Genomic DNA, 72,089 nt, shown 5'->3' with positions numbered 1-72,089 from the left:
TGGGTTGAAGGAAAGTTTAGATGCCTGAGGTCTTAACACAACTGTTTAGCACCTCTGTCATAATATTTATTCAGAAGTGTGTCGTCATTGAGAGTTGGCATCCATCTCATCTAACACTTTACTTAAATTCAGTTATCAGGATTCAACTTGTGCCTAAGCCTCTTTCTACAGTCAATGGATAAGGAAGCACTTTCAGAGGGTGATTCATGTAATCTCTCTTGACCCACAGTCATAAGGCAGGTTGAATTCATGTTTACTGGTATCTGTTTATTCCACTTAGATAGCAAAGAAGCTATTGAAGTGACTTAGTGACCTGAGACAGTTGGAGTTAGGTGGACTGAAGTCTGTCCTTAGAATATAAGTAAAAATGCCAACTGATCCATGGGGACTCTCAGCTTTGGCTAGAGTAACTAGGATATCAAACTATGGATATTAATCTGCACTTCATCAGTTATTTTTAGTCTGGCACCTATTTTTCTCCTTCATATTTTAATTTCCAGGAACTGCCATGGAGCATGAATCAATTCAAACTACATGATGAGTGAAGGAAAAGTGGAAAAATATCTAGAATAATTTTTGCTGTATTAAGTTGTTCAATGGATTGAGGAAGGACAAACTGTTCCTGTAAAAATGACACGAAGGCTCCTGGAGTATTACAGCAGTATTATATTAAGACATATGCTTAGAAAGTATGCAACTCACTTCTATTTTCATACAATTAGCTCATTACCCCATTTTTAAAGTGTCCCACATGTCCCAAAGCCAGGCAATTTAGAAGCTTGTCTCCAGTCTTTTGTTAGAAACAACTGAAGGAGTTAAAGGTGGGTTCATCACTTTGTGCTTTGTGATCTTTCAGTAAGAGGCCTTCGACCATTCCCTGAAACTCTCAAAGCCATTTTTAGGCAGTGATTCTGATTTCTTCAAATCGGCTATGAATGCAAATTATTTCCATTTAAACCACCAAGACAGGGAAGTCTCAGTGCTTCTGACTGTATGCAGTATGATTTGTGTCTGATGCTTCAGTATCTTAAGGTTTTCAAAGTCGACAATGAAAGTTGATGGTATGCTGCTGTTTCAGAATTCACAGTCAAACACACAAAGAAATCTTGCTCCACTCCTATAGTATAAAACCACTGAGGTTTTCACCCTACAATTCTGTCTTTTCATAGAACATCTCACTATTTTGTTCCATTTACCATCTCATTGCTTCTCAGGATATTCTAGAGCTTATGCATTTATGTTGTTACTTCAAAGGCATTTTAAATACCTCTCAAACCATTAGTTGTAGTTATCTGATCCTCTCAGAATAGTTTCAGGCCCAGAAACTTTCCTATATCCTTCACCTCAAAGAATAGGAATGCCACTCCAGTGGAGGGAAAGTGAAGTTTCTAGGTGGTGCCAGTGGGAAATTATTATCAAAGTGCATCCTAATCCACTATTTCCCAATGGAAATATCACTCACCTGCATTGTTCTGGCTATTCAGTCTCTCTTTATCACTTGTAAACCAAACAGTGTTTCATACAGGTGGCAAGTCAACACCAAAGGGTGTGCTGGAATTTAAGAACTAGATCCAGAACTTTATATTTCATCTGTAAAACCTGTGGCTATGCTGCAGGTTAGTTTCTTAGATGACATGGGTTGTAGAGGAATTTGCATCACCTATTAACACAAAAAAATAATCTCAGCCTTGTTCTGGCATACATCAAACATGTCACCACCTTCTAAAAAATCCAGTAATCTGGGACCAAATGGAACTGGGTACATCTGATGAAAACTACTCCTAGAATTTCTTTGGGGATGGATCTTTCATCACTACTCCAGTAAGTTAAGCTTTGAGGGTATTTACCATGTTAGCTGAATATCCCTTTCCCAAACCTGTTGACTTTCCCAGAGTTATGCTTCATGTTTGTGATCATTTTCCCCTGTAGATGTCAGGCTGGGTGTGCACAGGCTGCCCTGAGGTCTCCATGGCAGGTGAACTGCACTCCTGTAGTAGGTGGCATCCCATGTTTGAAGTTGCCAGAGGACAGCCGGCTTGTTTAGACTTTTTCAGGGGAGGGTTTTTAAATTCTAAGCAGCCTCTGGCTGCCTTGGCTTGGCAGATTTTCAGGTTCACAGCTAATATTGGGCACAGACTTTGCTTTCCTAATTTCTTTTTACAGCTAGTACCTCTGTAACCTACAATGAGTGATTACCTCCTCTCATATTTGGTATATTTGAATGAAATACTCTTTTACCATATTTTTATATTTGCATATCTGCAATTGCATGACATACATTCAAGTGCAAGAGACATTAAATGAGTAGATGTCAAGATTCATAACAAACTGTTAGTCCATCATAATACTTTTATCTGAGAAATTAACTGGTAAGGAGGCAAATACTATTTTTACACCCTCTTCCAAAAAAAAAAGAGATGCAGTGTAACTGAATAAATTTTGTACGATACATAGGCAGGTTGGAAAGCACAAAATGTTTACTTTCAATTGGACCCTGCTATTATAGTATTGGGCAAAATTGAGGAATGTGCAAATGAAATCATCTGACTCCTTCATGATATCTTGTTTATAATAGGCAAAGTTATTGCCTGACAGATTTCTGCTGACTGAAATGCCAAAGCTGTCATGGTATTTCCAAGGAAATAATTATGTAAAGATTAAAAGACCCATAAGGAAAAAATACAAGGGGAAAAGCAGTAAAAGCTGAAAGGAGAAAAAGCAGAAGGAAATGGAGGAGAGAAATGAAGAGGAGAAAGGAAATGTCTATGGGGTTACACCTTGGGCATAACTTCACGCCAAAAGGCTCTGCAGGGATGTCACAGACCCAGCATGACGGAGAAGGAGCTGCTGCTGCTATCTGGGGCAATGTGGGGTGTCACTGAGCCCCAGCCCTGCACAGCAAGGAGGAAGATGAGTTGTTCCTGCGGCTGAGCAAAGGCTGTCGCAGGTCTCTTTCTTCAACCCTCCTTGGCATAAATGGTTAAAATGTGGCCTTGTGAGTTAAGAAATGCACAATAAATAGGAGACTGGAAGTTCAATAACAAATTCTCTCTGCATGTTGATTGCCATGAGATGTTTCATCTTGCTCAGCAACATGACATTCAACCTAAGCAGAAAGCACCACTACCTTCAGTTTCTTGTCGTGATAACTTGTCTATGAAACTTCCATTTAAAAGAATAATCTATCTTGTTTTAATTTATATTGCAGAATGCTGCTAGATAAATTAGCAATAACAATACAATATAATTATCAGCAAATGCAGACAAATCCCTCTTTAAATCAGTCCACATTTAACTGCAGCAAAAAGTAAGATGGTGAAAGTTTATGTCAAGGTACATCTGCAGAAGGGATCTGCAACTTCAGATAATCAGCACCAATTTATGTGGATTTTAATGGACCTTAAATAGACATTCTTGGAAATCCAAGCCACAGGTCCTTCCCTGAAGCAGGTGATCATATAAAAGAGCAAAAAAGTGTCAGCCACTGTAGTCCAGCCTCTCCCTGAAGGTATTTTAATCCTGGCTGATGGTTCTGATCTGGTCCTGGAAAACAACTTGAAAAAGAGAGTCCCTAACTGCTTGAAACACAACCTTACACATCTTCTTATCATTTCTCTGTATGGTCCTGCACAGAAAGGTGAAAAAATATAACCTTTCTTTCTGGTAGCCTTAGAAAAGTTTGAGCAGACATCTACTGCTGTAAGAGCTGTTATTATTATATTGGCAAGAAGAGAGCAGAGCTGCTTAAGAGCAGCTTTATTCATTCTAGCTATGATCAATAAATAATATCTCCTTGTTTCTGGTAATAGCATTGCTTTTCAAGGAGCATTACCATGTAGTTTCTTCTGCTATTTTTCTTCCAAAGCTAGTGATCAGAAAACAAAATAACTTAATAAATGTTCCTTAATCTTTTTCCTCTTGGGTATTTCTGATTTTTGGCATGTGCAGATGGCGATCAAAATGCATCCTGGATCAGGGTCTTTCAGTGACCAGAACCCACCACAGAAAAACAACACAGTCCTTTTCTTAGAAGAAAAATATCACCTACAGCATCAGTGAGGCATATCAATGTTTATCAAAAACAAGCAACTGAATTCAAGTGCCGCAAATCAGAGGAAAATTTGAAGACTTCTGTTTTAAGTCTTGGTACGCAAGCAATTTTTGATGCAAAAATGAACCATTTTAGACAGAGTGCTGTTACACCCGCATCTGATGGGAATTCACACACATCAACATAACTGTTAAGGCAGCATCTTTGTTTTCCCGTGTTGCTCACAACATTATACTTCATTGACAATCATTCTTATCTGTCCTTTTGGTATACAGTGGGAGGCAGAGCAGTGAATATATACATCCACAGGGAAATAAAAGAAAATATAATTTCTCTAAAGATTTCTCACTGAGTCCAAATCCAATTTATCCTACTGGGCTTGCTGCAGATGGGGTATGTGATCTGCAAATCTCTCAAGCAGGAGACTATTTGTTTCTCTATCTGACCATTTTACCTGCAATTGCTTTTCTAAACTTGGCTGTACCTTGTAAATGGGGTCTATTTCTCAACTGAGGAGCTCAGCTGACTTGAGATGTATTTTTACTGGCACTTTGGTGCACTTTTATTGCCTGCTTTGCACTGCTCTTCCGATTCTTGCCTGCAGTGCCATTGTATACAGCCCTTCCTCAGTTGGAGCTGAACGTGAGATGCTCCACTGCATCTGAGAGAAAATATGGCCTGCGAGACTTCACACAGTTTTCAGTTTCTCTAAATTACCGTGTGATTTGATTTGGTAAACTCACTGCAAATATGAGATTGGCTTTAGGGCTCAGCTGGGAGTTCTTTGCCTGCTGTGTTTTCTGCTTAGCTGTGATCTGACAGCAAATGCAGTGCTGGTGGTCTTTAAGGACTTATACACTAATATTTTAAAATGTTACGAGCCACAGAGATGATCTGGTTCCTGAAAGAGGGCAGAGGACCTTCAGAAGCCCCACTGTGAACTTTTGCCTTTCATCCCTCTGTGGATGTGGGCAGCGGTGAGGTGCAGAGCTCTGTATTCACCCGTATTCCTGGTGACAGAGGGGAATTACCAGGAGGTGACCTGGTTCTCCACAACAAACCGTGAGATTTCAGCATTTCTATGTACTGATGCTGATTAAAGGCAACATCTGTGTACCCTGTAAAAAGTCTGAGGAGGGTGGGTTTGTCCAGCTTCCAGGAATAGCTCTCCTGGCATGGGGAGAGAAGAAAGGCAAGTTGATGTTACTGAACAAGGTAGATGTCCACAGAGATGCTCCCAGTGGAGGTGGCAGACCCTGGCATGGCCCTGGAGGATAACTCCTGTGTGAAGACTGGAACAGATGCCCCCAGAGGAGGCGCTTATCCATGTGTTTCTGTGGGACAGCTGGCTCCCAGGGTTCGGGGCTTGACATGGATCATAGGCTGGGAGCTGGTGACATTTTGCAGCAGGCAAGTTGAATCTGTTTCTTAAAGACATTTTGAAGCTCACCTTGGGATGAAATAAGAGTTGATGTTTATGAATGATTGAAAAGGTTGCCAGACCCTTTGTAATACAAAAATTGCTCTTTACTTCTTAAAGAAATTGCTGGTACCTTCACCTGCTGTGGGTGTGCAGAGCTATTCCTGCCCAAATGCTCTGCTGCCCACAGACAGAACAACAATGTTCCCAACTCTCCTTATGTTATCATGAAACTTAAAAGGCCTGCAACATTTCTCCTGAAGTCCCAGTTCATGCAGTCTTATGAATATATGGTCAAACTGTGGTCATGCAATTAACTTCTCCACCACCAAGATGGGACTGTGAGAGGAGTTACATGACATGCAAAGGAATTGCAGAGAACTGCTTAATAGCATGTGCTGTGAAGGTACAAAAGAGAGAAAAAAAAGTAAAACATATATTACTTTGAAAAATATTTAAGGGTCACTTTCTGATTTTGGGGGTTTGGATCATGACTTGGAGCTGGCAATCCTCTCAGGAGTTCTTGTTAGTTTTTTCTGCTCAGTCACTGTTTCCTCTCATGCTTGGTTCAAGAAATGACTGGAGTGGAGCATACAGAGATGTATGCAGGCTGCAAAGCCCAATAAGTAATCCTTTGGGCCATTTATTTATTCTAAGGACACTAACATAATTTTCCTTCGGTTTCTGACACTCACATAATGCTTCTCTAAACTTTGATGCAAGTATGTGAATGAATGACCCAATTGCTCTTTGAAGACTAGGAAGAACCAAGATGGGAGGGTAAGGGCTTAAGGCTGGGAGCTCACGTGGGAGGGATGTGTTTCCACCACATACCGGTGTCTGCAGATGTTGCTAGACTTTCTGGCAGCAGGTTCACTTGCTCTGTTTTCTTCCCACCTAGGTGTGCCACTTCCCTACAGAAAGTATTGCATTCCCACAGTTGTTATGCTGGCATCTGCTGCTTCATCTGTTATCCCTGGATGGGATGGTGGGAAACATTTTTCTTGTCTTTCACCATGGCCTCCTGATGCTCAGAACTTTTCATCTGATATTAGCAAAAGGATTTTATTGACAGTTTTACCATCACCCAATTTGTATTCAGTGTTCCCATGAATCCCGGCTTGTCAGATGAAGATGCTTCACTAATACTGGGAAATTTTCATTTGAGAAAGCACAACTAATCCTTAAACAGACAAATAAAAATGAGAGGAAGGGAGCCCAGAGCTATACCTGCATTACACACCCCTGCTCCCTCCGCACAGTGAGGTAAAAGCAGTGGCCACCATGCCCTGCCAGTGGCAGTGTTATTCTTTTTGCACAGCCAGATGGCAACGAAAATATTTGTATTTCTCCCTGTGAAACAAGTGCAGGATGAGAGGTTCCCTTATCACTCACTGATGTGATGATAAGCTAGATTAGTGTAAAGATCAAGAGTTGAGCAAGCCTTAACTGTACAAGCTCTACTAGCATTAGTGCAGGCAAGAGATATTTCCATCAAAATACCTGGCAATGCACCTCAACTCTAAGGTACACAACACTGCAAAAACCTTCTCTTCTGCAGGGAAAGCTGAGAGCTAAAATAGCCTGGTTCTTCACTGGAAAGATTCTTCTGCTTTGGTGTTACTAAAACTGGTAAACTGGTTGTGCATTTTCTGGCAGACCATTAGTCACTGTTGGGAAATTCCTGTTCAAGAAAATTGAAACACTCTGTAGGAAGGTATCTCTATTAGCAGAAAAGGAGGGAAAGTAATGAGCCTAAGATTTTTGTTAGGGTCCCACTGCTCAAAAAAACCTCAGTCTCAGTTGAATATTTTTCAGGACACTTGATTTTTTTTTTCTTTTAAATGTCAGAATTACCTATCGTGTCAAAACTATCAATTTTGATCCCCTAAATGAATCATAATTGGGTGTTTTGTAGAAAAGCAATTGCGATTCAGCTGAATATGGGTTTTCTACTCTCTTCATGTTTGCGTTCAAAAAGAGAAAGGTCAGCCCTAACACTTTTCAGGTTTCACGGAAATAAAATTTTTATTTTTAAGAATGCTTATTCTGACATCCTCCCAGGCAGCTTTTCCTGCATTTGCTTTATCCCACACAAGGATGTGAGCTGGGAGGTTGCAACCCTTTGAACTGCCAGTGCTGTGTGCAGGTGTGGGGAGGATGAGGAGCAGGGAGCCCAAGGAGCAAGGCAATGTATGGAACAGCTGCTGCAGCCACAGGGACCACTTCACAGAATCACAGAATGGTTGGGGTTGGAAGGGACCTCTGGAGATCATCTAGTCCAAACCACCTGCTAAATCAGGTACACCTAGAGTAGATTGCACAGGAGCTTGAATGTCTCCAGAGAAGGAGACTCCACAACCTCTCTGGGCAGCCTGTTACAGTGCTCTGGCACCCTCAAAGTAAAGAAGTTTCCCCTCATATTCAGACAGAACCTCCTGTGCTTCAGTCTGTGCCCATTGTCCCTATCCTATCGTTTGGCACCATTGGAAGCAGTCTGGTCCCATCATCTTGACATCCACCCTTGAGATATTTATAAACGTTGATGAGATCCCCTCTCAGCCTTCTCTTCTCCAGGCTGAACAAATCCATCTCTCTCAATCTCTCTTCATAAAAAAGGCGCTCTAGGCCCCTAATCATCTTCATAGCCCTCTACTGGACTTCCTCCAGTAATTCCTTATCCTTCTTAAACTGGGGAGCCCAGAACTGGACGCAGTACTCCAGGTGTGGCCTCACCAGGGCAAAGTAGAGGGGAAAGGATAACCTCCCTCAACCTGCTTGTCATACTCTTCCTAATGCACCCCAGAATACCATTTGCCTTCTTGGCCACACAGGCACATTGTTAACTCATGGTCAACCTGTTGTCAACCAGAAGTCCCAAGTCCTTCTCTGCAGTGCTGCTTTCCAGCAGGTCCACCCCTAACCTGTACTGTTGCCTGAGGTTATTCCTTTCCAAGTGCAGGACACTACACTTGCCTTTGTTGAACTACATTACGTTCTTCTCTGCCAAGTCCTCCAGTGTTATACAAATGGATTGAAAAAGATCTGGAACAGTATATTCTGCATGGGGATGAAATCTATGCTGCGCTAAACCGCCTGGTGAACCACAAGAAGAAACTCTTCCTCATTCCTGTCCAGGTCTTGCTGAATGGCAACACAGCCTTCTGGTGTGTCAGCCCTTCCTGCCAGTTTGTTATCATCAGCAAACTTGTTGAGGGTGCACTCAGTCTCTTCATCCAGGTCATCGATGTACAGGATGAACAAGACTGGACTTATTACTTACCCCTGGGGAACCCCACTAACTACAGGCCTCCAATCAGACTTTGCACCATTGATCACAACACTCTGAGCTCCGCCATCCAGCTCTGCCACTTGCCAGGAGGCAGCATCTGCATCAACTGCATCAACTCAGAGATCTCGTTGAGGCTGGGATCTAAGCCTGAAAAAGGAGCTTAGTAATAACTGGAACCAAGCCTTACTTACATAGTAGCCTCCTACATGTTGTTTAATTTTGCATCTAAGGTTTTCATATGCCTCATAGAAGCTACAACCAAATGAAAAGAAAGTTTGCACTTTGTGTTGCCTGGCTGGACATGAATGATGAAATTCCTAAATCAGGTATGGCACAACAGGAGAGATTTTCTGTTGCCTTAATGAGCAAATCATATTTTTTTCTTCCCAGTCATTTGCATTATTACATAATTAGAGGATCAACACTCTCTGTAACACATGGCCAGCATTGCACCATTAGCTGGAAGAATAGCCATGTTCTCGTTGTCCATTTTAATTTGGGAAGCAGACAAATTACATTTTTATGAACTAAAATTATATGCAGATAGTAATAATCACCTCCACACACAAAGAAGATACACAGAAGCCAGCAAACCTCTTGTGGATGCACATATTTCAGAGCAGCTTTTATTCCTAAAGGCTTGTCCAGACTGGCCATTCATGTTAACAATAGTCAGTATTTATGTCTTTTCTGCAGAAGATTTTTGGTAGTACAGGCTGCCTTACAGAGACTCGTGTGCATCCAGAAGAGGTTTGGTACATGCACTGGGGAGTGTGTAAAGCAGGTCTGGTTCCCTGTGGACATCCTTGATGAGGCCACCTCAATTCAGGGAAGCAGGGAAGATACTCTGCACCAATGTACACAAACTATGAAGCACCACTTGCCCTTTGGGGCATTAGAGTCTGACTTGTATAGCATTTAAATAAAGATATCACCTTGATGCCATCAAATCCAGGGGATCTGCAGCAGAAAGTCCTGCCCAAGTCTTCTCTGACTGACAGATTCAAAACAGCATCTTCTGAGAAGAACATGGACTCATGGTTTTAGACTCTTCCATTAGCCTGCTCAATGTTAATATTCCCTTTGTTGGACTAGTAAGCCCCTGTGAATCAGTCTACAATATCCTTAGGAGATGACCAGGACCATTCAATGCAGGTATCACTAAAGGTACTCCAGGCTCAGCTTCCAGTGGGTCTGGTCTCCACTGAATTAGGGTAAATCAGGACCAGCCAAACCCACTGATTGGTAATAGTGCCATGGCATAGGAAAACAGGAGGAAATTATGTCAGAACAGGATCCTCTTAGTGTTTTCATGGGTGTGGAGAAAAAAAACAAAACCAAAAGCATTCTTCTTCTTTTTTAGAAAGAATGAACTATATACATGGCTGAGAAGAGAGGTAATTTTGAAGCAGATTCTCCCATTAAATGGACAGATGGTCCTTCTATTGCAGTAATAATTTTAATAGGACAAGCATACACAGATTCTGCTCATTCCCTATGTAATTTCTGAGATCACTGTGAGTTAGTGTTAAAGGTTATAGCGAGTGGATAACAGGTAGCCTTTCAGACACTACAAAAAATTGCCAAGGAGACCTCAAATTTTTCTTGGCAGAGCAGTCTCATTAGAGGATTCAGCAACAGAAAACATCAGGGAATGACAGGCTTTATTTTTCAAGGAAAGTGAATGGCAGGCTCTATTTTTTCAAGGTGAGTATTTATACTTTTATAGTAGCTAATCATAGAATCAATCATAGAATAGTTCAGGTTGGAAAAGACCTTTGAGCTCATCAAGTCCAACTGTTAACCTAACACTGCCAACTCCACCACTAAACCATGTCCCTAAGCACCACATCTGCATATCTTTTAAACACCTTCAGGGATGGTGACTCAACCACTTCCCTGGGCAGTCTTTCAGTGAAAAAATTTTTCCTAATATCCAATCTAAACCTCCCTTGGTACAACTTGAGACCATTTCCTCTTGTCCTATCACTTTTTACTTGGGAGGAGAGCCCAACACCCTCCATGCTACAAACTCCTCTCAGGTAGTTGCAGACAGCGATAAGGTCTCCCCTCAGCCTCCTCTTCTCCAGGCCAAACAGCCCCAGTTCCCTCAGCTGCTCCTCGTCAGACTTGTGCTCCAGGCCCCTCACCAGCTGCGTTGCCCTTCTCTGAACTCCCTCCAGCACCTCAATGTCTTTCTTGTAGTGAGTGGCCCAAAACTGAACACAGGATTCAAGGTGTAGCCTCACCAGTGCTGAGTACAGGGGGATGATCACTCCTCTAGTCCTGCTGGCCACACTATTCCTGATACAAGCCAGGATGCTGTTGGCCTTTTTGGCCACCTGGGCACACTGCTGGCTCATGTTCTGCTGGCTGTCAATCTAAAACCCAGATCCCTCTGTGGCAGAATGCAAACCCCCTCTCTCCCCCTCCCTCCTTCAGTATGGAAGGAGTAGGCACATCTCCCTCTCTCTCTGCTACTTGAGGCTAACAGCTTCTTTTGTTTGGCCCCAGAGCACCCTGGCCATGGCCATTAGGAGAAGGGAGTGCCGAGGCGCCACTGAGCCGCTGGGCGCCTGCGGCCAGTGTGGGGGATGTTCGGAGGCTTCAGGGGCACTCACAGCCAGTGTGGGGGTGCAGAGAAGCTTCTAGAATGCCTACAGTCAGATCTGATCATATAAAAACGGGACGCTCGTCGAGACTCCGCCCATTTTGTCGCGGGTCTCTTGGAGCACGAGCAAGATGCTGCCGCTGAGAGGCCCCCTCCCCGGGATGGAGACTCCGCTTGCCTTGCCGCCACGAGTGTGAGTAAAACTTATGGCAGGATTGCGAATATATTTATACTTTTCGTGCACATATGCACGTGTAACTTTCTGTGCACATTTGCACTTGTACTTTAAATTATTTCCTCGCACAGTCGCGAGTGGCCACCGAGAGCCCCTCGCACAATCGTGAGTGTACTTTCCTCCCGTGCTTCCACATAAGCACGTGTAGGACTCCGTGCACACTTGCACGTGTAAGTAAATTAACCCTCGCAGGATTGCGAGTGTATTATAAATTTACCCTCGCGCAATCGCGAGTGTACACTTCCCGTACTCACTAAGAGTACGTGTATCTCTTTAAAAATAATCCCACACCGTGTTTAGGCAAGTGTGTACTTCGCCGGGACTCAGGGACGGCTCCGGCATTGTTTTGAGTGAAGCCACGTGTATGCACACTGTGGACCGCCTGTTGTATTAGTTGCTGCCCCTTAATAATTTTCCTCAACTGATATCTGAACCTTTATTTAAGTCACTTTTGGAGTGCTAAAACCCTGTTTCTCACCGGTTTAATAAAGTTGTTTGGGACCCTGTTGTCCCTTAAATTAACCTCGGGGTGCCTCCGTGACACCCTCTCTGCCAGGCAGCTTTCCAGCCATTCTTCCCTGAGCCTGTAGCGCTGCCTGGGGTTGTTGTGACCCAAGTGCAGGACCTGGCACTTGGCCTTGTTAAACCTCATACAATTGGCCTCAGCCCAACAATCCAGCCAGTGCAGATTCCTCTGTATGACCATCCTACTCCCCAGCAGATCAACACTCCCACCCAACTTGGTGTCATCCACCAACTCACTGAAGGTACCCTCAATCCTTTTGTCCAGATAACTGATAAAGATATTAAACAGAAATGGCCCCAATACTGACCCCTGGGGAACACCACTTGTGATAAATGGATTTAACTCCATTTACCACAACTCTTTGGGTATGGCTGTCCAGACAGTTTTTAACCCAGCGAAGAGTGTCTCTGTCCAGGCTATGAGTAGCCATAAACCATCCATTAAGTTCATTTCATTTTTCAGGCAGGAAAGCAAGCAGCAGAATATCTTACTAGGACAAGCAACATTTGCTTAGAATAGGATCTCATAGACCCAGTTTTTGCTGATAAGCTTTTAATCGTCTCCACAATCTCACTGGACGTGTGCAAACCCCTTTAGCCTATCACACAGCTGACCAAAATCTAGTGAAACCAAAATAAATGTTCCCCTTGCTTTCAGTGAGCTTTGGATCAGGTTTTATGAGTCACTGTTCATTCATAAAAATGACCTGTTTCCAAAAAGAATGCTGATGAGGTGGATGGTTGCATGCTATTTTGAAGGGCTCCGTTTCTCCTAAATACTGCTATAACTGTTTTAAACTGTATTGTGTGTCACTTTTTCACTCATGGTTACCAGAAGGAAGGTCCAGGCTGAAAAGGGACATGTACTGGAGCTATGTACACAGGGCTGGGGACATGGACACATTCTTTACAAAACCTGGGCTAAGAAAACCATCCTACTATCCTGTGTACCTAATACCAAGTCAGGATGAAAATACCACCTATTGAATCTGTTCCCCTCACACACAGTGTTCCAAAAATCTTTTCAATAATATTCAGGCTTAAAGTGATAGTACATCATGTGGGATGGAAAGTAGGACTTTGTCTCTAGCATCAACAATCAAAATGTCAGTCTCTGCCTAGCACCACAGACCGTTGTTTTACGCCTCGCCACTGCCTGTACTGGACTGTTCCTCGCCTGGCACTTTGTCATTGTGTTGTTTGGTCTCATATGTTGAGAACTAGAACATGTATAACTCTTAGCAAAATGTACCTGTTTGCAAAAGCAACAAACTTTTAGAGCATCTTTATTTGTATGAGCTTCTTGATCTATTTAAATTTCATTCTGATAAAATGTTACAGGCGGTGCAATACCATTAGTAATCTCTATGCACAGATGAATAGTATTTTTGGTGTGTTTTTTGGCTACCAGAAGGACAATGAGCAAGAACAGATTGTGAGTACTTATTGTCCTTCCAGTCAAAAAAGAAAAAAAAAAAAGAAAAAAAAAAATCAATGGAACATCCTTGGAAGGAAACACTGCAGGCAGATCAACATCTTCCTAAAACTCAAGGGCAGCCCAAGGATTCACTGCCTGGTCTGAATACCGTACATTTCATCCTAGATCCTTCCCATGCCACGAACAATGGTAAATTAACAGTTGAGTATTACAAGTATATGGGTTTTCAATTAAGCATGGATTACCTGCTACTCTCTGATCATGGTTCCTGAACTGAGGGACACCTCATGGTCAGGGGTTACAGACTGGCCTAGCGCAGAGGCGGGCACAGGTAGGACTTCTGTGGTGGCACTGGGTGATGTCTCATCCTTGGATGTTTAGGTAGGAGAGACTCTCAGTGCAGGATCCCTCACACCGCTGTCATGGAGGTGACAGTTCCTTTGTTGCACTCATTTCCCCCCAGTTCCTGTAAAGGCAGTACAATAATCCCTGGCATTTTTAGCCCACTTTTCCAGGTATATTTCTGGACACTTACCAAGTTATTACTTCTTTTCCAGGACTTGATATTTAATTCTCTGTCTGAAATGTTTTTAGAGTCTTTCTACATTTACTACTGAAAACTCACCTCAGGCCCTGGGAAAGTCGTGAAGCAAATCCTCCTGAAAGTAATTTCTGTTTGTGTGAAGGACAAGAAAGGTGAGTGGGCAAATCACGCCTGATCAGCCTGATTCATTTGTATGACAACATGACCATCTTGGTGGAGAAGGGGAAGCTGTTTACCTTGACTTTAGTACCTATCCACCACAATACCCATGCAGTCAAACTGGTAAGGTAAGGACTAGATCAGTGGACAGTGAGTGGAAAATTGCTGGACATGAAGGCTCCATGGATATGATCAGTGGTACAAAGTCCAGCTAACAACAACCCCCAGGGACCATCACTGGGGACAACACTCTTCAGTGTCTTTACTAGTTTTGTCAATGAAGGGACAGAGTGCACTCTCAGCAGTTTCATAGACAATATCAAACTGAATGGTCAGTTTGCTGGTGGGCAGGCTGCTGTGCGGGGTGACCTGGACAGGCTGGAGTAATGTGCAGACAGGAATCCCATGATGTCCATCACTGGGAAATGAGAAGTCCTGCACCTGGAGAGGAACAACCCCATACACCAGTGTGGGCTGGGGAGCAGCTTGACGGAAATGGACCTGGAGGGACATAAGCCAGCAGTGTGCCCTTGTGATAAGACAGACAACTGTGTATGGAGCTGTATAAACAAGTGTCACCATCAGGTCAAGAGAAGTGTGTCTTCCTCTCTGCTCAGCACTGAGGAGGAACATCCAGAGCACAGGGATTCAATTCCAGGCTTCCCAGTACAGGAAAGACATGGACATGCCATGGTTAGCCCAGCAAAGGGCCATCAGATGAGATGATATGGAGAAGATGATGCCATACTCTTCTTAGTAGTGCAGTGGACAGATCTACAACAAGGTGCAGTGGGCAGGATTACAGCAAGATACAGTGGACATGAGCTGGAACTGGAGAAATTATCGTCAGATATAAGGAAAAGAATTTTCATTGTGAGAATGGTCAAAGAGTGGAGCAGACTGTCGTAGTCCAGAGAGGCTGTTGAATCTCCATCCTTGGAGATTTTGAAGCTCTGCTGAGCAGCCTGCACTCACTGGCCCAGCTTTAAGCAAGGGTTGTGGCAGGGAGCCTCTGGAAGCCTCTTCCAGCCCATGGCAGTCTGAGATCCTGCAATAATGAACTGCTGAATAAATCTTGTTCAACACTGCTGCAAGTTTCCTTATCTTCACATCTTGAAAAGCCTTGGCAGTGGAAGAGGCCAAGGCAGCTGTCATCAGGAGAAGGAACAGCTCCTTCCAAGGGCCAGGCCTGCCAAATGACACTGGCACAAACTTCTGACAGTAGCTGGGGAAAAACAGGGGAGTTAGTAGACCAGAAAAATTACAAGCAAGTGTTCAGGCTCAGAATCATTGTAACGGAAAAAGATACAAAATCTGCAAACCTTTTCCAAGAAGTCTTTTGGTTTATATTTGTTTTGTTTTGTTTTGTTTGTTTGTTTGTTTTTTCTAGGTAACTTCTAAGGTTCGTCTGAATCCACCTTTTGCATCGTATCTTCATATGCTGCCATATGGCAGCAAGTAGACCATCACTGTTCTATATTCCTATGCCATTTACAGGTGCTGAACTGTGGGCAAAGTAATCTGCAGGTGTGGAAGCATTTCTGCTTGTACGTGCAGCTCTGCTGTAACACAGATGCTTTAAAATCTCCTGCTTGGCTAAAGATGTTTCTATTTTCACAACTAAAAGGAAACACTTTACTATCATATCTTTTACTAACTTTTCCCAGGGCATGGCTGAAAGATATAATTGACTTATCCTTGGGGTAAGTCCTGATACTGACCTGGCATCCTTTCTTCCTTCCATCTGTCTGCCCTGTGCTACTCTGAGTCAACATCATAGCGATAAGATAAAAATCACCTGAGCAGCAACAACCTTAAAAAGGAAAAGTATTTAAAATAGACCTTTCTGAACAGGGTTTAGAAAGTGCCGGTTGGACATGAGGCACACTGAGGTGAATTGGAGATGAAAAGATGAAATCAACCCAAGGAAGGGAAGGTGCTATGCCTCAGTAAAATTGCCTTACTTTGTTTTTCACAAAAGACATCAGCAGTGACTGTAAAAGCATCTCAGGAGTGAGAGGGAGCTTTGCAAAAGGACATGTGGGAGGCAGGAACTGAAATCATATATATGCATAGAAAACTGGGGTGAGACATCAGGTCATCTCTATCTCAGTGCCCTGGAAGGGGCATTTTGATTTTTCAGCTCTGATTATGCAGCATGTTTTTGTGTGACATGTCTTCTTCCTTCTGCCACACTTGTTAAAAGCATTTAAGCACATGCTAAACTCCAAGTGTGTGAATAATGCTGTGTTCATTTAGCAAAGGCCCTTTCTTTAGGACTCCTATTAATTCTAAGGACACTTACTCCCTACTGTGAGAAGTGCCATGGCAAGCAATATTACAACACAGTGGACAGAACTCTCTGGCACAGAGCACAGGAGATGGAAAGCCTCTGTCAAATTACATTAATTATCCAAGCCTGCAGTATTCAGTCTCAGTCTTGCCTTCATGTCATTGCCATATAGCTTATAGGTAGGTACCCATACACAAAAGATGTGACAATAAATGTCATTACAGGAAACCCTGTGCAAAATTCTTTCATATAATTGGAAACATGAAAGGAAAATGATGGGAGCATCAGTTCAGCCAGAAAGATGTTTGGTACAGAAATGTGCTCAGAAGATTTGTCTTGATCGTGGGCTTGAAAAGAAAAAGCTGTCAGGCTCCTGAAATGCCTGGTACTTCTCTCCATTCAAAATAAACTGCTGACTCTAATGAATGCCCTTTCAGGGATGGTCTATTTTAAGACAATGGAGCTACGCCAGAAGAAGCAATCACAAAAATGACAGAGTGCAATAAAGCAAGGCAAGCCAGGATGGAGTTTTGATCTTCTGCAAAGAGATTTCTTTCATGCTCATGCTTTAGCAATGGACTTTATGTGAAGCCTTGTGAACTCTGGAAATGGAGAAGAAAGAGCCAGCAGCCAGAGGCACCATGAGAGACGAGTGTCTTGCAACATGGTCCAGAGCAGATTTAGCTTTCCTGCACAGCAATGCGTGTTTGGTTTGTCTGTTTACTATTGAGTATCTGCTTAAGTGCTTACTGAACTGGATTCTTAAATGTAGAGCAACATCCTGTCTCTGGGGAGCCCATGGCGAAATGCTACTTACCAGTGAACCATCTCTGACTCACTGGAAGATCCTGCAAATCATTGTACGATTGTCCCAGTCTAAGTCCAAAGTGCCTGTGTGGCTTGTTTGGAGCACAAAGGAGCCCTGAAATTCCTTCCTTTAGTGCATTTCTAGTGGAGGTGCATTATTCCACACCCTCACTGAGCATTTATGAGTTAGTAAACATTTGCCAGTTTTGCCTGGTTTTCCTCAGCCATTCTTCATTGCTTGGAGTATGTCTCACACTTCAGTACAACTGCTTTCTGTCGTTGTAGTATTCATTAGGATTTATTTTTGTTCATGTGTGCACTGATGCAGCTATTGATGAAATGAAGTAAGTAATGTATAAGCCTAAACAATAATAAATGTGATTGCTCTCTCTCAACATATGTAGCAATGTAACTAGAACAGCAATATTTCTTTGTGCATAGGATTTACTTTTTCAAAGAGAATTTGACCAAGATAAGAAGACAAATGATAGTTAAACCTACTCAACATCAGAAGAATGGGTAGACAGAGTAGCTATAGGTCCTGCTTTGCTGTCTTTTTTATGGCTGCTTCCCAAACTGTGTCTTCTTTCTGCAACATTGGGGCTCCAGGAGCAAATTGCAGGTCAGCTTCTTTCCAAAATATGTGAAAGAGTGAGGATCGCAGATTCTCCAGCACCCATAGTGATATATCATGCATAATAAATACAAATATATAGTAAGATTTTGACTTTGAGAAAAGGCGCTGCCTTTTCAGTGGTCCCATAACCATTAATGCTCCTCAGAGTTATTTCAATCAGTCAAGTGCCATCAGCTCCTAAGAGCCATGATTACAAGTGGGCTCATCCCACCTTTGTAGGGTCCTTCCCCCTCTTGAACACTCACCCTACACAATTACAGAAAGCTGCTAGACACTAGGCCCCAGGGCTGAAGTTAAGGTATGATGCCTATGTGTTTTAGGGAAATAATAAATCTGTACTATAAATACTATATTATGTATTTATAATATAGTATTTGTAGTATACGTAAAGTTACACGGTACAGTATATATTTGTCCTGTTTAAGCAAACAATAGCTGCAATTATATGCTGCTTCAGTAAACAGAAAATAAACATAGGAAGCATTTGCATGAAAAGGAGAACTGCAGACAATACTTAAAATCTCCCCTCTCCCTTTCAAGGAAGTTATAAGGTGAAAAAGCAACACATTTCAAAGGAGGGACTAAGAACATGGAAATTTTCCCTTGATTCCTAAATAGACAAATGTGCTTTAAACAAGGTGTATTTCCTTTGATTCCTGTACCATTGTTTAAGGTCTTAAGCTTTGCCTGGTATTTTTTAACACACTAGTATAAAGCCTGACACTTCCTCTCTAAAAGACTTGGAGAAAACTGGGGTTTCAGCTTTAAAAATGCTGTCAGATGAACATCAGTGTGCAGTGTGTAGGATTTGTGAATAAATTGGCAAGCTGCTGCTTGGTCTGCGTGGAGCCATGGCATTTCCTGTCTGCTGAGGGCCTTGGACCCTTCAGGTTTATGGGGTGGTGCCTTCTGGCAATCATGCCCATGGCCTCAGCTGATTGCTCTACTGCCTTGATTGCCTAATCTTCTATTCTGGACATTTTGCCTGCTGGTATACTCCCTAGTTTTCTTACTATTTTCCTAATTTTGAAGCTGGCTTTCACCTTGATTGTCCTGCCTAAGCAGCATTCTTGCTCTTTTGATCTTGCCTTTGTAAGAACATTGTTTTCGGGAGGTGCACATAGCTGCTGTAGCTGGGTGGTAGATGGATCCCACCTGAGGCTGTTGCCCTGTGTACCAGCTGCCCCTGGCCATTCAGAAACACATAAAGCCACAGATAGCCAAAGTGACAGGACACTGTGCCCCAAACATGGGTCATTTGGAAAGCCAAAGGAGGGTGCATGGATCTGTTTCAGGACTAGATGTGGCAGCAGCATGAAGGGGGGGACACAATCCCTGTCATGCACCAAGAGCACTGGATTGCCCTGGGAAGGGTCAGTGCTATCTTTGCCTTCTCCTCCCCACCTCCAATATCCCACCCACTGTAATCCAGTGGCTCTCTTGGTACATCTAATAAAAAAGCAGGTAATCGGAGCTGTCAGGTATGCAGTGATATGGGGCCTCTATGTCTATTCTTCATAATTAGATAACACTGTAGCAAACATATCTCCTCAGGTCCTCAAGCAAAACACCCCAAAAGTCCAAAATGCAGACTGACTTGGAGCATCATCTGGTTATGACAGATGATTACAAGAGTGACATCTTTCTTTATTTCATACGTACACACAGATCTGTTTTTATCTTATATATATATATACTGTTTTTCTCTTCTTAGTCTGACTTTACAGACCCTTTAAAATAACATTTTACTTGAAGTAATCTATGAAGAAAGCCTGTGCGACAAGTTTAATAATATTCCTCAGAGGGCTTCAATGCAGCATGATATTTTCCATTATACAATAGACTTAGCCAACAGCTGTGTTTCATTTACATATGGAGCCTGAATTTAGTAGTGATCTTTATGTGGGGAAACCTTTTTTTGGCTACTGGTTTTCACAGATGAATGAAAGCTGCTCCTGGTCTCTTTCACCAACTCATTCTTGGTCTGATACTCCGACTTCATCTTCCAGACTACAGTCAGATTCAACTAGTGGAGAGTAATGTTTAATACTATGGTAGCTGAATCCACAAATAACTCTCTTGTCTTTGAAGGGACTTGAGACAGGATGGGGTGCTTCGCAAAAGCTTCCTGGGTATCCACAGGGGAGTCTCTGCAATCTCTTATGACTAACATCGCTCTCAGTGTGTGCTTCATCCTAAAGCTGATGGAGAGAAAAATACTGCCCATGTACCACTGTCCTGGAGTGGACAAGTAACGACTCATCACCCTTCAGCAAGGAGGTGGCAGGAACGTTACAACATACACAGAGCAAATGAACAATTTTTGTCATTCCTAACACAAACATGCAAAAAGCTGCAGGAGAAGTGGACCCTAAATAAAATTAACGACTTTTCTCACATGGACATGAGGAAAGTCAAGGTTATACTGAAAAAAAGCAAAATCATTGGCCACTGCTGAGAGGAAGGGCTGGTTTACACTCTCTCTCACACTTACATGGCCTCAGCAACAGCGCTGGAGCTTCAAGAGCAGTGTTTGGCCACTCTGGTGGTTTATTAGTTGTAGAGATAATTAGTAATAATTCTTTGACAGTTTATCAAGAGAATAATGGTAAGAAAGACAGGAACAGAGTCAGAGTATATTTTAAAGGAAAAGAAAGTGTTACTGGCTTCTGTAACAACAGGTTAGTGGAAAAATTGTTTCTGTCTATGGAGATTTTGCATTTACCAGATGTTCTATATTTGAAACTCTTGCAATTAGCTTTCGAAGAGGTAAATTAGACACGATAAGTTTCAGAGTTAATCATTACTATTACATATTTGAAACACCACCTGGTATTTGCAGCATAATTAATGATATTATGACTCTTGCACAGCAGTTTTAAATAGTCTTCAGCAATGCCTATCATTTGAATTGGTTATGAAAGATAATCTTATCTACCGCCGCAAAACAAATGCTTTTGCTGTGCTTTTCATCCATTCATAAACTCTCTATATTTTAGAATATCTTTGCAAGATATCTGCCAGGGTGCAGCTGAAAAAATGTTTAAAGAAATGGGAACCTGAAACTTTTCAACAGAAATAAGATGAACTCATTTTACTATCTATTGCAGGCAAACAAATGCCCTATTGATAACTCTTACCCTGAGTGTGTAATTCACAGTAGTATAACTCCTGTTGTGTCCAACAGCAACTCAATATTTCCATGAGGCTGCTCTATTCATAGTAAATAGATAACTATGCAAATTGATGAATGCTTATGTGTAATCAAGAAAGAAAAAGAGTGGGGAAATCAAAGTTTTCTTTTCTCATTTGTATGCTTAGGATATGTTAATAAGTGGTGATTTTAACAGCTGTCTATATTAGCTTAAGTGTGCACCCAAGCAAGGTCTAAAACCTTCTGCAAATCCCACCTCAGGGAATTTTTGGGAAAATAAATTAAAGTCACTGTAATACTAAAAGCTCTGCTAACCTGCTCCAGACAGAGAACTTAGAAGGAAGAAGCTCTTCTTGAATGAATTTATATTTCATGCTCATTATGCTCCAATGTATACGAGAAGGGAAAATGATGTGGCTCATGAGCTTAACCTCTGCAGCAACACTGCTGAGCAAAACGAGGAGGTTGAGAAGATTAGTGTGTGCAGGTAGCTTTCATCACGTGCTTCCACTGGACCTCGTAGTTCAGAGGTCTGGGGAGTCATCAGTGACTATATTTACTTTTGTATTCACAAGTTGTTTCATATTCAATAGAAGCTCTGAACATCTGCTGTATCCATAGAGCTCCACTGATGCCAATGGGGTAAATGTGCAGAAGTCAGCCACGCTAACATAATCCCTTTTGTACTGCTGTCATTAGTAGAGAACAAAATCTCGAGTGGACAGATCCTAAGCTGACAAGTATGATTACTAGAGCTAAAAACAAGTAAATTTTGCAGGATCCAAAAACTCACTTACTGAGCAACATGGAAGCACAGGGTCACAGCCGTTTCCTTTTGGCTGCTTTGAGGTCTGTATGCAGTTGGTAGGTATGGCATATTTAGCCCACAGGTTTCTGCTGCTGAGTGTTCAAGTCAGGTCTCTGTGTATTTCTGGGGATACATGCTTACCCATGAGAATGAACCTGAGAGAGATTCAAGGGGAACAGTGTTTACCGATAATCCTAAGAGAGGGCTGAGATCTAGTGGTGGGATCCTAAGAGAGACGCCTTGTCTTCTACCTGGAGCTGAGTATAACATTTTCTTTAAACATTAACCCTTATACCTTCAGGCAAATATAAATATGAAGACAGTGCATGATGGACCTCCTCACACAAGCTAGGGCTTTTTCCCACAGAAATCATGTCTCTGAAGCTGTGTTATCCCACATCTCAGTGAGCTCTGTATTCACAGTGGCTCACAGAAAGCACTTGTTTTTGTAGGTGTTTCATTGGAAATTACTCACTTCATTCCCACTCAAGTGTACTTCCTGATTTTTGGAAGGTCTCCTTTCTAGACATGCAAGTCTGAGCTAGTTTGCTAGACTCTTTGCAGTTGATGGGGAGAAACTGGCATGCATAGGGGTGATTTATTACTGTACTAAGTGTATTGACCTGGGACAAGCCAACCTGTTTCTCACAGACAACCAAGTTTTCAGGAGCAGAGCATTTAGCCATTCAGTTGCCTTCTCACTGTCCACTGAGGTGTAATGTTTGGTGAAGAAAGAGTAACTGTATTTCTTCTGCAGGGACCTCCACTGAGTGATCACTCTGACCTCTTTATTTCTCCTTTCAGATCTCTACGGTTGAGGAGGCTTATTCCTTATTTTTTGTAAATTACTGGTGTGATTCTCTGCTCTCAAAATAGGGCTCTCAACACAAGCAAAGTGAAATACCATCAAGCCCATCACCACTTGCAGCAATGATGCCATTTGTTTGTGAAGGGTTTGAAGAGCACCTTGGTTGCATGCTTAGCTGGCAGCCACTCTTGTGACACTGGGGGTTATCCTAGAGTGCTGGAGGCAACTTATGTCATCCCCCTCTCTATAAGGAATATAACTTATGGATCCAAAGGAACACCTTAAGTCTTAATGACTATTAACTTCTTCACACCCTCTCTAGCTTCTCATCTCTTGCATACATCCGCATGCCAGCCTTTATATCCAGACCCACAAGTTGCCTGAGGATCCACTTAGGAAAGTTCTGTCCACCTTTACTTAAATGCTGTAGGGAAGAGGTGAAGATGTCAATTAGAGCACAAGATTTCCCTAAAGTCTTACCTGGCTGCCCCAAAGAGCAAAGAGGCAAAAGCAACTCAGTTTCAGCTGTGTTTCTCTAAATTCTGTCTGCCAGGATAAGGATAGTTCAAGGCAAGCTGCTAGAAAAGGGGTTTGCTGCACTATTCTAAATGGGAATCAATTTTCATCAATAAAAGAGTAAACCAAATGGGGTGCAGATGAAGGAATTTAATTTTGTGACCATGCCCTCATCAAACTTCTTCCAGTGAATGGATAACTTTTGTGTTATAACTGTAGACTCTAAAGAGCACATCCCACATACTATGTCTACCGTTGAGGCTGCCTTTCTTATTTCTCAGCATAATCTGTGTTCTTCTTGTTCTCACACTTGTTTTCAGGCTGGCATCACATTGATGTTTCCATGGGATGCAGCACTTCCTTCTTCCTTTCCTCTTTATTTTTCATACTTTATTTTGACCACTTGCCTTTTATTTTTTAGTTTCCAGCTTACAAGTTGGAACAACTTCTCTCAGTCTTACACACATTTTCTCCTCACAAACTGTTTAAATCAGCCATAAGCCCATGGGATTCCTTGGTGTTTCTGCTGCATAAGTCTGTTATAGCTGGGAAAAAGGCAAATGCTTTGAATTAGTCTTGAATTTTATTTGATAAATATATACATATGAGAAAAGAGTTTCTATCCTAGCAGGCAATATATTCTTCTGGTTTTGTTCTAGTATTTCACCTTAGATTTGTAAATTGAGTACAACATACACAAAAATCTATCTAGACTGCAAGAGGTGCTGGAAAGGAGGGAAAAGTTATGACAAAAAATCATTTTTACAGATAGCCTGTTATGGATCTGCATTTCATGCCTCTCCTGTGGGCACTTTAAAAAGCTGCAGAAAAGCTGTAGTATGGAGGTGCTGCTCTGCAGTGAAAACTTTAGTACCCTTTGTTTAGAGGAATTAAAGGTAGATATTCAAACTGATACTTCTCTGATCTGCAGACACCAACATATCCTGCACTTATGCCCCCATGTACCCTCACATCCAGCTTTGCCCTGGCTGCAGGGAACGTGCCCCTGGCACAGAGGCTGGTGCGGGCAGCCAGGTGAAGGCAGGAGGAAGAGGAGGCATTAAGGGTGCACAGTAAAGCAGGTAGGAGTGTCTTGACAGCAAGGCAAAAGTAGAGGGAGACAGTGAAACAAAACCTGGGAATGGGATGGGGAAGTCTGGTGAAGCTCTTTCATCCTTGGCTTGCCAAGTGCTTCAAGCTTAAATGTTAGCTGTCATAAAATGCAACACAGAACTGAGCCTCTTGGTTTGCTCTTATAGGCTATTGCTGAAAGAGCAAAACAGCCATTTAAATATGGATCTGATGCACATACTCCAGCAGTGACAAATTGGATCTATGGCTTAATGAGCTGCAATGTGAAACATAGGGGATGTCAGTCTGGAGCCCTGGGGGCACAGTCTTACAGCCACATTGAGAAGGAGCTTTTGTGCTCACCCCTCCATGGTGCTATTGCCCTGCTGCACAATTATGGCCACCGTCTGCTTGCCTCACCTGGGCCTCCCATGTCAGTGGCAGCCCAAACACCCAGTGCCTCACACCCACACCTCCTGGAGGAAAAGATGCATGATGCTACACGGGGAAGGGGAAGAAGCAGGCAAGTTAAGGCCAAGGGCAGCTTTTACAAAGACAGAGTGTCACACAGCCCCCCCACCACGTTCAGACTCCCTGGGACATTTGCAAAACACCTGCATATCCCTGGTTGGGGTCCCAAGGAGCACAGGGACATGGGGACAGGTGGCTGCCAGGGGTCCCCTGGGTGCTGCAGCAGCCTGTGCACCTCCTGAGTGAGCAACCAGCACCCCTTTGGCAATGCTGCTGGGACAGGCGTGCACAGCTCTGAAAGGCTGACCTTCTAGAGCTCTGGAGCTTTGGAAGTTGTAGCATGGAGGATGCTGGTCTTTTCTTCCAAGTAATAAGTGACAGGACAAGAGGAAATGGCCTCAAGTTGCACCAAGGGAGGTTTAGTCTGAATATTAGGAAATTTTTTTTTGCAAAAAGGGTTCTTAGGCATAGGAACAGGCTGCCCAGGGAAGTGGTTGAGTCACCCTCCCTGGAGGTGTTTAAAAGACATATACATGAGGTTCTCAGGGACATGGTTTAGTGCCAGAGTCAGGTTAATGGTTGGACTCTATGATCTTGAGGGTCTCTTCAAACCAAAATAATTCTATGATTCTATGAAAAAGATGCTTCCAGACTGCTGTGGTTTGAATTATGTGGAAAAAAGAAATTTTACTGGAATGTCATAAGGATGGATTTGGCAAGTGCTACATGAAACTGCATTTGTGCAGCTTGTCCAAATAGCCTGTCACTCTTCGCAAGTGCAAGAGCAGCTGGGGTGAGAAAGTGGCGGTGAAGTGCAATATTTCACTCCAGCACTGCATTAGGCTGAGCTCCCATGCACAGACATGGGGCTGCTTAGTGCTGTGTTTAGATAAAAGCTGCTCCAAAGGTGCTGGGGAGACGAGGAGCTGCCAGGGAGCTGTTCACTCTGCACCAGCTCTCGCTGATGTACCTGAGTAATGACCATTCTTTTCTCCCTCCCTCGCTGAGCCCCACAAGCTCCCACAAGCTTTTCCTCTCCACCAAACACACCCTTTGCCTTTAGCTGTAGCCAGAAGAGACCTCAGCCCATTATCTAAGTGGCAAATGCTCTTTTGCACAGTTTGTGTTGGTGAGGGAGTTATTTTCCTGGTGGAGTTTATAGTGGTGAGAGGAACAACATAAGCTCTCCTGGCAAACTGCTGTAAAGAAAATTGCTGTGTCTCTCCAAGGCCATCTCCTGGCACAGCTCTGTCAGCTGAACATGCATTTTTCTAAGCCCACAAGCTGAAATAATTATGCACACAATCCTCCTTAAATGTGACGGCAGCATATATTCGAGGTGTCCCTGTGCCGCCCTGCTCTGCCAGTGTGTGTCACAAACTCTTACCTGTTACTCATTTGGCAAAAAGAGTTGGAAAAGCTCAAGGAAATAACTCTGCAAATGAAGCCTAAGCAGGTGGAGATAGAGAGCTGGGATCACAAGAAAGAAGTTATTCTGTGGCTGCTAAACCATACGGATCAGAGGAGGCAGAAATGCAACCACAGCAGCGAGGGGAACAACGCAAAAGGTGTCTGGGGATGTGTGCTTGTTTAAGATTAGCCTGTGGATTATGGGAATTTGCGTCTAAAACCAGCAAGGATTGACTGGCTCACTGCAGAGCAAAGATCCGACAAGTGTAGCCAAGTCAGGATTTTAAAATAGGGCATAACTTAGTTTGCAGATTTGCTAAGTCTCGTATCCTATCAGAGCAAGTTTTAACTCTCCGTAGTCATACTGCAAATTCAGAGAACATCCTCTCTTTATCTACACCAAGAGCTTTGATGATATAAATTACTTTCACAACTCTGATAATTGTCCTGCACTCAAAAGGACATTTGGACATTTGTTCCACCTTCCAGCCACTGGCACCTAAATATGACACCTAAATCTCTGATCCTCTTGTATCCTTACAATTTTATCTACTTCAGATTTCACTTTCACAACAGTGCAAAACAGCGAGTTCCACAATTCAGTTAAATATTGCGTGAAAAAGCACTTCCACCTGTTTGCTTAAAACCTACTGCCCAATAACTTTATTAGATGACTGCAGTCCTTGCATTGTGAGAAAAATATATTTTTTTCCCTATTCATTTTCACTGGAGCACCAGTTCTTGTGTATGCTTCTAGCAGAGTCCCATGCCTTATCTTTCTTTATGTGCTGAAGAATCTTAAGTAACCTCTTTCTGCTCTCAAAAGAAGCTGGTCCAGATCTCTTATCTACAAAGTTTTGGAATTTATTTTATTTTTAAGATGGGATGACCACCACTGCAAACAGTATTGAAGAGGTATTTATATGCTTTTATATGGTGGCATAATGAAGTTTCCCATTTTACACTCTCTTCCTGAGATGTAGAAAAGGGTTTGTATGCTGAAACACTTTTCTACTCTTTCTAGCTACACTACCTAGAGTAATAAAAGGTATAAAATCCAAATATATAAACGTTTTGTACTCTACTGCAGCAGTCATACTATGGACCATATACCTAACATTCTACTTGCTTTTCTGAGTGCCTCTGAGCACTAAGTGATATTTTCAGGCAACTAGTCACATTGACATTGAGAGCTCTTCCTTGGCTCATAAGGGATAAATCAGAGGCTGTGGATGGGTATGCATGGACAAGATCATTTTCTCCTTGTACTTCACTATGCTTTTATTTGCACTCAATTTCACCTGCAAGCTTATTGCCCACTTATTTAGTGTTCTGGTGGCAATTTTTGCAGTCAGCTTTAGATTTGACAATCCTGATTTATTCTGTATTATCTTGAGGCTATGTAGCACATCTTGCTACTTACCACTTTTCCATCAGTACACTGAAGTGAGTGTGTCATACTCATACAAAATAGCCTAGCTATGTACATATAGGAAGCCTTGAACTCTCCCAGTACAGAACCACATGCACCCTGCCAGTAACCTGATCTTTAATGCCTAATCTTTGTCTTCTTGCTATTAATCATGCATTAGCCTGGGAAAGAACTTCCCTTCTACTCATGACACCCAATTTCTTTAAGAGCTATTGGTGGGAAATTTTGTGCTAAATATCAACTGGATCACCTTTTCACAATGTGCTTGACTCCTGCAAAAGTGCCCTAATAACAGCTCAGGAGACCAGTGTTGAACTGAACATGTATGAGAGGCAACAGAAGGGTACATGGTCAATGTGACAACTAGGAAAACTGAGGAATGATGGTTGATAAAATGGCAAAAATACTAGAATTCTCCTAAGCAGAGAAGACCACTGAAATAATGCAAGAATATATTAAATAGATTGTATTAGAGAGAACACTGACATTGCTGTCTTCAGATTGTGCAAATCCTATGATTCATGAGGAGAAGAATAGAGAAGAAATGAAAAGGATTAGCAAGAAAATGGAGTCCCAAACAACAAGAAAGCTAAGATGGTTGAAGGATGCATAAATATTTGGAGACTTATATCTGAGGGTGAAGTTCTGATGTTCTCATGAGGACTCAAGCAAAGTAATTTCCACTCACTGTGCATTCTGGCTGGACAACTCAGATAACTTGACTGTGGGAGTGACATGAGCTGATGAGCTGCAAACCCCATGGCTATGTAAGGGTATATTCCTGCATGGGTACCCACAAAGAATTCAGTCCTTCCAGCACATGTGGAGCTGTCTGCAGATGAAAATTTTGTGTACATGTACCCAAAAGTGTTGCCAGTACTTCCACATTTTAAATCTTCTATAATCTCCTCCTATGAAACAGAAGGGTTGAATGGGAGGAGCTGCGTTTCATAGCCAGAGGAGCAGTTACCTGCTCCACACCAGAGCCAAGAAATGAGACAGATTTATGCAGCTGCCACCACATCAGTGCCTTATATATTGCTGGTTGCAAGGCATTTACACAGTGGGCAATGGCAGGTTGGCTAAAATGATGGGAAGCCTCACCATGGTTAGGCTAATGACAGGTAGTAAAATTTCAGACCGCTGAGGACAGTTATTGATTTTTAGATAGGCTTTGAGACATTAAATGAGTTCAATGGCTGTTCTACCATTTGGTAAGCTGTAACACATTACTGGGTGCACTGGAAGCAATGTTTCAAGAGTCTAATAATAGGCTGCACATACCACTCCTTCTGCTTCCCCAGGAGTGCTGAGAACATTCAGTACATCTTAAGGAAGGCATTAAAAAATAAGTTGAGGTTACGTTTTCTATGATTTCCCTTTTGAAAAATAGCAGAAGAACCATTCACAGCTGTTCTTCTTGTGAGGAGTCAGACAACAGCAGAAAATGAGGAGGGGAGATATCCCTTGCTCAGTCACACGACTTATTACTGCTTATTTCTGTGCCTGGCCACAAAACCCCCTCCTCAGTCTGCTCCTTTCTCAGCAGCTGTGCTACAAACCTAGAAATGGCAAGCCCTTGAAGTCAAGACTTGGGAAAGAGAAACAGGAGAAATCCTGTGTTCCAGACAAAAAATGAAAAGAACAATTATTGGGTGGTGTTTCCACAAGATACAAGAAATAAAGTCCCAAAGACTTTCTCCTGGCTTGTGCTACAGAGGATCTAAACTCTACACCTGCACCAGCCAGCCCAGAGATATTGGTCACCACGGTGAACTATTATGATTATCATGTGTCAAAATGTCCCCAGGGGCATTTGCCCCCAGAAAGCTTCCAGGGAACTCACCTGAAATTTTCCCTGTAAAGTCTGACTCATGAAAACACATAGTGAATCTCATCTACATCTGCATGTCATCTAAAGCTTTGTGGCCTTTGTTTGCCTTGTGTGTTCCCGCACCCAGTGTGGTGCCACGCAGAGAAGACTGGAGGACACACGTAAGGCTTCCCACAAAGGATTTAACGAAGATAAAAAGATCAGGTCTTTCATGAATTTGTACTTTCAAGTCCTGGAAAATGTATTTGCATTTTACAGCAACAACTTACAATCTGTGTTTCAGTGGATTTATATTTGTTGGGGTGAGTGCTATTATTTTTGCTCTGCAAATATTTTGTTGTCATGCAAAGACTCCTGTTGAGGTTGAGTTCTTCATTGAGCCTGAGGCTGAATGAGAGCTGAACAGAGAAACTTTGACTTCATGAAGGCTGCTTGCTCCGTGGCCTCTACAGAGCACTTTGGATTTCAAGTGCTGCAACCATTTCTCATCAAAGTCCTCATTCTTGGGTTGTTGATGGAGCTGGCCTGGCAATATCATATACCACAGACGACCAGGTGAAGCAATGGTTGAAAACAAAGGGAGTGGAGATTTTAACATGGAAACAGTTACTGATTTCTTCCCACTTTGTGGGGCCTTTTTTGAATAAAAAATGAACTTCCCATATGGCAAGGGCCTGCCAACCCTTTTAGCATGCACAGCGAGTTTGTAGGAACACATAGCTTGTATGCACAAAATCCTGCATTCCACAAACATTGAGGTATTACTGTAAGTACTTCTTCAGATATAAAGCCCATTTTAAAGTGTGCCACTGGGCATAAGAGAAATGAAGTTCACAAAACAGGTGAAGGGCCTAAAACATAAATTACCAAGTGTTGTGTTTAGTTTGGGGGGAACCTGAGTGTGCAATTTCCTAATTGGGATTTTTTAATGAAGTTGATGAAATGAAGTTGATGAAAAGCCCCAGGTTCCTTACCAAATGTCTTTGCCTATACACTCACAACTCCCACAGCCTTTTCCCAACAGCTCCTAGGTTCACCCAGCCTCTTGTGATTAGGGCATTTTCTTGGTAGATAGAAATGGGCATTTGAACCATCTCTCTCTAAATCTAATCTCACTTCCCAGGTAAGAGTGCCAGGATGTTACAGTTATCCTTCTTTAACCACCTTTCACAACAAGACTGAGCAGCCTGAGCCACAGAGCCAAAGAACAAAGCAGAGAGATTTGTACCTCCTCTGGGAACCAGGCAATGAAATTCAAGCCCATGCCTCTGAATTTCTTCACCAGATCTAGATATTAGCAGTGAATGTTTTTATTTATTTTATTTTACAAGGAAAATGCTTTCAAGTTTCTGCTTTCACAGCTTTTTAAAATTAACTCAATAACTAAACTGAAAGAGGTGGAAATACTAAATGTCCTGTATTTAGTAAAACTGTCAGTTTTAAGTAAATCAGCAATATTTCCCTGCAGAGCCTCTTTCTCCTTTATTCTATGTAAAATTCTGAGCAACATAAGCATTCCCCTGATATTTTGAGGTCTTCTGGCATTTGCAAAGGATTTTCAGGCAAGCCGCTAAACAACGTTTTCCTGTGCAATGGGTACTAAAAAAATCTTTCTGTCTATTTGTGTATCAGAGGTAGATGAAAATGAAAACTTCTTAATCCAAAATTACAAGGAGCCTGGCAGTATGGATTGAAACCCCAATGCTGACATAGCAGTGTGGCATTTGGGACACTAAAACATCTCTCCAAAGCCAGTGAATTTTGAGAGTATAGAGGAAAGTGATTACTAAAATTGGAATAAAAGTTTCCATCCCTTCCTGACATGTGCTTACTATACTGTATATAATAACTATACTGGTTCTCTCTTAGCAGTTACTAGTAAATATCATAGGTAAAAGACCAATGTATGTGTGATATGAGGAAAATATACTTACTTATACTTCCTATTATGGCATTACTTGCTGTGTCTAAAGTCACTTGATGTCTGAGTGATGACTCCCTTAAGGGCTGCTACTGCTTATCTCGTATAACCCATCTATGTGTCCTTCATGGAAACGTTTGCAAAGTATACCCATAAAAGAAAATGTTATTTATTTTATGGAAGGTTTCAAGGTTGCAGGAAAACACTGTCTATGCCACAAATTACATCGGTGTTTTCTAAATTAGTTGGGCCTGTGGACCGCTGCCAGACCATGATGTCCCTCCCAGGTGACAACACACAGTCCTCATTGTACTGCATAATTGAAAACACTGATGTGGTTTCCAGCTCCCTCTGTGGGCTACTTACTGCACCGTGGAGGGTCACTGCTGAATACCACCACCATAATGTTGGTGGCTATTGAGCTATTTTGAAATCAGTTGCTGTTCTTCGTTTGGCTCCCAGTCTTGTAAAGGGCTCCGCTGTAGGAAGTCCTTGTTGTAAGGATACTTAGAGCAGAGAAAGCCAAGAACGTCTCATTGCAGTTTGTTAGAGTTACTAGCATCAGAATACTTTTTTTCCTTTCTGAGTTGGAGAAGTACAAAGCAGACTCTGAATTATGTGTGCCTTCAGTAACAGGCACTGAATTAAAACACCAGGTCCGGTGTAAGCACTCCATCTGAAAGTATTTTTAAATTCAGTGTTTTTTCTCACTGCGTCTTTCTGTTTGAGTGTGGTTTTAAAATTGGGCCAAGCACATGAAACAGTGAAAATCATTTTACTTGTGTGCTATATGGACAACACCATGCTATTAGCTTAAAATCCTGCCTATGTAGAAATAGCTGAACACTTTCTCCTTGGCAATTCAGAATTCCCAGGTGATTTCAGCTGTCATAAATCCCAACGGCAAACATGCAGAAACAGTCACTGTTGCAAAACTGTGGGAGATGACACTGCAGGAGCCATCAGCTGCAGGGGGTAATGGCTGACGGGGGGACATTTCTTATTGTCTCCTTTCCTTGTGTCCAGCTGGTCTGATACTCTCGCTTTAACCTAGTGGCATTGCTCCCAGCACACATGATGCCTTGGGATGAGCTGTGTGTTAGGCCAAAACCTGAGCAGAAGTGCAATAAATCGTAATTCATAGCATGGCCCCACTGAAACATTGTCCCTTGCCCCTGCCCATGTCCATCCTCAAGCCCAACTGTTACCCCTGTAGGATGCTGCAGCCCTAGGATAAGGCCGAGATGGATGGCACCAGCACCTGCTGGGGCAGGAATGTGAGGATGCTTGTGGCACAACACACTATCTCTGCATGGCAAATGTGTCCCCATGGAGACACACAACATTTCCTTCAAATTTGGGCTCTTCCTCAGTGCTGAGACCATCATCGCCTCTCCTCCCTTGGGATGTGACTCTCTGGTCTCATGGTGACTTTGGTGTCACCATCATTGCTGGCCTCTCATCCCTTATTGTGGTGGCCTCAGAGGCCCCAGTGTTTGTAGCTGTACCCTGTACCTCCCTGCAGCTGTTGGGGAAGATGCTGGGGATGCCATGACTGGGGTGACCACTACACCAATGTTGCCAGCCTCAAGGGGAGCACGGGGAGTTGGGATGGGGATGCATCAAGCATATGGTCTGAGAGTACCACTGTGCAAACTCCAGACAAGCTTGGGCTCCCTCTGATATCTGGGTATTTGTTGCCTGCACATGATGCCCATCACTGCTGCATTCAAGGGACTCGCTGCAGCAGCCTTGTGTGAATGTTAATTAAACTGATACCAGCTTTTATGTGTCTAGCTGATAAGGTGGGTTGGAGGTACTCTGAATTTAGACTCATTGGGAGCTGTTTGAGAAGACAAGCGCGAATGGTGCTGCACTGATGAATCTTGTGGCAGCACCTGCACTCTCAAAATGGTGTCGGTCCATGGTGAAAAGGCTGAATAAACAATGCAGGACAGCCCTGCTAATGGCAGCAGTATTGTTATATGTCAATAATATCAACCGGTCAAGCCTTGAGCAGGTAACACTCCTGTCACCTGTGTGTGGATTGTGTTCAGAAAAGGGAGATGCTGAAGATGATGCTGCTTTAACTAGGTAGAAAATATAAAGGTAGAAACCTCAACCTAAACAAACAAACAAACTGTACATAAATTGAAAACATCAACTTTTGACTGAGATTGACTTTTTGACTGTGTTTTTGACTGAGACTGCCTGATTTTGACTTTTTTTCCTGGACAGTTGTGTCTTTATTTTAAAATATGACCTGGAGGTTTTTTGTATCTTGTTTTTTTTGGAACAGGTCTCTGATGTTGTAACCTCACCTTTGTGCTTGCATTCGTCTTGTGGAACACCTGAGGCTGGGTGCCTTGGGTGGCTTCTGCAGATTGAATTTACTGAACGTGCCTCACATTGTACGCTGGTTGGAGCACCCAGTATGTTCACTCTCCTCAGAGAGGCTGTCTGGAGAGAGGAATGTGGAAATACAAGTGAATGAAACAAAGAAAGAGCAGCAGGAAGACAGAAGAACATGGAAGTTGTGATAGGATCTTCAATTTGCAGAAGGCTTGTGCTTCTTTGTATGCTTTATTGGAAAGCTGACTAGCTTGGAGTTCCCAGAGAGAGTCAGCAGGTGAGGTTGATATACATGGCTGTTCTACCCTTCCTAAATATGGTCTTTGGCCCTCAGTGATCTGATATTTCTGTAGGATTTGGGTATCCAGCCCCTTTTACTCCATTTTAGTGTCCCTTTCTCTTTGTTCTCAGAAGTATATTTTTTACCTATGGACTTGTACCAGTACTTCTTTAAGACAATACCAAACCACTGACCTTCTAGTTACCTACACTTCCCTTCAGTTCAAAAATGACCTATTGCTTGCATGAGGAAGGTTATTTTTTTAATCTAATCTGATCTATAGCACCATGCTAATCTGTTACAGAGTTCTTAATACATTTTCACATTTCAGAATTTCTACTAAAGTCTATAATTATTACAGCTCTAATCATTCTGTCATTTAAACAATTTAATTTCTATTTTGGCATAATTGTCTACTTGATTGTAAAATACTTTCTTTATGACAGTGTTTTCCTTGATAGAGTCCTTTGCCCCTCTACCAAGAAAAATATGTTTTTCCCTTCCTCATTTCTGCAATTACATCAGATAACAATTGCTCACTGAAAGATATAAATGTCAATTAATATTGTTCTCTAGAAAACCATTTGTCCCTTTTCCATCCACAAGCAAAAGTCGGTAGTTTGCTTGAAGGGATTTGAATTTTATATCAATGAAAAGCCTCAGTGCCAAATCATTCTGATGTGCAGGACTTGCTAACTCACTCTCTCTGGAGGACTGAACTGCTGCCAGATCACGATAGGGGGACATCTGTGCAGGTCACAACATGGTGACATCCATGCAGATCATGACATGGGGACATCCGTGCAGATCATGAAATAAGGACATCTGTGCCACCAAGTCTGTTTACAGCACCTGAGGATCTGAACCATGCTCAAGCACATCAATAGTGATGGGTCAACAAAGGACCAGGGTTTTGTGAACTGTATATTTACCAACTGGACAGCCACTTAGCTCCTCAGGCAATTATTCTTCTGTTTGTTTTTAAACAGCCTGTGGGAAATACTAGATGTTTAAAGTGTAGGACAAAGGGTTGGTAAACAGTCTATGTGGCTGACAGCTTTGCCTGCACAGGAACTGCAGTGTTTCTCACTCTCCTGTTTTTCATTGGAAAGGATTGAATCCTGACCCACCGGTTCTAGGATATTTCCCTGAACTCTGAGAGGAAGGAAAGGACAGTGAGCACATTTTCAGAGCAAGCAGACAGGATTCATTGCATTATCTCATAATAAAGTGAACACTAAACTGACCATAGAAATTGCACCCTGAAATTGCCTGTTTCTTTTCAGTGATTATAAAAGGCAGTGTACAGTTACTAGCACTAACTCAGACCTCTTCACTGTAGACATCCCATGCTAAATGGTGAGAATCCCCCCTTTCTGTGGACACATTGCCCTGTGATGGGCATCCAAATGACGATTGTCTCTATGCTTTTTCCCTTCTCCCACGAATCCCAGTATCTTCAGGTCACCTGGACCAGATTGTGGTGTAGCACTGTTTTGTTTTGTAATGCTGGCTGACATGTACATTATGCATGGGAGCAGTAACACACAGTGCATGATTTAAAAGCGGTAATTGCTCATTTGTATATTCTAGGGAATCACCCTGTTATTTAATACACTCTGAAGCTTCTAAGGAAAATCTATTTTTTCTCTCAGCTGGAAAAAACAGATTTGACTGATAAATGTATAATTGCTGTAGCATGCCAAAAGATGCTTTAGTTGACAGGAATATTGTGATAACAAAGGCAGGAATTCAACACCGTATCTTAAATATAGGGCACAAATTCCCATCTAATCTGAAGGCCAGATATAAAAAGGGTAATATTTGAAATAGCACATATTTTTGCTTGTATGAAGTTGAATCCTATTTGCATTCTTTGTAGCACTAAAACTGTTAAAAGCAATGTTACACCCACCTGAGTAAAATAAGCTAGGATCTAAGGCACCTGCTGACCTCTGAGAAATTTTTCTTGTGATGAGATTTCAGTCTTTCAAGTGGAAGTGCTGGTCATTTCTGACAGCAGCAGAACGGCTGGAGACTATGATCTGAGACACGTTGTAGCCTTTGGTAGAACCTGTCCCTGTATGAGTGGAAACAAGGACAGACTACTAGCAATACAATTTGTGTCATGCTGGCTATGGGATGTGTCACCTGTGATAACCAGCTGGGCCAGTGAGGTGCAGGTGGTCATTTGACCTCCTGCGAGATGACAGAGCTATCCTTTAGCCCAACCACAACACAAAGCAACCTCTTGCAGACACTTAGGAGAAAAAAAGAATAAAGCCTGTGAGTACATATGAGCATACCCAGATTGGTTTTATTCATTTGAAACTAAATGCAGCACTGCTTGCACAATCCTGATGTGCTTAAAATGGTCCAAAGTTGCAAAAGCTCCTGGTTTTATCATAAAATCATAGAGTAATTTTGGTTGGAAAAGACCCTCAAGATCACAGAGTCCAACCATTAACCTAAAACTGGCACTAAACCATGTCCCTAAGAACCTCATCTATACATCTTTCTCCACTCTCTTCAGTGGAGTGAGGAACTGGTTTCCTCAAGCAGCATTATCCCACCTCAGGCTGCTCTTCTCCATCCCTTTGAGCTGTCCCAAGTGCCTGGGCCGCGGTCCCAGGGCAGCAGCCCCCAGGAGGAGAAGCAAACATGAGAGCAGGATGCTTTCCTCCTCGTCAGGCAAGAAAGGAAGAGGCCAACCAGGCCAGTGGACACTATGATGAGAACAGTAACTGAACCCAAACTGAAAAAGGACATTGGTTCTTTGGACTGAAAAAAAAAATCACAGAACAAAGCCTGTTCAATACAAGAAGTATTTGGGTTATGCTGTTGTTGCCTACAATGTGGCAGAAAATTGCCTAAATGGAGCAACTGACCCTGCAGTCTGCTGATAAATTATAATCCTCTGATGTCTGGCCTGGGAAATAAACTGATTTCCATTCTTGTAGGAGGTGTATAACAAAAATATATCCATCAGCAGCCGCAGAGGAAGCTATATCTCAGCGTGTGGCCTGAATTACCATCTGAGTAGAACAGCAAGGGTGGGACTGCTTGGTGCAGCAGGGACAGCTCCACCTGTGGGTGCAACCCTGCGACCATGGCAGAGATGCTGGTGTCTTCCTGATTTCAGTCACTAAACAGCAGATCTAAGATGCCCTGGCAGGTCTGTGTGGGAATGGTTTCTGAACCTCAGTTGTGGGGGATTAGGAGCCTGTGAGAACTGCCTGTGGTCACAAATAGGGGGCTGCAATAAAGCTGTTTGCCTCCCATCGGGGAAAAGGTGTGCCACAGGACTCTTCCATGAGGGAACTGTAACCAAGTCCTGGAGAATGATGAGGAACTGGGGACTCTCTGAGGACAGAGGTTTCCAGATACCTGCAGCACACCCATCTGTGGCAAAAACAGGGAGGGATTTGGAAAGGGAGATGTTAGAATCTAGCACAACATCCTGGATATTATCAGGTCCTTCTTTCATGGTTTATTGCTGGGGCATGAAGTGCATTGCGGGTGTGCAGGGAATGCGTTTAGTGCTGCCGCTGCAAATCTCAAACCCCCAGTGAACGAAAGACCTGGGCTGTGTGAGTTAAACCCAGTAAGGAGTGCTTACAAGTGCTGCTAGAAATACTAATACATCATGAACACCACTGTACTGGATTTTTCTTGACTGCCATATATCTAGTGTGGCTGAAATTTTCTGTGCATTTTCTCAGAAATATGTTTTCTCTCCCACAGCAGCTAGTGAGGCATTCATGAGAGGGTCTACCTGAAGGTCACAGATAGTGATTTGGGATTCTGCATTTACCTCCCAACTCAGCCCCTGGCTCTCCTTTGAGATCTTGTCTAGCTCAGGGAATCTAAGCCTTGCTGTAAAATTCTCCAACCCTTTTTTAAAGTCATGCTTATTTATACAGCAAGTTTTTGTATCAGGCTAGGCAGCTCACTGGAGGAAGAGGAAGAGAGAGAGAGAGGAAGAGGAGGGCAGGGAGCCCACTGATGTAGCACCATGCAATGCAACACTTCTGTGCAACTCAGAGGAGAGAGATTAGGCAGATGCATGGTGGCCTGTCTTCACTGTGCCACATCTGCTCAGGGCAGGGACTTCCTCCTCTGAAACCCTCATGGAGTGCCCGGCTTTCAGCCAAGATTTGGGACATGGAAGGTGTGTGAGCAGTCCCTGAGGGGCAGAGCTGCAAAGACACATTTGCTCACGGGATGCAGCTTGTGCCCGAGCTCCTGGGTGGATGTGGCACACCAAAGAGGCTCTGATCTCAGGTCTCAGTTTATACAGGCAGTTGTAGTCTCTCTTCCTCATCTGATTTCAGGAAAACTTGCAGTATCTTTGAAATTAAAACCATTTTGTTACATCTCCCTAAAATGGATCGATGGCCTCCAGGGTACTGAGAACAGGACAGACTTCATTTGTTTGTTTTGTTTTTCTTTTGCTGTTTCTTCTGATGTTTAAAAGATGCTTTCAATCTTTGACCCCAATTCTGATTCCAACTGCAGCACTGGACAGTGAAATACTTCCACTGGGTTTATTGGAGGGAGCCTAGATTTTCACGCCAGTAACCAAGATCATGAGCTGTCCTTTCTATTTATTGGTAACTATATTCTCTATTTTACTGTGGCCTTAAAACAAAACAAACATTTTAAGATGCTTTGAATTATTCTTTTACTGAAGCTAGAATATATTTATGGTTGGATTTTTGCTGCTTTCATCCTGCAGACAGGAGCAGAGGGAGCTATCTCACTCCGTTATCAGGAAGTCTTTTACATTAGATACCACCTTTGGGGTCAAGAGGACACCCATGGGCATTTGCAATACAGCCAACAGCAATGTGACTTTCATGATAATGCAATTACATTTCTGTCTGGGAATGAAAATAGCAATCTCCTGTTTGCTGGGATCAAACATCAGATCTCAGGAGGTATATTTTGCAGACACCAGGCTTGGCAGTAGTTACTTAAAAATAAATTAATTCTATAGACATCAAGACTTCTTTAAAAAAAATAAAATGTATCCTCGTCAAGGTGGTTTTGAGTTAATACCATCACATTTTGGTCTAAGATTCCAGGTAATATTTTTACTAGAGAAACAAAACAACTCGGTAATGAGAGCATTACAGATTCTTTGGCAATATAAGCTGTTTAAGTCTCTGAAAGCATTATCATCACATTAAGTTTTGTCATGAAGCTTTCATGAAAATAAACTATTTGAAGACTGTTTTAGCTAAATGCCTTTAAAAAAGCCCTCAATGATTTAAAAATAGACTTTGTACTAAAGGAAAATGAAAGGTGAATTTTTCATTGATATTTACCAACCCATACTAAAATATTAATATAGACTACTTAAAAATATTTCTAACTTTTAATAATTGCTCAATATATATGAAAGCACTCTGAAATTTTTGTAATTTTGAAAGCTGAAGCGTTAAAAATTACTGATGGGTTTTGAATGCTTTCTTCCCTATATTCAAGGCCTCTCGTGTATTCAAGCACAACAGATCAAAACATGCTGTCTCTGAACTGAAAGGCTGACAATCACTAGATTCATCAAAGAGAAACTCTGAAACTTTTCAGACAAAATAAACCATTACATTTATTCACAGTGAGCAATTTTTTTTTTCCTAGATAAACCGTGCACTGCTTCAATAATTCTGGCCCTTGTGCTATGGTCCTTTGATGAGGTACAGAAATAGGACTTATGTCTGTGTTAGGTGACAGACCTGTGCCCCATCTGAGAAATCAGGATAACTTCTTGTTTACAGTGCTTGAAAGATAATACTTACCTCCTCTGTCTCACTGCTTCTCAGGCCCTCCTTGAAACAGTACTTCTTTAAAAGCACTGACGGAATAGAAAAAAGACACCATCTTATATCCAGTTCAATCCATGTGCAAGACTACTGGGTGTTGTACCAGGTGGGGACTTGGATGGACTGATGTGATATTGCAGCGAGCTCGTGTTCAACCAGGAACATGGACGTAGTCTACTCATGATAATGCTCCTCAAAATCTCCAGCAGTTGTTCCACCACCTGCCTGCCTGCCAGACCTCAGAAAGTGGATGGCCATTTGGTTACTAACAAGTGTGTGGTATTCACAGAACCATGAATGCCTAGGTATTAACACTTCATTACTGAGAAACCTTCAGGGACTGTGCCTACATTAGCAAACAGTTCTACACAGCATGAATGAGTCAGGAGGATGAAGCAGCTGAAGGTGAGCCCTCACATCTACACTGCCAGTGGTTCTCAGTTTTCCCTTTGGACCAGATCTTGTCCAGCCCCTTGGAGGAAAAGTCGCCCCTTGCGCGTGGCCGGAAGCTGTACATGGTGCTGGTCACTGCTTTGAGCCCTTGTGTCCGCCCATGGGTGGCAGTGACTCTGGTACCCCCTGAACAGAATTTCCAGGCTAGTACCTCTGAAATAAATCTGCTGTGATTGCACCAAAAGTGCACCAATGTGTATATAAAAAGAACTACAACTGCAAGCAAAGTCCTCCATGCACCCTCAGGTACAGTCGACCTTGAGAACACTTATGATGTCATCTAGAAAATATTTATTGCTATAATCTTAAGGTGTTCTAACTAGCTGAAGAACAAAATTGCTTACTGGAGGCCTATTTTATCTTTCTGTATATCCTCCTAGTAGCAAACAGGTTTATTTTTAATATCTGTTTGACCTTGTGTAACTAGTGATGTAATGGCTACGCATGGCATATATGTAGATGTCAAACTACACAAAAGCAAAAATCACTTGTATTTGGTCTTCACAAGGTTTTTAGACTAAGTTGAAAAACATCAGCTAGAGATACCACTAGGAAAAAGATACATTTTTTTTTAATATCAAAGATATGGACCGCATATTTTGCAGTGCTTTAACTCAGAATATTGGCTAATAAAAATGACTTGTACGGGTTTCATTGTGTCTCCTTAATGAATAAATAACCCAGATTGTTTATTTAGAGAAAAAAGTAAGTTCCTTTCCTCCGCTATTGGCACAAATTCTGACTCAGCAATATAAACGAGATCGAATGCACCTATTTCAATTGATTTAACTCAATATAGCCTAATTTTCTTGGGTATTTCTTAGCCGAGATAAAGCATTTCCGTGAGGTATTTATTGGGCTGATGTGAAACAAATACGCATTAGTGAAGTTTACCAGTCACTCTGTCACAGTTAAGCTGGTATATTTTTTTTCAGTGCAGCTCAGGGTGTAAAGTTACCAAAAAGGAGAAGTTATTATTAAGAAAAGAAAAAAAAAAGTATAAAGACTGATCCTTAATGTTGATGCTTGTTTCTAACAAGTCAGACAAGCAACCTAAACCTACGGCAGGTGAAGGGTTTATATGTTCTTGTAAGACTATATAAATATTTATAAACCTAAATTTATTCAACTCATTCAGTAATATTTTATGTGCAGCCAAGTGGCATTCAGTCAAATCCAACATGTTGTTGATTAATATGTTTTGAATCATCTGCTGGAAATTGGTTGCAAGTGTATTTCTGAGGTTTGCTACCACAACACTGATCCTACCTTCTAGTTTATACATGTTTCAAGAAATAATAATGCTACTAATACTTCTTAAATGCAGACACAGTATTGGAAAGGCAAACAGGATGGCACAATAAAGAATTATGAACACTCTGAAATAGTTTGTATAAAAAGCTAACAACAGATAGTCTACATCTGCCAAAATCACGTTAAAAGTAATGGATCAAATACTTCTAGATATTTAGGACTGTTTCCCTGTTGTCCATTTACATGAATTGTTGGAGAATTTAAATTTCAGCTTCCTTTTGACTTGCAGAGCTTGAAGTCTGTGAGGTTCGATAACCAGCGAGGGACCTCCTGATGCATCCTTCAGAGAGGCTGTAAAGTACACATCTTTGGAGATGTTCAAAACCTGACTGGACGTGATCCTGGACAACCTGTGGTAGTTGACTCTGCTTGAACAGGGGGGTTGGAATACACAATCTGCACAGGCCCCTTCCAAACTATTTTTTTTCCTTTTCAGTTTTCTGATTCTGTTTTTTATCAGTTCTTACCCATCTGTTCAAATATTGAAGCTGATGATCTCTGACCCATAGCCAGAATAGTAAGTACTTTCCTTTACAGAAACCCTTATGAAAAAATCCACCACTTTAGTCAGTATACCTTTTTTGTTTTCTCTCTTCTGATGCTGGAAATCAGCAGCTCTAAGTGAGAGGATGTTTTTCAAAATAGATCTCATTTGGGATATTTCCTTCAGGCAAAGAATCATTTCAGAAGTAGCCATAGTTCTGCTGAAGGTTAGTATTCTTGTGCTGATATCTAGTAAGAGCAGATGTGGAGAGAGTGGTAGAAAATGCAAGTAAAAGTGAAAACTAGAGAACTACTGTTTGGAGGAGTTGAGATTTTTATTTTGATTTTTGTTTTCACGCTGGTTTGTACTGAAACTTCAAATTTCAGGTCAATCATAATTTTTAATTTCAGTTTTGTTCTTTTAAATGTAACATTCTACATAGCATGTGCTTAACCAGACTCTTAAAAAAAAAATAAAAAAAAATAAAAAAGTAATCAAAAAGAAGGAAAGGATAACTCAAAATTCTGCGAATATTGGAATGCGCTATTTCAGTATTATTGAATATTTTCCTTTTTTTCTCCCTTCAAATCAAAATTTTAATGAAAATGTCATGTCTTTATGAAGCATTTTCAAGTCAACTAGATTTGTGTTTTGCAACAAATCTGTCTTCTGATTGTATCTAAGATGAAGTGTGGATGGGAGACTTGGACTTCGGGATTACTTTGGCTGTGATTTCACTGTATGACTCAATACATTGCATCACCTCTGATATCTTCTTCCTTATTCATAAAATATAGATAAGAGCAACTGCCTGTGATAGAAACCACCACATGTAAGAGGAGGGTGACCATCACAGTCAGCCTTTGATTATATCAGAAATTCTTTGAAAGCAAATACTTTTTTAAGAGAACTCCACCTTCAAGAGCTGATAGCTATCAGCCAGTGTTTTTAAAAGGAGATACCTGAAGTTACATGGTTAAATTTCTTTTCAATGTGTGCATATAGACTACTTGCAGAAGAGGTTTTACCATGAATATCAGTGAGAGCAGCTGAATATGAAAATATTTATATAGACTATCTAAACAGTCATTCATTTAAAAATGAACAAACAAGCAGTTATAATTAGTTAATATGTAAGTGAGCATTACGTCCGGTGTTTTCAAGCTAAGCTATGTCATAGTGTTCCTGCCACTTGAAATAAATGTAGCCTTGAATAAGAGCATTCACACGTACTTTTACAATGTACTTATGTGCAAGAAAGCTGAGTGAAAAAGGATGTAGGTCTTCCATTTACATCACTAGGATTGGACGGCTTTGCCTAGGTTTTTGCATCTTTGAAATCTTATAAATTCCTACATGAAGTGAGCTATAACCAGATAAATGGAAGCAGTTCATTACAGTAACATTTATAAACAGCCTAGTAGTTAAATTATGTCAACATTTCATAGCAGAGGCTCTTTTTTTTAATCTTGTAATTTAATCAAGCAAAACAGCTTTGAACAAAGCTTCATAAAAACATTGTGTATATTTTTGTCTCTATAGTTGAAGACTAATTTGTCTCTTCATAAATCACACAGGCTAAAGGAGCAAACCTGACTGATCTAAAATACAGTTGCACACATAAAAGACTTCAGATTTTAAAAAGAAAGACTGCAGGTAATCGAGTCCAGTGTTAAGAAGAAAACCTTGCTGATGTGGGGGTCCCACTATGGTATGATTTGAAAAAACTCAAACTTTTAACTGGGACTTGAAAGAAGGCAACTTGGCTCAATGGCTGCAAGCACCAAGACTAAATAACTACATTCTCCCCAACATTGTCTGCTTTTCTTTAATTTTTATCCTTTTCCCCTTCAATTTCAGTCCCAGCTGTCTCTGCTTTATACATCCACGTTATCTCTGCATCTCCTCATCTCATCAGAAGACCACCACCAGGTTTTCGTGATTTCACCACTTAGAATAGCAGTTTCCTGGTGATTTAAGTGTTAGAAGAGTGGCACTATATCTCTCATCTGTAAATTTTACCATTCTACAGGGAAGAAGACCTGTATGTTGTATTCTGCCCCGTGTTACAAGGATGAAGACCATGAAAAGTTTATGCTGGTATAAAACAAGGTGGAGTGCTGAGCCTAAATGAGCCTGCATTGCTGGGGACTGCAGTTGCATAGTTCTTGGGAAAGGGACTGCTCATTGGAAAAATAAAACAAAAAAGCAAAACAAAACAAAAAAACAACCAGCGAACAACAACAAGAAAAAACACCAACCAACCAAACCACAAACAAAAATGAAGGCCATACAACCCTTGCTTATTTGTATTAACAGTAACAAGACAATTGTTCATTCTCTTTCCTGATGAGGAAGGGGATAGGGGGTGGCCTACTGGGTCATTTTGCCCAGTACCATGTCTCCAGCAGCAGACAACAGTGAATCCTTGGGGAAAGACACCAGAGCAAGGTGGAGGTACTGGTAATACCCACCAGGAATTTCTTTGAGCAACGTGAATTCTAGGGACCTCATGAACTAATAGAGTATAGATGATGTGAAATTATGTTTCAAGAGGTTGGGTTTTTTTCATGAACTCATTTATATCTTTCACTTTTTCAGTTATGACAGTGTGTAAACAAGTACTCCTTCTGAGATCAATTCAGTGGATGTGCCGGTGTTGCTTTATCAGGAAAAACAGTAAATAAAGAATTCCTTTCCATTTTATCCATGCTATTATTGAATTGTCTGAATATTGGATTGCCCGACAGCCTAAGGTTGGGAAATTTTTGGGCTGAGTTGAGTCACTTTGGCCATAAGAATGAGAAAATGACAAAACTGGGGGAAAACAGCCCTGGGGAGTTGTACTTGTCTCTTTCATCTCCCATGACCTCTCTCTCAAAACAGAGTTCTCCTCTACCAAGCATGACTGCCATGGCCCAGCTAGAGAGCAGAAACAAGACTACACAATTTCAACAGCCTTTACTCTCACTGATAATGAATTCTAAAAAGTCAAAGGAAAACTGAAGTGATTGAGCATTGATATAACTTTGTTTCTGTAAGATATTCAAACAATTGGAAACTATGGTCTAGTAAATTAAAAAAAAAAAAAAAATTCCAAAAGACATTTTCATTTCCTATCTCAGCCACTCCTTTTACACAAGAAAGCTTGAAATTTTAAAATGTTATTCTCATTCTGAGTGCTTGAAATTTTCAAGCAGAGTTTCTGGACAATATTTTATGATATTTTCATTTCAGAGTTTCAAAATGTAACTGACAGTTTTACAAAGTTCTCCTACTTTAATGTTATTCTTTGTCACATAATGATAATATTGTAGTATTGGTTAAGCACAATATGACATACTACTTGAAAAACACTACAGTTCGTATTCACAAGTATTAAGAGCAAGAATTGCACAGGATTGATTAAAACATTTTTATCCTCTTTTCCTAACTGTATTATACTGAAAAAAATCCTACAGTTGTTACTTTAAGAAAGTGTACAAGTTAACGAATGTTTTTTAATTAGAATATTAAAGAGTCGTGGGCTTTGGTACAGTAATAGGTCTTGCTTTTCTCAAACAATTATTTTTATCTTTTGATATGTCCTCCCTTCATTTCTTTTTTCTGCTACTTTAAAGTTACACATGTACAACATGGCTTGTTTCTTTGCATCAGGAGTAATTTCTGCCTTCTCTCCTAATTTGCCAATTTCTTTAAAAACCATCTGGAGCCAACTTTCTTTGTGCTAATATTATTATTATTTAGCATTACTCTGGCTTTCAGCAGCCTTAATTAGAACTGCAAATTTGTCTCTCAGGCAGCCTCAAATGTAGAACTTCAATACTCAAAACACAGTTGTTCTCAGGATTTCTTGAGATTACTTTAGCTTATATATTTACAGTAAAGACCAAATAGTTCACGTCAGCTGTCCTGCAATTCTATAAATGTAAAAGTGAGATTGTTTCACTGTGAACTAACGGAAAAATTGTTGCTGACATTATACAGAATGTAAAGAATGTGCAAAATGTTCAAACCCATGTGAAGAGTTATTTATACTTTGCTTTGCCATGGCTACTGATGGCAGAACTGGGTAGCATTTGATTTTAATGATACATGAAATCACTGTCCCTCTCCAGTCAAGCACATCTTCTAAGGGTAATCGTCAGCAATGACAGCACAGCTGGACTTCTGCACAGCTTGAGTCCCATGCTGGCTCTTCTCACTGGTCACAACAGAAGATACGCACTGTAGGGTCCACCTCACCTAGAAGTGAGGTATCTAGTCCAGTCTAGTATCTAAAGTCCTACTATAGTCAAAGGTGAGAGAGAGAGAGATATTTCTGGCTGCAAGAATCTTTCAATTTGTTTTAGACACCAGTTTTCAAAGGGGATGACATCCAGGTGGAAACTGAGGGCTGATGCAAACAACATACCTAACATTTAGAGGCAGAAGTTAGAAGACACAATTCTGACCTGGTATTTAATAACCTACTACAAACTGCACTGACATCATGTCCAAGTATGCATACAGAGCAATATATAGGCTAGAGTCTGTGGTACTACCTCTGGCCCTTCATTGCCAGAAAGAGTCAGAACAGGGACTTTGATTAAATACAAACTACTTGTTTCAAACATATAAGGAAGATACTTCCTTCTTCTGAGATTTAAGGTATAGTACTCCAGATACAGAGAAACATGAATGAACTTACTCTGTATGTTCTGCGAAATGCTGTTAGGATATAAAATGTACCATAACCTAAGGAAAAGATGAAAGAAACACATTTCAACTCGACGTTATTACCTAACAAGGTCACAAAAGGAAAAAAACAAACCTGATTTGTAGGGTCTGGATTCATGTCACCTGTCTTCGGGGGTTGAATGTAGTTCAAGGTGCAAACACTGAATTTCAGCCTTTCCATGTAGGTATCCGGAGGCTTGCTGGTGGTTAAGCTCATGCTGCAGTCAGCAGCTCAGCTGGGATCTCTTAAATGTGTGGAATTGAAAGACTGTCACATATACCTGCTAAAAATAAACATTTATAGACAAAGTGTTTGGAGCCTGTAACATTTTTTCTCTGTTTATATCACTATGGTCAGTATTTCTTTTCAATGTATTTACAGTTAAAGAGGGCAGTCTGGGCATCATCTGATGTTATGTGGCAGAGAAAATTATATAAAGAGCTCAGTATCTTAGACTTGAAACATCTTGGTGGTAGGTCCCTAGGTGATATCTGATTCTACGATACTACAACAGGGAGATCATAAAGTGTAAAACGAGGAGAAGTCAGCAGACAAAAAGGAAACAATTTTCTGAATCAGTCTATTTTAACCGCACTAATTCAGTGGCTGTGATCTCTCTTTTCCTGTGACAATAAAGACATAAAAAGGTATCTGTAATGCATTAAATTTTGTTGCTAGTTACGGAGAAGAAAGAATCCTTCCTGGGAGATGGGTGCTTTTATTAGCAAAGACATTAAGCAGTTCCTTAGCATAATGCCCTATGCTACAGTATTTGCAAGATAAACTTTCATGTTTACATTTTTACTGTTATAACCCAACCATGACTGTTGTCATGCATGCAGGTTTAATAAAAACTAGCAATAACTTTTGTTACCTGAGGCCTGAAGTGACAGTCTGTGAAGAGATACCTTTATTTGTTTTCCATGAGTCATAACATCTACGTGGGGTTTAAACTGTTGTTTTCTTTTCCAGTCAAAAAAAGCTTCCAGAAAGTACATTGGTTGTAAGATGAAAGAAAAGGACATTCTGCCTGACTTGCAATTTGCCTGTATCAGGAAAAATAAAAAAGTCGTTTGCATTAGGAGTGACAGCAGATGAGATTCATTTAATCATGAGATAAATCTTTCGAACTAAATACAACTTCAAGACATTTGGTCTCAGAGGGAGTGAAACACAGAAAGCCTCAGGGAATAAATGTAACTAAACCAGTTACTTTTTTATCAAGGGATCGTATTCTCTTCTTTTTTTGGATATCATACCACATCTTTTGCTTAAAGGCTCCATTTGTTTCACCTTAAGGTCAGGTTTGAAATGTTGACGTTCCCATGTTCTCTTGCAGCTTAAAGCAGCAGTACAAGCAGCAGCAATGCACACAGCTTCGGACACAGCCCTGGTAGATGCCCAATGTGAAAGCTCACTGCCATCATCTAGATGATGGTACCAGCATGATACACTGACATCCCAGTCTTTAAAAGGGTATGTAGCATCCAGCCCCTCCCATGAAGAACAATGGGGAGCGCGATTTTGAACAACCTTATCTAGCTCCATGTCCCCTGCTGTATGCTCACCTGTCTCAACACTGCTGAGATCAACAGACTGGCTGGAGTTTCTTATGGACCAGTATTTCCATAACTCCTTCTCTGAACCTTTGTATGGGACTGTAAGAGTGGAAGGTGACATTTGGGATATAAGACCCTTCACCGTTTGATGTGAAATGCACTGCAAGAGAGCTTTAAGTCAAAACAAATGTCACGGCTTGCAATTCCTTCATCAGGTTCTGGAACACTGAAGCAAATACTCCAATACACAGAAGTGGTTTTTTTCATAAGGATAGTTTTCAAACTATCATTCAAAGCTTTACCTTCTCTGTCTATGGCTACTTGGTCATGCTCCTCATTCACAAGTTTTAACCCAGATGTCCTTCAGGCTACAAATAGTTCTTTGTTTTTTTGACCGAGAAAAAACAATCCCAAACTTCAAAGACTTTGATTCAGCAAACTATTGAAACATAACAGCATACTTGGACCTTCATACTGTGCCTGGTAAAATCAACAACAAACCTCTTATTGGAGCAAAATCAGGACATGAGCCTGGTTACTCAGAGGGGAAAAACAAGCTGAAACACAATTATGCAAAGTGGTATAATCTAAGGGTCATATTCACAAACATTTCTCCTTTTATGTTCTGCTTGAAGTACAAGCACCTGCTCCCACTGACCAAATAACTCATCTTCTGTTAGGGGAAAAGGATTTGTAATTTAAAAATAAATCTTTCAAATGAGTAAATAAATACATATTCATAAAACAGTATCAAATCTCTGTCTTCAAAAGGCAAGTACAGGCAGAGCTAAAACTGCTTGTGAAGGATAACAAGGAGACTTGACTTCAATTAGCATGAAGCAGAACAGACATCGAAGTAAAGCAGATACAAGTCAGACAGTGGTGCATGACACATCGTACCCACCACTCCAGGCATGCAGGCTGGCATACTTCCCCACCTGGCACCAAATTAAATGCAGGAGGTGGTGATGGCAGGTCTGCTCTCCCATGCAAAAGATATGCAGATGACTTTCTTTTTCCTGCTTTTAATCTAGAAAGTACTCCTTTATTCCCCAAAATAGCTCTGCTTATGGAATTAATCCAAGCATAAAATGCAGGCAGGTAGTACTGCTGCTGGACACTGTGAGAGCACCTGCCCCTGTGCTGGATATCAGCATGTCAGGGAACATAAGGCCTTATCTCAGGTGGCCTGTACCTTCATGGAGTAAATGGCATCCCTTCCTGCTCTTACCGTGCCGAAGGCCAGGGAAAGGTCTTATATATGCAGGGTTTATTAATTTTGATACAGAGACTGAATAAAATCAGAGCTGATAAAAATCTCTGTGGTGTCCTACTAGATGACTCACACGGTTAGACAGGCAACCGCTTGTCACTGCAAAAATGTCAGCATGGGGACCACCAGCCAATATTAGATGCAATCATCACTGTTTCTCCCCCAAATAGCTGGAGTTCAGTTTTGTAGTATATAAGTATAATGACACTTAGCACCCTTTTTCGCAAATTTTCTAGACCCAGCCTCCACACCAGGTCTGCACAGTGATAGGTTTAAGAGACATACAGTGCACTTACAAAACAGAATGTGATCTCTTAATATCTTGACTGATTTGATGAAAACCCTAATGTTGCTGCCAGTACCTTAAAAATCTGTTATTTTTCTTTGTGCAAAAGGGAAAAAAAGCCCAGAGAAAATAGTACAATTACTATGAAAATCTTTCCTGACTTCTTGGACTATTTAAACGGTAAATAATAGAATTATTGCAGTTGGGTCTTATAATGAAAATCAGTTTTAGTTAGTCTCACATAGCCTTCTGATTGTTGTTTTTCAACCTAATGTAATTTGGATAATTCTGTTTCAGATGAATTTTAAATTTCATTGTGAATAGACAAGGTCCAAAGTCTCCTGATATTGCTACTGCTAAAAGCAGTAATTTTGAAAAGTGTTTTATTTACAGAAATTATTACCTTGTGGTCTTTTCTCAAGTGTATTTTTTTCCTGTTTTTTTTTTTCGTTGGCAAAATTTTAAATGAAACATTTAATGAAATTCTAGTGTCAACCTGCATTTCCCAAAGAAGAGCTCTTTCAGTAAACAAAAGATTAAAAAAAGATGCTTGCAACAAACTACACAGCATTATAAATTTTAAGAAAATCTTGGGAAATGTAAAATAAATGTTTCATTTTGAAATCCCCCAAAATGGAAGCATTCAGAGCATTTAATGAAATATTTTAGTTTTCAGTAAATATTTTGTTCTTTCGTTAAGTTGAGAAGTATTTAACAGAAATCTTTATATAAGTCAATTATTTGTTCTTGAAAAATTAACAGGAAATTCCTTTATAAAGGAAAATAACTCTCCTCTGATTTCTCCGATGTGCTGCCCAAGGCAACGAAGACCTATTATTTTCCAACTACTCCCCAAAGATTTAAATCTGAGAACACAAAACTTTTGAGACCTCTCAAAAGGCAGTAGATTTAAATCCACTTAGTAAAAAGGTTTTAAATTGCCTTCTCTCCATTAGGCTCTTGTCTCCAGCTACTGAAAGGGAATAGGAGATCCCTCTTTACACAGGGCAGACAGAGATGGGAGAACATCATTCAGATGCTGACAGTCCAGTCGTGGGCTCATCTGGAGGAAAACAGGACATTTCTTCACACCTCCTTCTTCTTCTCCTGTCAGAGGGCTCAGTGGTGACCTGTCATAAGGACCCATCATTTCCTGTTGTTTTGGGGCCCATGGAGGAGGCAGATCTGCACTTCCTTAGTTAAATTAATCATATAACATTGCTTCTCTGTTGACCGAAGATCACTTTGCCTGTGCAAAAAGCCCAAGTTATTCACCGTGTGAGAAGTGTGGGCTGAAGCATGTGTTTTTTCCTCCTACAATAGTTAAAGGAAGTAGTTCTCCAATTTGGTAGAGTGCTAAATATATTGAATTGGTACAGATTTTTATTTCTTTCCAAAAGAATTGTGAATGATTTTGCTCTAAGGTCAGACAAAACAAACATACAAAAAAGCTTCAAATCCACCCTGTCTTCATTGATAGTGTGGTATAAACAGCTATTTTTGATGCCAGGGATTCAGCTTCTAGTTTTAATGTGTGTGTTTTTATCCCAAGCCCAAGGATAGTTTCATCAAGTAAAACAGAGCTACTTCTGTAGAAAGTTGAACAGGTGTCTGAATTACAGAAGAACTGCGACAAAGTTCAGTTTCTACTATTTTTTGGGTTATGCTGTGATTTTTCCATTAATCCTCATTACTAATTAACATAAAGGAATAATTGCCTTCCAGACAGTTGTTAAATTGGTGTTTCACTGACTTCATGCTACACAACCTATGTCTGTGTGCTTGCATAACCATATGTGACACGCTGGGATTAAAAAAGACAGGATGAAGGTTCAGTACCTTCTTTGTTTGATTTAAACTTAATCTTTAGAGTTTTAAATCAAAGGTTTCTTAAAATTTAACAAAAGGATCCCAAAGGATGCAAGCCTGAGCAGCAAGACTAGGACCAGCCCTAGTAGCTTATACAGGTGAGAAGGAGACAAATTATGCTTAATTATTATTTATTGAAACTCACTCATCCTTGAGTGGTAGAATGAGAAGAAGTGACTGAAACTTGAGATGAAAGGACCCAATATGTTGGTGTAGGTGATGTGTAGGGCTGTATAAAGCGATTGCCAGAGTAGTACACGTAGGGTGGAGGTCTTGCTGTGCAAAACACTGCAGCAACAGCTGAAGGGACTGCAGGGAAATAAGTAGACCTGGCTGCACAGACTTTTGGAGTTCACCCAAACCTGCCCTAAGGGAACCTCAGGGTGAGATTTTGCCACTGCCACAGAGGAGCAGAGATGCAATGCAGCACTGTAGGACTGTCTTCGTGAACCCACTCATGAAGGGTGGGCAGAGGAGCCTGGGACACACACCTACCAGCACCTTGTGTGGGACCTCAGTCCTGAGGGGCCCAGAGGAAATGCATTCAGCTACTTGCTAATCCTCTGTTCCCTACCACGGTACTTAGAGACAGAGTGAAGCAAAACAGCCTCCACCAGTCTGTCTCTAGCTGATCTCTGCGTGGATGCCCAGCCCCACTCTGCCATCCGTGGATTCAGATCCATATGATTTGTTCTGCAGAGTAAGTTCCCACAGATTTTGGCCCCGTGTCTCTGAACAAGGAGTTCAGCTGACAGCAGAATCTTTTACCTTTGGCAGTTTTCCAGCCTCCACATTCTGGAGCACAGCTTTAAGGAAGAGACTGAGGCGAACAAACAGTCTGTTCTTCCCATGTGTTCCTTGGAAAACATGAGTTTCTAATCTTACAGATTTGGGCTGGTCTTGTCCTGTCAGTCCAGTCAGCTCTAGAGTACTAGAGCTCTGCTGGGACCACCCTAGGGTGGGGGAGATGTACAAATATCTAGCAACGGGCCAGCATCTGGGTTTGTGAGGAACCTCTGCAGATGCTTCAGCAAAATCATGAGAGTTACATCTTGTTTTTTTCAATGAAAGAAATGACCCAACCTTATATGTATATTGCATATACTAGGTGAGAACGCATTTGTCTAACTATAGCACTCAATGAGAGCCGCTGACAAAGCTGTGTGCTCCTAAAACTGTAGTTTTTGCCTCGCTGTTCACTGCAACAAAGATAACTTCTGCTGGGAGGGCAGGCTGCTGGGCTGGGACAGGTGACAGGGCACATTTTGTCTGTGTCATTTCATCCCTTGCACCTCCATTCTGTCTGCAATCACAGACACTTTGCTGATCAGTGGCTACATGTGATGTGTTCATATGCGACCAATAAGTTGTAAGGAAAAGCCACAAATTGTATCATTAAAAGACATTTCAAAGCCTGATTCTGAATCCAAACAAGACTGAGATTTTATAACTTTTTGAGGCAATGGTTCAGTTTCTGTCATTGCCCTGCTGTAGTACTAGACGTGTATTTATGGTAGTTACAAAAAAAGAAACCAGGGCAGGCTGCACCAAAACATTTTAGAAGCTGTTAATAAGATTTTATGTTCTTATTCTGAAGGGCATTTTCTGCTGTTCTCAGCACAATATTGTGACTGTCCTTCACAAGATGGGAAAAATGATGTGTTCTTATTTCATCCTAAATAACATTGCACCCGGCGTGAGAACAAATCCCAGGGAGGACAAGGCGATTTGCAGTTTCTGTACGTGCAAGGAAACTCTAATGTTAGACCTACAAAAGGACCCAAATGCCATCTAGTTTCAAAATGTCACCTGGCTTCAAAATAGCAGCAGCCGACCCTTTCAAAGCACCCTGGAGCAGAGAGATGAGCTGACCCTGGGCTTGCTGAGCAATGGTTTTAACCCCTGTGAGGAGGGTGAGGCAGGGAAAAGGGTTGCTACCCCAGCCATGGCTTAAAAGAAAATGTCAGCTATCATCTTTGAGAAAGGCACCCTGTCTCAAGGACTTTGTCCCAGGCTAAAGCAGGGCAGCAGTCACATCAATTCTCCAGTGCTTCCTGCGTGCAACACTCCCTGAAGCAGTCCATTTCAAAATGAAAAAAAAAATATTTTCTGTTTAGGGAGTAGGGAGACCAAAAGTTTTATGTATGCTTTTCCTTCTAACACACACGCAAGAGTAGGTATTTTGTCCCTGGGGGAATTCCTATATTGGTGCATTTACTTTAATCACCCACTAGGACTAAAGTACTACAGGCCGACATATTTCAGGAGAGACATTTACCTGAAATATGTTTTACAGAGCCATGGTAAAACCATTTGATTTTGGACTTTTTGATTAGGACACGTTGCCATGCTGAAGTGTCTGATACTGAAGTGGGTGGAAACAGTGCTTCAGGTCATCCTTCAAGAGATGGTGTTTCCCTGTCAAGGGAGGTATAACCCCAGGTACAGGAATGGGTCCATCTCCAGAGCGCTGGAGCTCTGAAGGTGCGATTACTCCTTTGCAGCTCCAGTGAATGTCTCCTAGGAGGTATCACGCTGCTCCATCAGAGAATGGCTATATCTGCCATGGGACTTAGGGCTCTTAAGAAGCAAAGCTCCAAAAGTTCAGCTGCCATAAGACAGTACACCACAAAAGAGAAATGCATTATATAGCATTACAGACTTAAAATGTTTCAGGTCAATCAGACAGTGTGATTCAGCTTAAAGTGATTGCAAATACACTATTTTCCTCTGGAAAGAAAAGAAGAATTTGAATTAAAAAAATTATTGAACAACCCACTTTTTGTATTCTCTCTACTTTCCATATGCGTGTGTGTGTCTGCATGTCCTGTCTATGTAACGAACATTACAGCATGAATATAGCTTGGGCACATCATGGATTTCTCTTCTTAATGCAGGGAACCCTGCTAGTTCCTGAACTTTGGCCATCTGCTCGAGCCTAAGGGGCAGCAATATTAAATTAACTATAGTCTGATGTTTCTTTGTTAACTGACATGTGCACAAACAAGTTGCCCATGCACATGTGCACATTAGGAAATTGAAGTGTAAAGTAAATAAGATTATCATTGTGTGTTTCTTCTCAAAAATATATTGCAAGTCATTATCTCTTCCTCTAATGCCTGAAATTCTGTGTGCAAAACCAAGTAATTTCATTTACATATCTCGAATGCATGCCATTTTGTCGTTGTTGCACAGCCTGTACCTAATGCCTTGTGAATTAAATCATCATAAGAGTCGGTGCTGCTGTGGGCAGAAAACTCTTCTTGCCACATTGCGTGAGAGAACAGACGCACCAGAAAGTGTTGCTCCTCCTGCCCCTCGGGGCACTCCTCGTGAATTTGAACTTGCCGCTGTGCAGCTCTCCATATCGTCCAAAAGAAAATCCCGCTCCACGTTGGGCTCACTTACTGATCTCATCTTATTCTCAGTCAAGTTTTTCTGGTTTTGGTGGTGGTAACAAGATTAGGTCCACAATAATTGGATTAATATCAACTGCTTGGCTAGAAATCATCAAGATGCTCAAAAGTCCCGTCCCTCTGTCTACTGACAACTGGTGTAAGGCTGCTGGGCTGGTAGCTACCTCAACCCCCTCCCTATATTCAGGTAGATAAAATAAGTTGAATGAAGTAAATAAACTGGAGCCTAGGGACAGACATTCTGCAGTTGATGGGCATGGCTGGGAAGGAGGATCCTAGTCTGACAAGTTAATTCATTTAAACACCAGTATCCACACAATGTCCAGGTATGTACTGGGGGAGCAACTAGGTACTTCTCACAGTTTTGCTATTCAGTGAGTTGATCATAAAGAGTTTATTCTTTTTCTACACATAATGATGCTGGGAAATAAAGTTTTAAGTATGGGGATCAAAAAGTATTCAGTAAGCACATACTACACTTTATTCTGTCATAAACTCCAGCAGTAAAGAAAGAGAAATAGCTAGTTTCTTTATGCAGCTCACACATACCTCCTCATGATCAGGAAAGATTGTGTTGTCAAATGTCTTTATCCTTAGATATTGCAATGGTGGAAGTTGAGCACTTCAGAAACAAATTTTTCAGTTTGGGCTGACTGTGCCCAAGGAATCTCTCACTGGAGGGTTTTTCTATGGTTGCCTCTTTCTGCATAGAGGATAAAAGAATTTGTCTCTCTCTGTTGCAAGTTGCAATCCCTTCACTATGAACTGATAAATGGTCTCAGATTTTATTATGTTTTCTTCTTCTTTTGTTCCTATAATCAGTGCCACCTGTGATTTCTCTGCTCTTTGTAGAACCTTATTTCCTCCAGATTTAATTCCGACTGAGGAAAGTATATACTTATCTTTCCATCAGCTGAGCCCATTAATCTCTCTTGGAACAGCAGTTCTTGCTGAAACCTGATTTGGTTTGAGAGGCTTGCCAGAATTTGGCCCTAGCACTCTCCCTCCTGTTGTCAGAGGGAGCTGCAGGTGCTCAGGAGGTGATTCAGGATCAGTGCAGACTGCTTGTCATATATGCTAGTATGCAGGGAAAGGATTTTGCTTTGATAAAGGTCCAGGGGCCATTACGAGGGTAAGGATGCAGAGCAGGTGCAGGAGCAGGGCGGTCTGCAGACCAGAGGATGTAGGAGCCAGCAGCACCCATGTCAGTCTCGAGCCCCTGAACAGTCAAATACTCTTGTTTGATTATCTATCCTATGTCTTTCGGGGCATGGCATGTAGCAGAGTGTAAGACACCCCTCATTTCTAGGGAAAGGTAAGTTAATGAGATAGCTTGATTGTCAGCACTTCATTAGTGCTGCCACCACAGCTTCTCTGCTCCCACCAGAGAGGTATCAGTGATCATGCGGTAGGAGAAGTCAGCATTATGGGTGGCAGTGAGTAGCTGAGGTGCACCTTGATTTTAAGACCCTTTTTCAGAGGAACGTATATCCAGTCCTGTCAGAATCCAGACAGGTACCTGTCATCTGTGGACCATGTAGGTTCAGAAAACTCATATTCTTGGAACAAACAAAAACGTGTCAGAGTTTTTCAACTTTGATACTGGAGTAAAATTATATTTTTCCATTATAAAAGTTCTTCGTTATTCAAATGAATAAAAGAAAGGGAAAATCTAGTCATACAAAGCCTGAGCAATTAATATTGTTCCTATTTCCTTTCCATGTTCTTTGAGGTGATGCTTAATACACAAGTTCTCAGTGTTCCTCTGGACTGGAAAAATTAGAACTTTGATACAGTAGGTGTGAAAAAATCATGAAAAATAATAGTAAAGAAAGATAAGAGTAGATGTTCTGTGTAATGGATGTTGTGGTGAGTGACTGACAGCTCTCTTCAGGTTATGTGATCACCACCTGTGCAAGCAGGCCTTCCAAAATTGTGAGAGTCTCAGGTTTTCAACAGCACATTCAGAAGTGGGATCTCCTTCACTAATGATGACAACAGGGCTGCCTCTGCTCAATGTTATAAGGAATCAAATTCAGCTGAGGTGCCTTAGCATTATTTGATATGCTTTTTGATATACTTGCAATCATTTCTTAGCAGTTCCTCACAGTGTGAGCAGGATTAGCTTCAGTGAGCCTGCTCAGTAACATCAAACACTGTTTCTTGGGGGGCAGGGCATGCAAGTTGCTGATGATTTTACTATTCATTGTCTGTAAAATATTAATTATTATTAGATTTGTGGCTTCCATGTCATTTTGACTGACGTGTGTATTGAATTGAAATTTTAATTTCCTGTACTTACTGTGTAAGTAAGTCCAGATACTCTGCTTTGTATCTTTAAATAAACAAAAGAAGTATAAAGAAAATGCCATATTCATCTCTCTATTCTTGTATTCACAACTATTTCCTCGAGGTTTTTACTCTTAGCTAAATGTTCCCTCTTTCCTTCAGGTACAAAATATTGTGCTTCCTGGATATGCATGGTGAATAGTATGTGCTTGCTTGGAACGAGATTTAGGCCCTCCACACCAGAAGTGGATTACTTCAAAAGCAGAAGAAACCTCCAGCAGATGTTGTGTTTGTTTTGAGCAGAGCAGAAAGAAACACAGCCAGATTTTATACTGATTACTTAAACTAAGTAGTGAAAACATGGTTTCAAACTGGGCCAGGAAAGGATGTTGTTGGTCACAAGAGCAGGCATAGAATCATGGAATAGTTTGGATTGGAAGGGACCTTCAAAGGTCATCTAGTCCAACCCCCGTGCAATGAGCAGGGACATCTGCAGCTAGAGGTTGCTTAGAGCCCCATCCAGCCTGGCTCTGAATGTTCCCAGGGATGAGGCATCTACCACCTCTCTGGGCAACCTGTGCCAGTGTTTCGCCAACCTCATCCTGAGGCATTTGTGATTTGTATCGTGCAAGGCAAAGTGGGTGCTCAGCACAGGGTGTGATAAGTGTTGTAGAGCCACACTTTTGCTCTAGTGACATAAGACTGCCTTTGCCTAAACTGTGCTGAGAGTAGCTCTTAACTGCAGAAACTCTGACAGCTCTCTGCACTGTACAAGAGATTAATTCAAAGCCAAGTGCAAAACAAAAACATCTGCTTATTCATCAGCCTAGTCTTACAGAAATGATCCTAATGTGTACCTCAGGGAGAGAACAGCCTCATTATGGAATCAAGCTGGAGAACTTCCCATAACCAGAAAGCCTTGATTCTCCCAGAGCTTTTAGTTGTACCATTTCTTCTCCTACTGTGCTCATTAAACACTAAGGAAAAAAAATCAATAGAATAATAAATAGGAGCCTTACTTATAGGTGGCCATCTGGTTCAGGTGGATAATTGCCTTCCGACATCTGTTCAGTGACACGCACTATATGGCAGTATTTAAATCGGTGATCTCAAGCCATTTTAATGGACACAAACATCTGAAGTTGCAACAATGTTCTGGGGGTCTGTAGGGTTTCCTCTGGGAAGGACTCAGTGCATTTGAATTCTGATGCTGCTAAATGATAACCAACAAACCCAATTTGCTTACTGGCAGCTTGTTCAGAGATGTGCTTTCTCCACCTATAATGCTGAAAGTGCACAGTGAAGATGTTAAAAGGAAAGATTTCTACATTAATATCTCGATCCTATTTTCTGTAGCACTGCTAGTGCCCATCCAAGAGGCAAAAGGCTTTAATTTCTTTTCCAAAAGTGGACAGTGAAAATGCGTGCAAAAGCATGTTAAAACATTTTTCCAACCTAACACAATCAAACATGCATCAGTTGCAAAATTGTGACAGTGACCCCCATATGATCTCCTGTTAGCTCATCAGCCCCTGTCACTGTCAGGCGTTTACTCCATTTGAAAAGGCTCTATCTCTGTCAGGAGTTTTATGATTAAATGCTCTCCACTGAAAGTGACAGGTTATTGAAAGTGAAAGTGGGAACAGAAGAGGGTCTGTCTTTGATAAATACAGCCAATTTAGAACATTTCAGAAGAGAAATTTAAACATGTATTGCTTTAATAGTTTCTAATCTTTTTTCTAGTCCAAATCAACTTTCAGGATGCAGGTAGTCCATACTAAAAAGAGGTAAAGATGATCAAAGGTAGAAATGAAAACCTAAACTCTTTGAATGAACTGATCTGAAACTGATTTAGATAGCCCTTTCAACCCATATTACAGCAGTGCTATAAGACAGCTACTGAAACACCTGCTAAGCAAATCTGCAATGAGTTTCTAAAGTCGTATGGCCTCTGCCTTGGTGTTGTTCCCTGGGAAGATTTCCCATAAATCCTCTACAGGGATACAACTGGTGATGACTGCAGCCTTCCCCTTTGGCCACCCCTGTCAGTGCATCTGTGATCAGTTTCCCCTGGAGAGCACAGAAAATGTTTCCACCTCCTTCTTAGGTGTTTGCCCAAAACGTACTGCAGTGTGATGAAGTATATGGATTGCAGTGTATGGAGCTCTGATCCAAAAGACAGCATCTTCGCAGTCTGTCTGATCACATTCTAAACCAGTAGCAGGGATGAAAATATAAGAAACTTGGCTACCTACCGGGGCAGGTAACAGAATCATAGAATCATTTTGGTTCAAAGAGACCCCCAAGATCATCAATTCCAACCATTAACCTAACACTGCCACTATACACGTCCCTAAGAACCTCATCTACGTGTTTTTTAAACACCTCCAGGGATGGTGACTCCATCACTTCCCTGGGCAGCCTGTTCCAATGCCTGAGAACCCTTTCTGTGAATAAGTTTTTCCTAATATCCAATCTGAACCTGCCCTGGTGCAACTTGAGGCCATTTCCTCTCATCCTATCGCTTACTACTTGGGAGTAGCTGTTTTCTCAACAGAACAAAGTTTATCACGCTAAGTCAGTGTAACTCTACTTTGTTTATAGTGGCAGCTCATTTTTCAGAGCTGTAAAGTATTGCATTTTAAGGACAGTAATCATGCTATCATAATGTAGTTTCTGTTGACATTCTGCCCAAGGTCCATTTAAGTCTAGTGCATGACTTTGTGATCTAGCAACATAATAATCCAGCAGTTAGTGCAAATTACTTATCTGAAAGCAGAAAATGACATTAACACAATATGCAGGTGTCTCGATTATACCCCAGCATATGTGCTTTATCTTTTATTGCAGAGGTTTTGTAATTTGGTTATCCTCATAAATCTATTCATAACAGAATCTACAGTTAATTATTTGCCAAGGTAACTTGGGTCCATTTTTACCATGTTATCACAAGCATCTATTGTCTTTTCAAATCAAGCCCACAGATTTCACTTAACAAATCAGGTGGTATGCAATTAAACAAAATGTATACTTATGTAAATGAATTTTGTGTTATATGCAGTAAACCTACAATTTTTTCTTTTTCATAAATCCCAGGACTTTTTCTACTGACTTACATATTGTAGATTGAGAAGGTGTAGGTCATTTTCAAATGGTTAAACAGAAACACATATGTTTTCATCACAGTAATAACCTCCTGTCTGAATCTGGTTACACAAAGCATTTGCTGAATGTTAGATGATGCTTTTCTATCTCACTTTATTTGGAGGCAACTGTTCCAGCTGGACTGACTGTCTTATACTAAGATGATGACGTTGTTAACAGGATACAGGTTCTTCCAACCATCTGTCGCTAAAGGCAAGATGCTGGACTATCTTCAGCATCTTCCTATTGGCTAGGTTTTTCAAAGGCAATGAAGAGGATAAAATTTCTGTTCATGTTTCTTCAGATCTGGTGACCAGACACACTTAGACTTCTCTGGTAATTCTAACTTTCTTGCAGTGAAGTCTAATTAATGGCCTAAACTGTTCTCAGTCTATGAAGCTTAGTCTGTGTTATATTTCCACAGAGACATGCAAAGGATATAAAAGTAAAAGGCTGTGGTAGCCAATGGTGTTTTTCTGTTACTCACGTAGCAATTGTACCTCTGAATTCAGACCACTGGAACCTGAAGTCCTGCTTTCCACCTCCAACGCACGTGCAGCTGTGCTCGCCTGGGACCCTGGCACCTACCTGACAACAACCTCAGAACATTGGCTCTCACAACTTCAAAAACTACATGTCAGAAACCAAAATACTATGAGATTGACCTAAAAATAGAATTAAAAATAGTGGAAGACACTGGGCAGCAATCCTCTACTTTCTTCTATTTTGGATATGTTTTACAATTTGGAAAGTAAATGTGAGGTGCTTGCAAGAAATTACAGCCCCAGCTTTTGTGAAGCAGCTTTCACTCCCGACGTTTGTTGCTCTCTTCACACTCCTGTTCCAATGGAGACCTCATGTCACCAGCTGCCAACATCCCTGCAGATGTCCTCCACTCCCTTTGCATGCTGGCAGTGAATTCCCAGTTCTGCATGTGACTGCTGGAGCAGGGGCTCTCCTGCCAGCCTCAGAAGGGCATTGCATTGGGCTGCAAACACTTCTGCCATTTGTTGCACTGGAGGCTGCAGCCATGCCAGTGCCACCAGGGGGGCATTGCAAGTGACTGCAGTAAATGTCCTGAGGTTGATGCTCTTTCGCCTGAGAAAATGCCTGGCAACACTTTGCCAGAATCAATATGAGCTAGTTGTGACCTCCTGAAATGTTTGTTTCTTCAGAGCAACCCTCACAATAACAAACACAGAGCAACCCTCACAATTATTTAACCTTAGCATAACCAAACAAAAAAACTCTGGTTTCTTTCAAAGTGAAAATTTACTATGGCCATAGGAAGAGGAGGAGGTTCCCAATATCTTTCAGCCTATTCCCCAGCCACTTCAAAATGACCATTATGCAGGTGGAGAGGGCTGCAAACAGGCAGTCTTACTTCATTGCTCGTGGAGGATGCTTCCTCCATCAGACTGTCATGCTGGGGAGGATCAGGAGAGCCTTGGCAAAAAGCGAAACCAGGGAAATGGGGGATTATTCAAATCCCAAATACCATACTAATGAGTCCTGAAGGAATATACTATTTGCCAGTTTCTTTTGGAAAAAGATAACACACCAACTGGGATTTTTATTAGCATATTTGATACATTGGGTCCTTCGCTGGAAATAGAGTCGTGGATGCAATTACCATGTTCTTGGCTGTTGTGTGGTTCTTTCTCTTTAGAGTTATCTCCAAGAACACCGGAATTAGGAATGAGAAATCATTAAAATGCAAAGCTCCAAAAGCTGTATGCAGCTCCAACTCCCCCCACACACTCCAGCTGAAGTAAGAAACAGATCAAGGGGACAGCTGACAGTCTCTGATACGACATGTAGTACCAATGTTATGTTGCTAATGGATTGATCCTGTATACAGACTTACCAAGAACCTATATTCTTTCTTCTCAAGGAAACACTTTATTGTGAAAGAGACAATAAATAAAACAAAATATAGGTGTAGCAACCTAAATGATAGGTCTGTAAATCACAGCTGTGTAGGCAGAAGTACTGGGAGGGGAGATGTGGCAGGAGGGAGTGAGAAGCACTGGGATGGAAAGAGATCACTGGAGTTGGGATGGGGATCAGATGAGAGCTCAACAGGGGAGTGGCTTTGAAAGGAAAGAGAGGGTAGCAATGGGGACACACTGAGGCTGACCTGAAGAGAGCTGCCAGACCAGCAGTTTGCTTTAGGTGACATGGGACATGATGCTGCAAGGTGGGTGGCAATGGGAAGCTGGCAAGGAGATGGGCAGAGGCACACAGGAAGGGCTGAGCAAAGGCAAGAGGCTTTCCTTGGGCTGATGTCAACTTGAAACCTTCTCCCTAGGATGCTGGTTATTTGAGTTACTGTCAGCCTTCTGACAGACTTAGACATATGCCCCTCCTTTATATGCTTTTTCTTTTGGTAGCTTTTGGTTTAACTCTGGATAGGATAACAAACAGAAAGGCTTGTTACAGCTATAAACACCAGTGCAGACACCTGACTCTGGCCCCCGAGAATATTTCATTCTTGGAAATGAAATATCATTATGTTTTTATATGAAATATTGAAAGTGATAGTATGGTCAAAGTAGGAAAAAAAGAAAAGGAACAGAGAAAGCATGAACATGAACAAGAACATGAAGGCATCTAGAAGACCCCAGAGATGCAGCAAGACACTCAGGAGGTTTCGGGGGCAAATGTGTTCTCTCCCTGAAGGCAAATGAGGGTGCAGAGGCAGATGAGGGTGCAGGGATGGACATGAACAAAAAGAGAGCTGTATTTCTTTATACTTCGGGATCTGATTTATTCAACAGCCTACACCTAATCGGAGAAAAACACACTAGTTTTCAGAATTTGCTATAGACATTTGGAAAATATCATACTCCTAGAAGGATGAAGTTTCATGCTGTTAGGATAAACTTGAATGACATTCTTTGGAATGTAATCAACTTCCTAAATAAATGTGTTTCCCAACAAAGGCTGTTTTGCAGGCAGTGGGCATTTAAAGATGCTAGTGGCTAAAAAGTATTAGACTTCCATCTACATGCTTCTGAAACTTTAAGAATACTCTGAGAAACCTGGGGAGGAGAGAGGGAACACCAAAGGCTTGTGGTCCTTGCAAGGCTGCAGAACTGTTTTCCATTGCATTTTCAGCAATTCTGGTATCAATTCCTGCAGCTGGAGGATATGTGAGATATCTGAGAGCTGGAAGCAGTGCATAACAGCAACTCAGTCATAACCATCACAAAGACTTAGCAGAAACCATTGTGTTTCCTTAAAAGCTGAAAGTAAAAGAAGTTCGTATGACAGCAGAATTGAATGATATAATGATAAAATGATAAAATATACTTACCTGTAGAAGCAGTTAATAAATTTTAGTAGTAGTAGTAGTAGTAATTTTAATAAATCCATGAGCTATTTTCATTCTAGACAAAAGAGGGCTTGATTGTTTTTCAAAGGTATTGAAGTTGCAGGTGTTAGCACAATTTCTATCTGTGTGTTTACAAGTTTTTAATGAAAGTAAAATCTCACTGGTCTTGAAAGGAAGATGCTCCAATCAGACCGTGCAAACACTCTTTAATCCTGTGAAATCAGTTGAAATAATGAACAAGTGATCATAAAAATAAATCAGTTTTTGTCATTATCCTATCTATTACACTCTCGAATGAAAGGAAAAAACAAACATGAAGTACTTTAAAACTACATCAATTTAGTATAATGTGGAAGTGAGGAACGAGATTTTGGAGCAATTTATTAATTAAAATTGTTTTGATGCGGAGATAGATCAGTCTATACATGATATTAAACAACTTATTTCCATGGGACTATCCCAGAGGGCTCCTTCCAGTCCTGAATAACGTTTTCCTTGTATTCACATTTGAAAGGGATATAAAATAAAAAGCCCAAACAACAACAACAACAAAACACACACAAAAAAAACCCCAAACATCTATTGCAACATTTATATTTAACACTATATTTAACCTCTGAGACTGTGCATGTCAAGTACCAAAATTAAAAAAGAAAGAACTATGCTGATGGGCACCTTCTGTCAGAAATAGGTCCACTGTTTGCCCCGGTCCGTCTTATTAGAATCATAGATGGATTTGGGTTGAAAGGAACTTTCAAAGATCACCTAGTTCAGCTCCCCATGCTGAAAGCCCTGTCCAACCTGACCTTCAACACTTCCAAGTGTTGAACACTCCTCACTCCTTGAACATTTCCTTGTCCAATTAACACAATGTGGCTATGAGATATGGCAAATAAAAGCAACCCCAACGCTTCATGAAGAGACACAGGGCTCTGCCCCAGCAGGGCAGCTCATAGCTGCTGTACTGAGAGGAGGGCACCATGCAGGAAAGAGAGAGACCTTTCTGCAGCCAGGTGCTCCATCCTGGCAAGTGTGCCACCAAACCGCAGACACCAGCTGAAAGGCACTGGGACACCTCCAACCCACCAAGCCATTTGCACAGAGGATGGCAAAAAAGCAGGCTGGTCCCACACGCACCCAAGTTGACCACAGCCTTGGGGAGCAGGACTGAAGGAATGGGACAAGGATCATGATTGTTTTCATTGGTTCTTATGACAGAGGCCCCCGAGAAAGTCCCTTTCACTGACAGCATCATCCAGAGGTACCTGGCAACCAGGGCAGGATGTCTACAGCCTTGTTGGCTGTCTCTAGGTGAAGATAAATGGAGAAGGTGGGAAGAATGTTGTTGTAGGTATCTAGCACAAAAAACAGTTCTCATATGAATACTTAACCAAAAATGACCACATGGCACAGTCTGCTGCTAGCAGAAAATCTCAGGTTTTTGGTTGGTTCAGTTTAGTTTTGAGCAGGAGGAATTGACGATAGAAGAAAATTTTTGAGAGTCGATGATAATGTCCATGAAAGTGATTTCACAGTACAAAATTAGTTAGTCTAAAGAATTGGCTTAGAAAAAGCAGCAGAATAAGTTATGGACTCAAAAAAAAGCAAACTGAGAAACTAGGAAATTGGTGGGAAGAACTTCTAAACAAAGCCAACAGCTTTAAATGCAAAGAAGTGCTGAAAACTGACAGCTATTAAAAGAGATTCTGTAAAAAGCAAAGTGGCAGGCTGTACCATAGCAAAGGAAAACATGGGAGAATTACATCCAGACCAATACAGTTGTCTCAGAAGTTCTTTAATGACTTGAAAATCAAATAGATACTAAAAAAAATATGGAAATAAAAGAACAGAAGGATAGTAAAAGGTGTAGGCACAAGGCATAGAGTTAAAATCGAGGAGGATAAGGTTAAAACTGAGGTGCGTACTGCAGGGAAATAAAGGGAATCAAGAGAGAGATGTGCTAACTGGATTAAGAAGAAATCTGGGTCTACCATTAAAAAAAAAAAAAAAAAAAAAGAAGAAGAAAGCAAACTAATTGATGCAAAGATGCAGAAATTTTACATGCTTTCTTGGCCTCAACTTTTTGAAAAAGAGTTAACTGCAACCATTGAATTACTGACTTTCATCTAAGAAGTCAATATAGGAACAGGAAGAAGAGAGAGAACTAGTTTTGACAAAAGATATATTCAAGCTGTCTGATGAAGAGGAGTGCAAGAGGCAAAACAACAGGCTTACCTTTAAAAGGCAGAAAAAGATGAACCCAGGAAATGACATACCCATCAACTCAACTTCGATCGACTGAATAAACAGATCTGTAGGATAATAAGGAATAAAAACAACCAGCACAGACTTGTAAATAATACATCCCATCACCAGGCTACATCTTTTCTTTGGCAGGGTAGCCAGCCTTGTGGCTGAAGAGGGTTGGTATGATTCATTACTATTTTAGTGAGGCTCTTGGTGTTATTTCATTTGAAGTTCTTATAACTGCAGTAGACAAATATCCTGCCGATGCAATCACTAAAAGTGGGTGCATGACTGACTAATGAAACTCTCTTCACAATGGTTAATCAAGGATCCACTGTCACTCCTCAAGGGTATTGAAGTGTGGTCATACGGGGGTCAGTCATTAGCAGCTTCAAGATTTTGCTTAATAGCTGAAATGATGGAACAGAGCGCGTGATCATCAGATTTGAGAATGACACCAACCTGAGGAAAGAGAAACTGCAAGGAAAGACAAGAATGTAAATTGGTTTTCAGTGAGATGAAATTCAATAAAGTCAAGTACCAAGTGCTAAATTTAGGCAGAAGACTTTCATGTATAATGGGACATATCTGGCTGAGTGTCAGTCCTCCAGGATTGAACCATACATAGCTACAGGATGAAACGATGGAAAAAATAGAAATTTTATTCAGGAATACATTAACAAAAACTATTAGTCAGATTGGATTCTACTTATAGCTGTAGAAGTCTGAAGTGGAGGTCACTGTCGTCTTGGAGTGTTTCATAGTACATGACTTCTGAAGGGTGTTATCTAGCAGAATGATAGGGAAATGAGAAAGTGTCCAGAAGAGATCTCCAAGAATGTGAAGCAGTCTACAGAGGCAATGTGTGCAGGAAAGAGGAAGGATATGAGATCATTTTGTCTAGAAAATGGAAATCTGAGCAGAGAGATGGATGAGAAAACTGTACACAATGACATTATGATCTCCTGAAAAGGGAAAGGTGTGCTCAGGTGTTGTCCTTCACAGCACAGAAGAAATCTGTTTACTGTTCAGAAAGAAGATTTCGGATGGATGTTAGGAAAAACCATCGAGCAGGATGATGAGGGATTTGGCACAAGCTAGGTAAAGAAGTTACAGAAAGTCCTATAGGTTTTAAGAACGTGTTAGCTAAAATATGTGCTTGGGGTTGGCAAAGGTAAAGTCAATCCTGCTTCAAAACAGACGGTAGTTGACCTAGGAGTCTTCTGGTGACTGACTTTTCTACAATGTCCCTCCCTTTCTGTGGGTTTTGACAGGCCCTCTCTCCACCCAGGCTATCTGCAATGTCTCTCTATCCCTATTGTCTTCTCCAGGCTTCCCAGTTTCACTTTCTTCAGGAAAGCAAGAAAGAAATTGGTGCCTGTTGATGAGCAAAGCTATGGGAAGAGGTGCATACTGGTATCCCAGGTCTTGGACATCTTCAGATGTACGTAATTATCCCTCCACACCACAGACCTGCAAAGGGTGCAGGATTCTCCCATGTAACAGCTGAGTTGATGCAAATACATGAATATTTATGCACATTCAATATCTCCGCTCATCTTTGTTTCTTCAAGGAGGTACATTAATGCCACAGGTGGCAAGAGGGACTATGAATGACAGGTGTCAATGGGAAGAGGGGCTGTCTGCCTTTGCCATTCGCCAGTCCTGGGAGCTACACAAACACAGAGCCTCCTGCACCTGCGGGCAGGATGCTCTCTAACAGAGCGAAAAGCACTCGAATTATAAACAGCAGAGAAACCTGAAACTTGTGTGTCAGGGCTGAGATTATGGTCCCAGTACAAAAGTTTCAAATACCAGGTAATTTGAAGTTATGTTTTCTGCAGTCAGTGTTTTTCTTTTTTGAATGATATAAATAACCGCAAAATGGTACATACTTGAATACTATAAGGACTGGCTGACAACACAGTTTAATGTGTTGATTAATACAATTTCCCTATTTCCTTCTGCTGTTCATCTCACTGTAACAAAATGTAGAGGGAAGACAACCAATAGGTATTTTTTACAATTAACCCACTACAGTAGTATCTCAGATCTTCGCACTGGAATAGCTGTGTATGTGCACATTCATTCATGCAGGAAAATATTTCTCTTGTGTTTAAAAAACAAATGGTTCTAAGAAAGTCATCAGCAAAATGCTTTAACGCAGCAATGAGGTTGTGCTGTGATAGTGTATGCCCTTCTACAGTGTTTTTTTAAGAACAACTCAAACATTTGGTGTCTGAGGTATAGAAACGCAGAATTGGAGGACACATTGCCACAACCCTAACTCTCCTCAGCCAGTATACTGTCCCAGTATAAGCCCAGAATACATATTTGTACTTTCCATGGCACAGGGTTCCACAGGATCTACCTTTGTTTGCCTTATGTTCAACCATTTAGCCCTTCAAAAAAGTCTGACTGTGCTAAATCACATGAGCCCTTGACCCCATCAATCTTGTATGTAACACACCATCAGTACATGCACAGAGTGCTTTCAAATCATTCTCACTGGTTACAGCTGACCTTAATGGGATAGGAAGGAAGCAGAGTAAAGGCATTGTGTCTGTGCATTGCAGTGCTATATTTCTTAATTTTCCAATATTTTGAGTGTTGCTGAGCTCAGTATTCTGGAAGAACAAGACTTATCACTGGGCACTGACTAACTCAGAAAGAATCTACAAAAAAAAAATATAATTGCCTCTGAAATGATGAAAATTAAGTAGCATAGTCCTGAAATTAATGTTCACAGAACCTGCGTACTCTGTGATGCACTGCAGCATTTCAGTGCTACGGCTAAGCAGACATGTTTTGTTTCTCAGTGGTATGAGAGGCTGGACTCAAATTGGCTTCATGCTATCGCTACTACCTGCAGACAGATATGTTGATGTCATCTCAAACACAGAGTCAGAATTTAACACCCTCATAACACATATTATAAGACCATCTCCTTATAATAGTACAGCAATGATTCTCTTCAGGTGTCTGAATTTGTGATTAGAAAGGACTTGTACATTGGAGGCCTTGTAATGAAGGCACCCTAAGACTTCATGATATGTGCCAGAACCTGTGCCTGGCTGGGACCTCTTGTGTCCCGCTGTGAAAGTGGTTCTTGATGTCAATATGGAACCACAAGATGCTTGGAAGCTCACATGGGAAGCAGATCTCAGAGCATCCCTGTGACTTTCTGCTGTTTGATGAAGAAAAATAAAGTCATACTTCCCTGGAGTTCAGAGGAAGGCTAGCCAAGCAACTGATGGCACCCATGAAATCTGGGACTCAAATCCTATGCCTTGGCAGAAGTCATAAGAAGCACAGGTATTTTCTTAAAAGGAATACAAGTCCTGAATGTGCTGAATTCTCTTTCTCTGAACTTCTGCTTCTGGAATGCTCATTGTACATGGACACTTGTGCTGTCAAATTTAACTTGCTGAAACATTTGTAGAGCTAGTTTTAAGCTCAGACGCATAAACTATCCTGCCAGAAGTGATGCATTTAATGTGAGATGGAATAGTATTCAACAGCAGAAGGGCTGAATTCCCCAAATCCTCAGCCAAGACTCCTGTAGAATGGCAATGAGATAAGACAAGACAAGTGCACCTTCTGCAAGGAGGCTGTCTGCAAACATAATTGCATTGTGTTGTTGTCTGCAGCTCTGACAGAAATTGGAGCTGAATATCCCTAGATTTCCCAGGTGGATTTTGTATAATGTAGGACAATGCTCATCACAGTGAACAGACAACTGGGTTTTTTTGAAAGCAGATGTTAAGAGCTCTCAGAGGGTTCCAGCAAGGGTGAAACAAGCAGCTTTAGCCATAAGAAGTGCACATGCAAACACGGATGTGACCCCATTCACTTCCACTACTATAAATGGAACTTTATTTCCCTTGGAACAATACCTAGAAGGATGCATGCAATTTTATCTATAATCACAAAGGAAAAAGTTTAATCAGTGTAGAAAACAACAAAGATCTCAAAGCTTTCCTTGAGAGACAGGCTGCTCAAAACCTTCCTTCTAAAACTTCTGAATTTAGGCTTTACCCAGTCTAGCAGAAAGAAACTGCAAAAAAATTCATCTTGCAACTTAAAAGCAGGGGAGGCTGTTCATATTTCGAGCAGTGGATGCCTACAGCACATGAACAAAACAAAAATTAAATAAATAAGTGAACAAATAAACAAAGCCTAGAAGAGAAAGAACATATTCTTAGCTCAGCAAGAACAAAATGACAGCATATTGTTGGAACCTGTTCATAACACTCTAAATTTTTCATGTCCGAGTTTGGAATCCTCAGTACAGGAAAGACATAGAGGCCACAAAAATGACCAGAGGGATGGAACACCTCTCCTATGAGGACAAGCTGAGAGAGCTGGGGTTGTTCAGCCTCGAGAAGGCTTCAAGAAGACCTTGTTTTGATACTTAAAGGGGGCTTATAAGAAAGATGGAAACAGAGCCTGTTGTAAGAGGAGCAGGGGTAATGGTTTTAAAATAAAAGAGGGTAGTTTTTGACCAGATATAAGAAAGAATTTTTTTTATGATGAGTGTGCTGAAACATTGGAACAGGTTGCCCAGAGAGGTGGTAGATGCCCCATCCCTGGAGACATTCAAGGCCAGGCTGGACGGGGCTCTGAGCAACCTGATCTAGTTGAAGATGTCCCTGCTCATTGCAGGGGGTTGGACTAGATGACCTTTGAAGGTGCCTTCCAACCCAAACTATTCTACGATTCTATTACTCAATGATCTCTGGGAATGCCCACCTAACCAAACCTGTCTGCTTCGCTCCATATATGAAATATTTCCACACAAGTATTATAGGCTAGATAGCCTTCAATTTATCCTTTTTAGACTTATACTAAAAGATGGACATCAGGCGCTTTTTGGTTTTTCTCTGATTTGATGTTCTTCATCTTGTAGATCACTACTACACCTCGTATTGTAATCTCTTTGTTGCTCTTCTGACCTTCCTGCTGATGTTTCCTGAAAATCACTGGGTTCTGTCTTTCATGACTTCTGCATCACAAATCGAATTTTTTTGAGCCCCGTCTGACACAGACTTCTCTCTAGCTACCAGCTATGAACGGCAACTGGTACAGAACTAGCCTGTCACATTTTGACACAAAGCCTTCAAATCAAGTATCCTTACACTGATTTCAGCTTTTCTTTGGAAGCTCTAATTTCATCTGACTCCAATGCAAACTGCATTTCTCTCATCCTATTCTTTTTGTTCCTTCCAAACAAAAGTCAGCCAGTCTTTTCTTCTGTCCAGCCTGGATGTTGCCAACAGAGTTGCAAAGTGCACATGAGTGTCAGCCCACCCTGACCAGCTGGAACCCACAGTTATCAGAGAAGCCTAATTTTTCACTGGTAGCTTTGAGTTCAGAGAAGATCATGTTCATATGGTCAGAGGGAAAGAAACATAATCACTGATGAGAACTCTGAGCCTGCTAGGAAAGGACAGTCCCTTCAGGCATTAAAAATCCAAGTAATTTCTTTGGAGGGTGTGTAGATTTAGATTTTATCCAGGCTTGGTCACATTTTGAGCTGATTTCCTCTGGGAAACCAAAGCCTTAGAAACTATTCTTGTGACTTTTCAAAAAGTCAAATCCACAATTTCAATGAAAAAATCGTCTGCACTTTTCTTAATGTTCAGAAAAAGAATGTATTTTTTCTCATCCTTAATTTTTGACTTGGTTGAACATCCTTTACTGACATTTCCATATATAAAATACTTCAATATTCCCAGCAATAATCAAATGCCTACAATTTTGTGAGGAAGGTAAGAGAAAGATTTTCCCATACTTCTGAGGAG

The sequence above is a fragment of the Streptopelia decaocto genome (assembly GCF_964273445.1).
Source record: "Streptopelia decaocto genome assembly, chromosome: 3".
Lineage (NCBI taxonomy): Eukaryota > Metazoa > Chordata > Aves > Columbiformes > Columbidae > Streptopelia > Streptopelia decaocto.
The sequence above is the reverse complement of the archived record's forward strand: the minus strand, read 5'-3'. Positions refer to the sequence as shown.